Here is a 72,089-nt window from a genome sequence, read left to right as displayed (position 1 = left end):
AAGATGCCTTAAATCAGTCGTCAATCCAACTTTTTCTCAGTTCTTGGTAGAAAAAACTAAATAAACCTAATTTCATATAATAACATATAATAGAACAAGGGGGGATATTAAATCATCTATTTACTAATTTGATAATCATGAACACATGCCTGAGACTGTTTCACTGGAATGCTTATCTTTCATATGCCATTCGTTGTTATTCCTTGTCAGAATTTTATCAAATGTTCAGTGTTTTGTTTGCTTGATATTTCTTTATCAATAAATCATATTATTTTCAGCCTGGAGCATGTCATTCATGTAACTCTGAATCATGCCAAACATTTTCCTGTTGGTTCCATGTGGTTACCTTCCAGCTAATCTAGCTCAACATGGGGGGGGGCATCTGCCGGGGATGCACCACCACTTAAAGTATCAGTTATAGTGTCATTCATGTACAAGTGAACTATGCCGAACATTTTCCAGTTGGTTTCAAGTGGTGACCTTTCCAGCTGATCTAGCTAAATTTGGGAGGGGGCGGGGTTTTAGGGGCATCTGCCGGGGGCGCCCCACCACTTAAAGTGTCAGTTAAGTGTCATTCATGTACAAGTGAACTATGCCGAACATTTTCCTGTTGGTTTCAAGTGGTTACCTTTCCAGCTGATCTAGCCCATTTTGGGGCCCCCAATTGGGGGCGTCTGCCGGGGGTGCCCCACCACTTAAAGTGTCAGTTAAGTGTCATTCATGTACAAGTGAACTGTTCCGAACATTTTCCTGTTGGTTTCAGGTGGTCACCTTGCCAGCTGATCTAGCTAAATTTGGGAGGGGGCGGGGTTTGGGGGGCGTCTGCCGGGGGCGCCCCACCACTTAAAGTGTCAGTTAAGTGTCATTCCTGCACAAGTGAACTATGCCGAACATTTTCCTGTTGGTTTTAAGTGGTTACCTTTTCAGCTGATCTAGCTCAATTTGGGGCCCCCAATTGGGGGCGTCTGCCGGGGGTGCCCCACCACTTAAAGTGTCATTTAAGTGTCATTCATGTACAAGTGAACTATGCCCAATATTTTTCTGTTGGTCTCAGGTGGTTACCTTTCCAGCTGAGCTAGCTCATTTTTTGGCCCTCTTTTAAGGGCCCCCACGGCCACACCCACCACTTAGGACACGGCAGACGCCCCATTCATTGCATTGTGTGATACAGGATATCATGTCATAATCATGAAAATTGTCTACCTTTTCAGCTATGCTGACCCCTCCTGGCTCCTGCTCTATTATGACTATAATATTATGAGTACATGGCTTCATTATCCTCGTAACATTTTGTATTAAAGTTTTAAAAAGATTATAATAAATATTTAAAAAATTATTTATAGCGATTCTTTCTTTATTTTCCGCCTTTCATTTCTTCCCTTTTCCTTTTCCTTTGCTTAAACCTACAGGCGTTAGATTATACTAGGGGAGAATTAGGGATACACAAAAAAAACACAAACAAAACACACACAAAAAAACACACAAAAAACGGCACTATGTACAGCCCAAGTTGCCCAACTCCCACCATAACCAAGAGTCCAAAACCAACAAACAAGAAGAACAATAATGATAGCCTTTTAGGGCCCCATGGGAGACCAACTTTATGTTGAATGAGCACCCTGGTAAAATATTTAAATAAATAAACAAATAAATAAATACGTGTATCAACAAAGGGATCAACAACAACATTTCTCATAAAATGAGATCAGCGCCCTAGTTCTAATTCCTCACTCTTCAACCTCTATCCTTCTGCGATTTATGTTTGCCGCCCTCTGTGTTCACGCCTCTTACGCGCACACGGTCCTTGTTAATATTCTACATGCTTAGGCGGCAATTTGCGGTTTAGGTGCAATTTGCGGTTTAGGGCCTTAACAGACGACTGTCATGTACTCATATTATTATAGTCATAATCAGTACGAAATAGTAGTAATAGTAGTAGTAGTAGTAGTAGTAGTAGCAGTAGTAGAAGTAGTAATAGGAGTAGGAGTAGGAGTAGTAGTAATAGTAGTAGTAGTAGGAGTAGCAGTAGTAGAAGTAGTAGTAGCAGTAAGAGTAGTAGTAGTAGTAGTAGTAGTAGTAGTAGTTTTAGTAGTAGTAGTAGTAGTAGTAGTAGTAGTAGTAGTAGTAGTAGGAGTAGTAGTAGGAGTAGGAGTAGGAGTAGTAGTAGTAGTAGTAGTAGTAGTAGTAGTAGTAGTAGGAGTAGGAGTAGTAGTAGGAGTAGTAGTAGTAGTAGTAGGAGTAGTAGTAGGAGTAGTAGTAGTAGGAGTAGTAGTAGGAGTAGGAGTAGTAGTAGTTTTAGTAGTAGTATAGTAGGAGTAGTAGTAGGAGTATGAGTAGTAGTAGTAGTAGTAGTAGTAGTAGGAGTAGCAGTATAGTAGAAGTAGTAGTAGCAGCAGTAAGAGTAGTAGTAGTTTTAGTAGTAGTAGCAGTAGTAGTAGTAGCAGTAAGAGTAGTAGTAGTAGTAGTTTTAGTAGTAGTAGTAGTAGTAGTAGTAGTAGTAGTAGTAGTAGTAGTAGTAGTAGTAGTTTTAGTAGTAGTAGTAGTAGTAGTAGTAGTAGTCGGTCCTTGTTAATATTCTACATGCTTAGGCGGCAATTTGCGGTTTAGGTGCAATTTGCGGTTTAGGGCCTTAACAGACGACTGTCATGTACTCATATTATTATAGTCATAATCAGTACGAAATAGTAGTAATAGTAGTAGTAGTAGTAGTAGTAGTAGTAGTAGTAGCAGTAGTAGTAGTAGTAGTAGGAGTAGGAGTAGGAGTAGTAGTAGTAGTAGTAGTAGTAGGAGTAGCAGTAGTAGAAGTAGTAGTAGCAGTAAGAGTAGTAGTAGTAGTAGTAGTAGTAGTTTTAGTAGTAGTAGTAGTAGTAGTAGTAGTAGTAGTAGTAGTAGTAGTAGAAGTAGTAGTAGGAGTAGGAGTAGGAGTAGGAGTAGTAGTAGTAGTAGTAGTAGTTTTAGTAGTAGTAGTAGGAGTAGGAGTAGTAGTAGTAGTAGTAGTAGTAGTAGTAGTAGTAGTAGTAGTTTTAGTTGTAGTATAGTAGGAGTAGTAGTAGGAGTAGGAGTAGTAGCAGTAAGAGTAGTAGTAGTAGTATTTTTAGTAGTAGTAGTAGTAGTAGTAGTAGTAGTAGTAGTAGTAGTAGTAGTAGTAGTAGTAGTAGTAGTAGTAGTAGGAGTAGGTAGTAGTAGTAGTAGTAGTAGTAGTAGTAGTAGTAGTAGTAGTAGGAGTAGCAGTAGTAGTAAGTAGTAGTAGCAGCAGTAAGAGTAGTAGTAGTAGCAGTAAGAGTAGTAGTAGTAATAGTTTTAGTAGTAGTAGTAGGAGGAGTAGTAGTAGTAGGAGTAGGAGTAGTAGTAGTAGTAGTAGTAGGAGTAGGAGTAGTAGTAGGAGTAGTAGTAGTAGTAGTAGTAGTAGGAGTAGTAGTAGGAGTAGGAGTAGTAGTAGTAGGAGTAGTAGTAGGAGTAGGAGTAGTAGTAGTTTTAGTAGTAGTATAGTAGGAGTAGTAGTAGGAGTATGAGTAGTAGTAGTAGTAGTAGTAGTAGTAGGAGTAGTAGGAGTAGCAGTATAGTAGAAGTAGTAGTAGCAGTAAGAGTAGTAGTAGTTTTAGTAGTAGTAGTAGTAGTAGTAGCAGTAAGAGTAGTAGTAGTAGTAGTAGTTTTAGTAGTAGTAGTAGTAGTAGTAGTAGTAGTAGTAGTAGTAGTAGTAGGAGTAGGAGTAGGAGTAGTAGTAGTAGTAGTAGTAGTAGTAGCAGTAGTAAAAGTAGTAGTAGCAGTAAGAGTAGTAGTAGTAGTAGTTTTAGTAGTAGTAATAGTAGTAGTAGTAGTAGTAGTAGTAGTAGTAGTAGTAGTAGTAGCAGTAGTAGGAGTAGTAGTAGGAGTAGGAGTAGGAGTAGTAGTAGTAGTAGTAGTAGTAGTAGTAGTAGTAGTAGTAGTAGTAGTAGTAGTAGTAGTAGTAGTAGTAGTAGTAGTATAGGAGTAGCAGTAGTAGAAGTAGTAGTAGTAGTAGTAGCAGTAAGAGTAGTAGTAGTAGCAGTAAGAGTAGTAGTAGTGGGAGTTTTAGTAGTAGTAGTAGTAGGAGTAGTAGTAGTAGTAGTAGTAGTAGTAGTAGTAGTAGTAGTAGTAGTAGTATAGGCGTAGGAGTAGTAGTAGTAGTAGTGGTAGTAGTAGTAGTAATAGTAGCTTATTTTCAAAAATTTTCAAACTGCTAGGAAAAGAATACGTTTATGCAGTATAAAGAGTATTCATTCCTAAGTTTTCGAATGTGCATGCTCAACCATGAAAATGGTTAAGGTTCGGAAAGTGTTTGGTGATAGAAATGATGGATGATAAAAACAACAGCAATTAAAGACACATTTGAAACCAAATTTTTCCCCTATATTCACTTTATGACCCTTTAAAATGAGTCTGTGACGTTGAAAATACCAATTTTCCGACCTTGATGCGTGCTCACTCATCCATGAATAAACAAATCGATTTAATTTTTGCACAGAATTCTGCCCATAGGTTGATAGAAATTAATGCCAAACGACATTACTAAAGACGGCTTATGTTCATGAACATAACGAAAAGGTTGAGAAAATATAATTTTCAGTTACTAAAATGAAGCAATACTTGCCTACGATACTTGAAAATCGCATTTTTTGTTTCCAATAAATGTTAATTGAACCGTGAAACGACGAATATTGTTGAAGATAGTCTTTCCCAAAATAACTGTCATCATATTTTAGCAATTTTATTGATAGAAATGTGTAAAAATCCAATTATAGTTCTGATGATGACTTCAGTTCCCAGCTTTCCTTTGAAATAACATGATATCCAATCAATTCAAAATTGTGGATTCAATTCAATTAAATTGAATATGCTTTATTTTAACATGCCTCGTAGCCAAAGGCGGAATAAAAAAAATTGTGTCCTATTTACAATGACAGAAAAATACAGTACAAACATGAAATGATATAAATTGAATACAATTACTAGTACTTCGAATTATTACGTAAACGTTTTACATATTATATGAAATGCAATTATTACATTTTTTGGTATATTTCGTTTTCTTACATACACACATGAATGCTTCAATTTCTTTTTCGTTTCTTTCTTTCATTTCCCTTACCTTTCTGCCAACTTATTCAAGCCTTTTCATTCCCACTTCTCCACCCCATGATGTATCCTTCTTAAACATCTCTTACTCTCTTTCTCTCTCCCTGTTTTCCTTTTTCTTATCCCATATTTCATCCTCTCCTTCCTTTATCATGTTTATATGTTTTTTTTTTCTCTCTTTCTTTATGCCATCCTTTCAACCCCTAGTCTGTTAAAAGTTGTATTTAGTCTGTAGTTATTTCATATTATTATGTAATTGAATTGTGAAAATGATGTGTAATCAAATTTTTAACATTACAATTGTAAACTTCATGTAATTCAGCCTTTGGGCTGCGATATGTTGTTATTGCCAATAAATACCATTTTACTACTACTACTACTGCTACTACTTCTTATCAAAATACAAGGAAATAAATTGTTGGAAAAAAAAATCATCTTTGTATTCAACATTATAAATTCTAAGCACGCAAAAATGTTAAGTACGTCATTAAAACCAATACAAAGAGGCACATTGTACACAAATGTAAAGTATAAGAAAAGAAGAGAAAGGAAAGCATATAGAGACGGCAAAGGGAGACATACATAGAAAATGTGAGTAAAGGGAAAGGCTAATTAGCAGAAGATATAGAAAATACAGAGAGAGGATTAGGTCAGAAAGATTAAGAAATTAGTGGCGAAGATTAAAAACGAAAGCAAACAAAAGCATGTGGATGTTGCAGTATGTCTCCATTGTAACAAAAATCAATTGCAATAATATTTATCCTTCAATTACCATGATTACTGCAGTGATGTACACAAAGAAAATCGTCCATTCGCGGTACCGTTGACATTATTTGAATAAATGTAATTTCAAACAATAAAAAATGATAAGTAGGGATATGACATCATGAGCATGCTTATCATGTATATTGCATATTCATTGAAGACATGCCTGAAACTGTTTCATCAAAAATAATGCAAGCTTCGTTATTCCCTGTCTGGTTATTTAATCAAATTGTGTTCTTTGTCTAAGTTTGCTTTATCTATTACAGTGCCGGCCGCGGGAAACGTCACGCCCGAGCACGCAAACAGCCTAAGGGGCTTCCGCGTCTAACCGAGGGTATTCAAGGGGAGCAGTCTAGGGCGTTTAGACGGGCCCGCGGTTTCCCGCGTGCTATATAATATTGGCCGTGCCCGCACTTACCCTCGGAAATCCTAGGATACGTACATTGCACTATGTTTACATGTACATGTACTTCCATTATGATAGACCATTATGTTTTTAAACTAGCGTGATCGGGATCTATTGTAGGTTGAATTTTTGATTTAAGATGTTATTTGTTTTCTTTTCTTTTATTCTTTAATTTCTGTTTCCCTTTTAATTCTTTTCCCTTATTTCTTTCCCTTCTTTCCTTCCCTGTTTCCTTTCCGTTTTTCTTCTGTCTTTGTTTCTTTCAAATAATGAAGGAATTATTTTTCTTTCGTTCTTCCCTTCTTTCTTTCTCTTTTTTCTTACTTTTCTCTTTTCTCTCAATATATTTTTTCTTTCACACATTCATTCATCTTCCCTTCCTTTATTTTAATTATTTCTTTCTTTATTCATTTCAAGTAATGACAGAAACCGTTATCTGTCCTTTATTCTTTCTTTCAACGTTTTAATCATACTTTTTCCTTTGAATTTTCCTTATTTTTTTTCTTTCTTTCCTCTCAATTCATTTCTTGCTTCCTTCTTTCTTCCACTAGCCCTCCCTTCCCTTTCTTGATATATTTTGTTAACAAGTCTAACATTGTGTGGCCTTTTTTTGTTGATTTTTTGGCCTGGCTCGGTCGATCCTATGTAGTGCTTTGCCGATTGTCCCGTATTTAATTTTGTGAAATCTGGTCACCCGGCTGGAACGTCGAAGCTATTATCGCAATGAATCTAAACTTTTCGACATATAGATACATGCATAATTATACTCTCGGACGAAGGCCTTCCCCGAGTTTTGACATTTTTTCAGTGCTCATTTATCATTTCCTTTCGCTGGAATAGTCACAATGATCGTTGATTACGATACAACGTTAAGACGTGTTTATGACATCGGTCATGCGCGAGGTCGACTCATGATATTTCACCGCCTCCTTTTTGTGCCACGATCTTTCTTTGATTTCTTTAAAGGGGGTTGTCGATTACGATCCGACGTTGGTGTGTTCTTTCGACATCACATCATGCACGGAAGGCAAGAGCCCCACTTATTGTCATTTTATCTCATTTCGGTATTGATATTTTATAAACCTTTATCATAATAAGCGGGGTATATAGGGGGCCGGGGGGGGTAGAGCAAAAAAAACCCCTCTCATATCGGGGAAAATTGTTCTTTCTCACATCATAAAAAGTAGACGCGCAAAAAGCGAACCCCAGCAAAACTGGTTGTGCTCATCGATTTTTTTTATTTGGTTCTTTTGTTATTGTGCAGTCTGGGAGAGTCTTGCTCCCCGTCCACGCCGATCCCTCTCCTTTGATCACATCCGCTTCCCAATTCATGACAGGATGTTCTTAGAAATGGGGGGGGGGATTAGTTATCTGATGCGTCAACAACAATGAATAAGGATATTCTTTTCAATTCGGTTCAAATCGGGTCTTTAAAACCCCCACCCTGTAAAAAGTATAAATTTACCCCAATGTTGCAGATTTAACAAGTTTGTCTTTTTGCTAAAACATCTGATTACATTATCTGCTCTCGATTGCGGTGTTAGTTACATCGGTAGATATTCGGATTGGGAAGATAATAATAATTAACATAATCAAAGTAAAGATTACTTGTCCAACGCATTTGTTACGCGCAATTTTATAAAAAGTTATAGATGGGTTTAAAACGAATATTAATATCCTTGATACACTTATATGATGATCGTCGAAGTAAAGATTAACCTATCATTTTTACGAACTGCGGTTTTATATTGATAGATTAGTTGGATATCATTTAGGGTCTAGACATTGTTTCAATTATTTCATTTCAGTAAAACAATATTTTCCTTCGAATATATTTTGTTATATGAATTGGAAATGATAAAACGAAATCACAATAGTATATAGAAGATAAAAATAATAATACATGAGATTTGTAAATCGCACTTTCCATCTTGATTAGATGCTCAATGTGCTCCAGAGCAGAACAACAAAACTATTTGCATATATGTAACTATTAAAAACTTTCCTAACGCATTTAGCTTAAATGCTTAAACCCAAGCAAAAGTATGTTTTTGAAAGCTACTATGACGTGTTGTATGGAATGGGTACTTAACGAGTTAATTATCACTTGCCAACAAAGCAAGAATGGAGCTATACAAACCCTTCTTTTCTTTTATTAAGAATTTTAGCGGGTGCTCACGCAAACGCTAACTATCAAACCTAACTTCTTTTTGGGGAACAAAGGAGTTAGTCGAGCCAAGTTGAAGAATAAAAGCCCGTCCGGGTTCACCTCTATACAACATAGTCGAAAATCCCTTTAATCATCACGCTCGATATCCCCGCTTTATTTTCTCTTTCTCTCCCTTTCCCCTCCTTTTTACCCCCCCCCAAATTTATTCACTCTTTTCCTTCTTGCTCCCCTTCATATTTTTCTCTTTTTCCCTCCTTCTGCTGTCCCTCTATATATTTTTTTCCCTTTCCTTTATCCCTTCTGTTCCCTTTTCCCCCTTCCCTTTCTGTGCCCCCTTTCACTCCTTGGTTTGTTTTCCCCCTTTATTTTCTATTGCTTTCCCTTCCCCTTCTTTTGTAATACCCCTTCCGTTATATTGCGAAACAACAGTGTCTTGTATTCTATAGGAATGTATAAGTAGCTTAATTTAACATAGCATTATATGTTGGGAAGAGAGAAAGAGTAGTTTTAGAGAGGGATTGAGAAAGAACTAAACGATAAATGAAAATAAATTTGATGATGAGAGGTGCATATGAAAATGATGTCCACAGATAAACATCGGGAAAAGATGAGAGCTAGTGGTTGAGATAGATAAAGGTAAATCAGGAAGGGATACAAAATGATGAAAATTAGAGAGGTGTTCCAGTATTTTGATGAAAATAGTCGTATCTTTTTCTTTCCTTTTCCTCGTTTCTTTATTTAGTCCCTTTCCCTCTCTCTTTCTCGCCTTCAGTAACTTTTATCCCCGCTATTTCATCTTTCTCAATTTTCCCTTCCTTTTTAATTCCTCACCCCTTATTCCTTCTCTTTATCCTTCTTTCTTTTATTTGCCTTCCACCTTCCCTCTTTTCTTTCTATCTCACCTTCGCTTTTTTCATCACCTCTGTTTTCTTTCTCTCTAGGTTCTTCTTCTTGTTTTAATTTCCCCCTTCCTTATCCCTTCTCCATTTTACCTTTTCCCTCTTTCTCTTCTTCACCCCCCCCCCTCTATTCTCTTTCTCCCCTTTCCCCTTCTCTCAGTCCGGGCCCCCAGTTTTCTATTTCTTTTATCAGCCTCTTATTACCTTTTGCTTCCGATTTGAAAGATAGTTTTCGAAAAGTTTTAGTGTTACAGTGCCGGCCGCGGGAAACGTCACAGTGCCCCGGGGATAGACGCGGGCGGTTCCCTAGGGCACTCATTTTCTAGGGGAGCAGACGCGGGCGTCTTCCCGCGTCCGCTCCCCTCAAATGCCCGCTACGGGCTACCGCGTCCGCCCTAGGGGGCACTGTGACGTTTCCCGCGGCCGGCACTAGTATATTGCATTCAGCGCGAAGTACGACGATAATGAGAAATCAGATTAACAGGTTACCCTAATCGGTCATTCTGTTTATTAGTCATATTTATTTCAATTTCGATTTCATTCGAAGGTACAAACATGCTCAAATTGCTTTTTAAAGAAAAAAAGAGACATAGTCCGAATAGATTTGATGAAACAATTCGAATGGCACTTCCATATTCATAGTTTACTATTTCAATGCAGTATTAAAGCATTATGCAATTACTAGAGGAACACGTTTGTCATTATTTGAATTGTCCTTGTTTTATAAAACAATATCAATGGGGCACATATATGTACACTTTTTAACAACGGAAAAGGAAACAAAGGTTTCTACAATTTAGGTTCGTTTCAATAAACAATTTAAGTAACCATTACTTGAAGATATCTACCAAAAATAGAAATGGTATTCAGGAACGGAATGATCCAGGGACAAAATGTGACATGTTTTATCGAAAAATGTGCTGCATGGGCGAAGGTTTATTACTGATTTTTATTTTCTACATTATTTTTTTCTACGGACACATTCTGGATTTCAACATCTTAAAGATTTGTTTGTTTTTCCTCATCAAAGAAGTGTGCCACTTGATTCTTTACCCTAAATATAAGTCGTAGAACAAATATTAAACATGTTAAAGTTTTGGATTTAATTTGTTTAAGGCTTTTCTATCATGACTCCACCAAATTGTTTTTTTACAATGTGAAAAGTGTTGAGAATATTTGCTTCATTCTTTTACATCTGATCCATTAAGCTCTTTCATTAAGCTCTTTCATCGAAATTAAACAGATTAATTCTTCCAATAATTGTTGCATACAGTTTGTAAGCCTGGACATGAATTAGAGACAGTTTCGGGTATTTGACGCCCTCTACAGTGCGTATGAATGAAACGTTTACACTTTGAAAAAGTCCTGGGAATTGAGAACTATACAACTTGGGGATATTTTTTGCACAAACTTCTTGAGTTTTGGTCTCATCTATCCAATGAAAGTAAACATTTTGACAGAATGTTACACCTCAGTAAGCACTATCCATTTTTTTAAAGCTCGCAGAAACCAGTTTGCGCAGAAATGCACGCTGTCAAGAAAATAAGGCAAAAAACACATGACAAACTCCTCTGTATTTGGAATTTTTAGCGAATTGAAATAAAACATAAACATTTAATCATTTTGTACCGGCTTTTGCCACCCAATTTTAATCCTAATAAGCACAACCTTTACCTTTTTTGTGCCAGTCAGATCTGATTACATAACTCAAAAGTTTATCCCAGACACCCCACCATTTCTTCCCAAGCTTTTTTTTCAAAATGGGGGGGGGGGTTAAATTTCTTTACACTTACCCCAACCTTGACAATAATTAACGTATAAACCAAGCCTAAGTCATACCGTGTGCATCACAGCTCTGTGTAAGGTAGATCATCATGATTGCCTTGGTATGTGGGGTGTTACAACCGATAATGTCGCACCAACGCATAATGTCGCAGCAACGCATAATGTCGCAGTTTGCGACATTATGCCAAGAGCGTCCGACGCATAATGTCGCAGTCAACGCATAATGTCGTAGTTTTCTAACGCATAATGTCACATGTCGCAACGCATAATGTCGCAGCAAATTGTCAACGCATAATGTCACATGTCGCAACGCATAATGTCACAGCGGTATTTTCTTTAGGACTCGAGCTACAGATAAGATATAAAATATGCTTTCACTTAGTATTTTGAGACACGAGAAAGAGAAAGGAATTATTTGGAAATCAGGATTACTCTTTGTATGGATATTTATCGGTTTATTGCCATTTCGTCTACTGCCTTTCCCCCACTATCGCATGGTCTGACATCATTTCGACTACTATTAGTTAGTCAACTATCAACATAGTCCAATAACCATTTCGTCTAATTACCATCTCGTCTAATAGCCAGTTGGTCTAATAGCCGTTTTGTTTATTATCATTTAGTCTGATTGTAGTTTTTCAATTGGTCCGATATCCACTTTGTCCATTATCATTACGTCTATTACATTTTGGTCTAATAGCCAATTGGTCTAATAACCACTTTGTGTACTCTCATTTTCGTCCATGTTCCATTTGGTCTAACTTCAGTTGGTTCGCTATCACTTCGTCTAAATCCATTTCTGCTAACAATCATTTGGCATCGTTGCCATGGGTCCAATCACCAATAGGTCCGATCACCTGTTCTAGGACAATTACCCCCCCCCCCCCAGACAATCACCTTCCGGACAACTACCCCCTGACAATTAGCCCCCGAGGACAATTACCCCCCCCCCCGGACAATTATCCCCTGGAAAGCTATTCCCCATCAGACAATTTTCCCCGAACAATTACCCCCCCCCCCAGCAATCGCTCCCGAGGACAATGATTCCCTAGACAGTTACCCCCGGACAATTACCCCCCCCAAAAAAAATCCTTTAATGTGGGGACAATTTCCCCGGAAAATCCCCCCACCTTCTCTCCGGCATCGATGTTAGAATCAAGCGTGACCACCCGGGGGGGGGGGGCACTCGACAAAAAAAGTGGTAGGGGTGTGCCGCGGGCGAGACAAAAAAAAAAACGGATCGCCAGCGTGTGAGTGCGTATGCATTCTATGGAACGGGCATGCGTGCATGATGCAGCTAGCCCGGTGGCACGGCCACCGGGTGCGCTAGCGCAGAATCGATGGTTGGACAGCGCTCTGCGGCCGCATTTCACCAAAATTGCAGCTCATTGTAGCAGATCAATGCGACCGGAACGGCGTAACAAAAAATATGCCAAGTTTTGGAGCGGATTTCTTTCTTCTTTTTTTCTCGATAAGAAGAAAATGCTTTGCTATGGAGCGGCTTTCTTGGTTCTTTTTCTCAACCAGATAAAGATGCTATGCCTTTGAACTGAAATTTGAGTGTAAAAATGGGGTACCCTCCGCGGCACATACCCGGCCACTATGCATTATATACTGAGTGCCTCCCCCGGGCGTGAACCATTCGTGAGTCTTATTCGGTGGCAGAGGTTTCAATATATTTAGAATAGTTGTCCAGGAGGTAATTAATTGTCCGGCGGGTAGTTGTCCGGGGGGGGGGGTAATTGTTCTAGGGGGTAGTTGTCCGGGGCTAATTGTCCTCAGGGGATAATTGTTCTCGGGGGTAGTTGTCTGGGGGAAAATTGTTCTCGATGATAATTTTTCAGGGGTAATTCTCCTCAGGGGGTAATTTTCCGGGGTTAATTGTCCTTGGGGGTAATTGTCCTTGGGGGTAATTGTCCAGGGGGTAATTGTCCAGGGGGTAATTGTCCTCAGGGGGTAAAATTGTCAGGGGTAGTTGTCCGGGGGGGGGGGTAATTGTCCTAGAACGGGTAATTGGACCTATTGGTGATTGGACCCATGGCAATGATACCAAATGCTTGTTAGCCGAAATGGGTTAAGACAAAGTGATAGCGAACTAACTGAAGTTAGACCAAATGGAACATAGACGAAAATGAGAGTACACCAAGTGGTTATTAGACCAATTGGCTATTGGACCAACTGAAAAATGCAATTAGACGAAATAATAATATAAAAAACGGCTATTAGACCAACTGGCTATTAGACGAGATGGTAATTAGACGAAATGGTTATTGGACTATGTTGATAGTTGACTAACTAATAGTAGTCGAAATGATATCAGACCATGCGATAGTGGGGGAAAAGGCAGTAGACGAAATGGCAATAAACCGATAAATATCCATACAAAGAGTAATCCTGATTTCCAAATAATTCCTTTCTCTTTCTCGTGTCTCAAAATACTAAGTGAAAGCATATTTTATATCTTATCTGTAGCTCGAGTCCTAAAGAAAATACCGCTGTGACATTATGCGTTGCGACATGTGACATTATGCGTTGACAATTTGCTGCGACATTATGCGTTGCGACATGTGACATTATGCGTTAGAAAACTACGACATTATGCGTTGACTGCGACATTATGCGTCGGACGCTCTTGGCATAATGTCGCAAACTGCGACATTATGCGTTGCTGCGACATTATGCGTCGGTGCGACATTATCGGTTGTAACAGGGCTGTGGCGCAATTGCGCTGCATGAAGTGTTTTGGGTAAGGAATTACGTTAAAACTAAAGAAATATATTCAAACAATCTACCTAGCTAAACTCGATGTGTATTTCGTGATTATCGTCTACTCGTATTCACATTATAAAGTTATGCGCAAACCATTTTCCGAACTTTTCAAAAGTAAGTAGTGCTCCCTCAGGCGGAAAAAACTTTTTGATTGTTATATCGTCATTTGCTTAAAAAAGATTTGTACCGATCATTATATGTGGAAGAAGATGCAGGGTATGATATACCATTTCACACAACTATTTCTAAGTGCAAAACTTGTTTTTCATACGTACTGTAGTCAGTGCTGTAGTTGTTAGATGTATAAGTACGAAAGTTAGACTATGTGAGAAATTGTATAAACGAAGCAATAAAAGGTGATAAGTCCACGACCGAAAATAAAAACACAACAACCATTTACCACATTGTTTGGGGGCACCCCCCCCCCTCCCATCAATTTATAATGAATAAAGACATTAGAAATAAACCAATTAATAAACAATTTAAGCGATAATAATGAAAAAAAAATGTAATAAATGAATAAATTGAATTTTCAAAAGAATTTAAAAAAAATACATAAATTTTCCTTTTAATCTACGACCGTCGACCAAGATTTTAAACAAACGTATTAAATGGTAAAGTGAAATGGCGTAAAATTGTAATTATTTCTGAACTATCAGGTTTACATGTTACAGCCATACTGTTTTTATAGATTTATGGCCAAAGCCAGGCAACGACAGTTTTTATATCAATTAATTAATTGGTTGATCAATAATTTATTTCATTTGATATTGCAACAGAGAATGGTATCGAATTGAAACCTACTGGAAGGCAAACCTTGTTGTTGAAAGCTCCTTCACTAAATGAGTGATACATTAATACAGAAATGAGTATGTATAACAATTCATCAAATTTCGATTAATATTCTGTCAATATTAATAACTTTTAATTGTATCGATAATGTTTATTTTTTATTTTCTCTCTGATATCAGGAAAATGAGGGTGGATATCAACATGATTTGACTTCTACACGTAAAAAGGGCCAACATTGAACAAAACGTTACACAAACAAAATAGAACGTTACAAGGACAAGATATATAAAGAAAACTATAAAATAAATAAAAGAATGACAGCATGATGCAAGACCGGGATATTTAACAAATCATACAACAGCGGACAAAACACAACAAGTTTAATTAAGCACACAAATTAAGAACTGCACGAGATTAAAAGAAAATACCGAGAATAGAGCCAGGAAGGGACAGAGACAAGAAAAGCGAAATTAAGCATATCATGTGATTAGAGGGAAAGGGAGGGAGAAGGGAGAGAGCAAGGGGGATGAATGCGGAATAACGGAAAATCACCGAAATATCTTTAGTAGCCTGAGCGAGAGGATTGTAATACCTTTGATAGTAAATAGCGATCAACATTCATCAGTAATGTTCTCCATTTATGTCATGCAGATAGACGCAGTTATGATTACCACCATTTCTGGTATTATGTATAATTATATATTACCAAAACATATTAATTACAATTACTTTAATTGACATTATATTATACGAATTTGTTATATGGAAAAAATCATTGTTAAACGTACCTTTGTATCAGTGGCGTTCAGAGCAAGCACCGAGTAGAACATATCATGCATGTGTGCATCCGCTCTGCCTCTAGGCATTTCGATCGTCACAGATCTCAGGGTGTTTGAGGAGAACATGAATTCAGCCAGGTCCTCTGAAGCAGTCCGTCCACACGGCTTTTCAATTTCCAGATTTTCCTAGTACGCACAGTATTTATGAGAAAAAGATCAATTCATAGTATGTGGAGATAACCAAACATCAGTTTCATCTGATAGTTTAATATCACATATTGTCCAATCTATCTAATTCGTTTTATGTCATTCATAAATATATACCAAACCAATGTAAATGAAATAAACACCAAAATGAAAGTGGCAAGAAAAGCTGAATAAATAATAAAATGCTAAATAATATTAATAATAATAATGGCTGAATAAATAATAAAAGGCTAAATAATATTAATAATAATAATGATAACAATTATAGTAATATACTTCAAAGGTGTGCTTCGTCATATTATGTCAACGGATAATCTTGATAATAATTTCATGGCTGAGTTTACCAACAAACTAGAAGTAAGATCAGAATCATTTCTATTTTATCATAGATAAAAGTATTGCAACACATTGTATATACAACAAAAAAGTAAGTCCCCCCTAAATCAAATTGCTGTAACTTTTGAACGGAATTACTTTCAGATATGATATTTCGTAGATGGATTTCTACACTCATTAGGCAACTCCTGGGGTAATATCAAATTGATCGGTTGAGTCATGCATGAATAATCAAAGATTTAATTAAAAATGACCATTTTTGAAAGTCACAAGAATCGTGTTTCAGATTGTGCAAATACAATGTTGGACAAAAGTTGTTTTTTAGGTGAATTTTATGGTGTTATACTGGTTTACTATCCATCATTTAGCCACTCCACACACAATTTTGATATCGTATGTTCATGGTTGAGTGAGCACATTGTATTGCAGGGGCCGCGGAAGCAGGGTGAGGGGGTTCAGCCCCCCCCCCCACTTTTTCAAAAAGCATGTACAAAAATGTAAAAATGACCATACGATTGTGATTTTTGCATGGTCAGCCCCCACCCTCCCACTTTTGGCTCAGCTACCCCCCACCTCCCCCTCCCACTTTGAAAACCGTTCCGCGGCCCCTGTATTGTGACGTATCATCATAGGGGGTTATGGTAGTATCCTTTACAACTTGCTATAGATCATGTTAAAATTTGAAAATGTTGGTGGCTCCCCCGATTATAGGCCCTTCCCCCATTTAACATTCTGGGTCCACCACTAATTTGCCCATAAATTAAACTGATCATGAAAAATCGTTACGAAAAGAATACATTTATGCCGTATAAAAAGTATTCATTCCTAAGTTTTCGAATGTGCTCGCTCAACCATGAAAATGTTTTAAGTTCGAAAAGTGTGTGATGATAGATATGATGGATGATAAAACAAAAACATTTGAAACCGAATTTGCCCTCAATATGCACTTTATGTCCCTTTAAAATGAGTCTGTGACATTGAAAATACCAATTTTCCCACTTTGATGCGTGCTCACTCATCCATGAATAAACATATCGATTTCATTTTTGCACAGAATTCCGCCCATAGGTTAATAAACATTACTGCCAAATGACATTGCTAAAGACAGCCTTGAAAAAAAGTTCCACCATATTGAATGAGGGTTTACTTATTCTTAAACATATGCACTCATAATGTACACAAGTCTATGAGAGAAGAAGTCAAAATTTTCACAAATATGAAAAGAGGGTTTGTTTAATGGACGGTTTTTGCTACTTCTGCCAACAGTTTTTTTCATGAAACTTCGCACACGGCTTCAGAGTAACACTATCCAAAAGGCGCGCACACCAAAATAACCATTCAACACGGCAGAGAGTGGGGCCAAGGCTTTGAACTTTCTTCTCATTTGCATAATTTTCAAATATTATGTGCTCACTGATGCATTAAACATCGGGATTTTCATAAAAATCAAATCAAATGAACTATGCAAGGAGGTTTTTAACAGATATCCATAGTTACGAATTGCATTTTTTTCCAATAACGTAAAAAAGAGAGCATCACATTCCACATGTTCACTCAAGCGTGAATGTTTAATTAAACGCCTTTGAATCATTGAAGCATGTTAAATGGTCGTGAACATAACGAAAAAGTTGAGAAAAGATCATTTTCACTTACCAAAATGAAACAATACTTGTCTATGATATTTGAAAATCGTATTTTTGTGTTTTTAATAAATGTTCATTGAACCGTGAAACGATGAATATTGTTGAAGATACTCTTCCCAAAAATAACTGTCATCATATTCTTTCATTCTTACTGATATAAATGTGTAAAAAATCCAATTATTGCAAATTTGGACTTGTGTTTATTCAACCATGAAATTTAGCAAAAAAGTTGTATCGTACTTTAGAAAGTACCTTTTACAAGCCTTCTGACTATTTTTCATGAAGAGAATGTGGAATTAGTTCCAGTAAAATGGAATCAAAGTCATGATATTTGGCTTGTGACTTTTGAAAAGTGACGTTTTTGCCTTCTGGCGGTGCTCACTGAAGCATGACGTAAAATTCGTCCATAACATTTACTCAGAGGGTAGCCTATAAAATTACCTACACGCTCATGTAAAAATATATCAATAATTCGAATTTGTTCGGAAATTATTGATGTTTGTTCAAGGGGGGACTTACTTTTTTGTTGTGTATAGTTTTGTTTAATTTGTATTCAACATTTGTTACGAAATTTCGTTGATTTGTCTGTATTATCTATTATATTGAATATGTATTTTTACTTTGATTATATTTTGAAAAAAATGTTGAGCGGAAATAAATAAATCTGAATCTAAGTACTCCATGTTGTTCTGACACCATTTCGGTTGGTCAGTGTTTTTTTTTTCAATATTCGATCATTTAATTGACGAATGAACAATTTATTTCCATACATGCTTGAGAGAAAACGATTATTCTTCATTTTTTCAATATTACGACGCAGTCACTTCACTTTACTATTTAAAAATCCTTAGACATATTAACTTCGAGATGATTGTAACATTCCTTAACCGATATCGTAAATCCAATTCATGATATGTACTACATTTAAAAAAAAATATGTTTTATTTCCCAGTTCTTCTGATTAAGTCTTGCAATGGGATACGTAGAAACGCAAATTTGACAACCTAGCAAAGAACCTGGATTGTTGACTACTAGTATTTTATTATTCTCATAATCCCTAGATTTGGGGCCTATTTGCATAAAAAGGGACACGGGCCCTAATTGCAAGAAAATGTTGATTTATTTATTCACTCATCTGTTATTAACCTCGTATTTTTTATGAAAGTACAAAAATAGCAATCCATAAATACTCCATCCATTCAAAGTAAGTAACTATTCTCTACTACTTACTTGACACACATAGCAACACCTACATGATTCAAATTAGAGCATTCGTAACTCTTTGTCTCGACGGGATGGTGTGTTTTATTTTCGACAATTTTTAAGTTCCCAGTCTAGCAAGAATATTTACTCACAATCTGATAATGTTGATCATCCAAAGGGGCCATTAATTATATCATGTTCACAGTTGATTAAGTTGTATTGATCATATTGGGAGTTCAATTTATCTGTCAACATTACAACGCAAAAGGTCTACCAAATATTTCAGAAAAAAAAAACATTAAGATTATACCAAGTTTTCTCAATTGTAATCACTTTTGGTGATAGGCCCTACAATTTATTCTCCTCATGAATATTTGAGTTATTTGTGATTTGTTCACAAAGCAATGTATTGTTTGGCAGCCCTTGTTGCACCCACAAATGTAATAACGCCCACAAATGTAATAACACTTTACCCACAAATGTAATAATTTTTGATCGCCCACAAATGTAATAATGACTTTACCCACAAATGTAATAAATTTGAAGGGATTTTTGGCAAATCCGTTCTAAACAAAAATCCTATAGTAATGCGTTCATATAGCACAAAAGTGCAAAGTCTTTTTTTTCAGACCGGGTTAATAAAACATCAAAGTACAAGTCCAAAGTCTTTTTTCCAGACCCGGGTGTTTCAAAAATTGTAATATAAATCCAAAGTCTTTTTTCCAGACCCGTTTGTTAAAAAAAAATAAAAGTCCAAAGTCTTTTTTTGAAAGACCCGGTTGTTTAAAAAATTGTGATATAAGTCCAAAGTCTTTTCTCCAGACCGGTTGTTTAAAAAATTATAATATAAATCCAAAGTCTTTTTTCCAGACCCGGTTGTTTCAAGAATTTTAATAAGTCCAAAGTCTTTTTCCAGACCCAGTTATTTCAAAATTTATAATATAAGTCCAAACTAAGATACGATAATGATATTCCTGTGGAAAAAATGGGAAATGAGTTTAGTCTTTTCTCCAGACCCAGTTAATTAAAACTGGTGGAATTAATGTCTTTGTTGTTGTTTCAACTTATACGGTGTATATTGTGAATATGTGCACTAAGAGTAAATTGAGAATCAAGCGTAGTCTTTTCTCCAGACCCGGTTACCTGTTATTTAAACATTATGAATAACAGTTTAAAAACAGTATAAAGACCCAATAATCTTATTAATGCTGGATATAGCGTAGTCATTCAGCCCGACCATTTTTTCTTAAAAAAACGCTAATAGTAAGAATTTAAAAAAATTAAAGTCTAAGACCAAACAAATCTTCAACCGAAGAACCTGTTTTAAAAGAGGTTTAGAGTGTTGTCTTTATTCCAGACCTAAAACAGTTACGAAAAAAAATCTTCTAACATAAGACCTTATATTCTTATTCTCGTGGAATAACACGAGTTTTAAAACGTACTCTTTCCTCCAGACCCGGCTATTAAAAAAAAGTAACTGAAAAACTTCAAATCTAAGACCAAATTTCCAAAGTTTCACCCAGTAAAAATATGTCTTTTTTAAAATAATACTACTACCCCTACAAAACATTGTAATAACGCGTGGGTAAAGCAGATATCCTTTCTCCAGACTTGGTTACTATTTGAAAAATAAAATAGTTTTTACAAATATTCTAAAACGAATACCTAATAATCTAATTACTGTGGAACAACATGAAGACCGATTGTCGAAGATCGACTTTCCTCCAGACACAATTATTTTAGGAATAAAAAATCAATAAAACTCAACCCCAACAACGAATCTAAGAACCAACAATCCTCCAAATTAAGACCATGCATGTAGAAAAGCACATGTTTAGAGCGTTGTCTTTATTCCAGACCCGGTGATTTAAAAATGATTTAAACAATCCTAAAAACAAAAGACTCATATTCTTATTCTTGTGGAATAACACGAGTATTATGCTTAGTCTTTCGACTGGACCCGGTTATTCAAAACATAAACAAATATTGAAAAAAATGACAGCTCAGACCAATCTTCAAAATTAAACCCACTTAAAATGCTTGGGCTTAGAGTGTTGTCTTTACCCCTCACCGACGTATATTATAACTTCTGAAACGACCGGGTATGAAAAAAAAGACTTTGGACTTGCATTATAATTTTTGAATTAACCGGGTCTGGAAAAAAGACTTTGGACGTATATTATAATTTTAAAACAACCGGGTCTGGTAAAAAGACTTTGAACTTTTGTGCTACATGAACGCATTACTATAGGATATTAGTTTAGAACGAATTCGCCAAAAATCACTTCAAATTTATTACATTTGTTGGTAAAGTGCATTATTACATTTGTGGGTAAAGTGTTATTACATTTGTGGGCGTTATTACATTTGTGGGTAAAGTGTTATTACATTTGTGGGCGATCAAAAATTATTACATTTGTGGGTAAAGTGTTATTACATTTGTGGGCGTTATTACATTTGTGGGCGATTATTACATTTGTGGGTGTAACAGCCCCCCCCCCCAAAAAAAAAAAACAACTTCCTTTTAACTTGAGAGAAACGCTGTGAACAAAAATAAGTACAAAACACGTAGCATATCCATGTTTAATTTACGGCCTCGTAAGGGCGGGCCCTGTTACAACCGATAATGTCGCACCAACGCATAATGTCGCAGCAACGCATAATGTCGCAATCTGCGACATTATGCCAAGAGCGTCCGACGCATAATGTCGCAGTCAACGCATAATGTCGTAGTTTTTCTAACGCATAATGTCACATGTCGCAACGCATAATGTCGCAGCAAATCGTTAACGCATAATGTCACATGTCGCAACGCATAATGTCACAGCGGTATTTTCTTCAGGACTTGAGCTACAGATAAGATATAAAACATGCTTTTACTTAGTATTTTGAGACACGGAAATGAGAATGAAATTATTTTGAAATCAGGATTACTCTTTGTATGGATATTTGTCGCTTTATTGCCATTTCGTCTACTACCTTTTCCCCACTATCGCATGGTCTGATATCATTTCGTCTACCATTAGTTAGTCAACTATCAACATAGTCCAATAACCATTTCGTCTACCATCTCGTCTAATAGCCAGTTGGTCTAATAGCCGTTGTGTTTATTATCATTTAGTCTAATTGTATTTTTTTCAGCTGGTCCAATATCCATTTTGTCCAATATCATTACGTCTATTACCTTTTGGTCTAATAGCCAATTGGTCTAATAACCACTTGGTGTATTCTCATTTTCGTCCATGTTCCATTTGGTCTAACTTCAGTTGGTTCGCTATCACTTTGTCTAAATCCATTTCGGCTAATACTCATTTGGTATCGTTGCCACGGGTCCAATCACCAATAGGTCCAATCATTGGTTCTAGGACAATTACCCCACGGACAATCACCCTTCCGGACAATTAATCCCTGACAATTTTACCCCCCGGACAATTACCCCCTGAGGACAATTACCCCCCGAGGACAATTACCCCCTGAGGACAATTACACCCCGGACAATTACCCCCTAGAAAATTACTCCCTAGAAAATTACTCCCGGACAACTACCCCCTGTAAAACTACCCCGAGGACGATTACCCCCTGAGGACAACTACCCCTAGGACAATTTCCCCCCGGACAATTACCCCCTGGACAATTACCCCCGGACAATTACCCCCTGAACAACTACCCCCCGATGACAATTACCCCCGGACAATTACCCCTTAGGAAAATTACCCCCCCCCCGAGGACAATTACCCCGGATAATTACCCCAGAGGACAATTACCAACGGGAACAATTACCCTGCCCCGGGGACAATAACCCCCTAGACAAAGGGAGTGCACAGAGTTAGGGCCTAAATAGAAAAATTACAAGTCGTTCTTGTGTATATTATCTTTGCATATTTTTTTTTGCTTACTTTATTAAAACTAAAGCCACATCTTAATCTGGAATGTGCACCAATTGTTTCATAATTCTTAGCTTCTTGTTAGATGAATTGTTTTAAAATAACAGGTTTATAGGTTCTTCTTGTCAAAGTAGTGTTGATGGTTTGCGTTACCGACTTTCAATATTTCTACCTGTGAAGGAGTCTTTTTAATGTTTAATCTATTTTCGTGATTTTTTCCTGAAATTAAACCCCAAATTAATCAAGAAAAAAAAATCAGATCAGTTGGAATCAGAGAAATTAGGCATTTGTGATTATTACGTCTAATCGTGTCTTTTCATGAATGTTCAATTGTTCTATGAAAACTTAGTATGTGGGCCAGTTTACACATTTTCTGATGTACATATGCGTAGCTATATAGCGCAAGCCCCCACCCCCATTTTTCATGATGCAGAAGGCATTGCTAAACAAAAAAAAGAAAAAAAAGGCGGAAAAGGAAGAAAAAAAGGAGAAAATGAGAGAGAGGGAGCGAGAAAAAGGGAGAAAGAGCGATATAAAAGAGAAAGTTATTAACATAAGATAAAGTAGAAAATTTATTGAAAACCTGTGCCACCGACCCAGACCATTATAATGGTTCACGCCCGGGGGGGGGGGCACTCAGTATATAATAATGTGCAGAGGAGGGGACCCCCATTTTTACACTCAAATTTCCGTTCCAAGGCATGGCATCTTTGTCTTATTGAGAAAAAGAACAAATAAAGCCGCTCCAAGGCAAAACATTTTCTTCTTATCGAGAAAAAAGAAGAAAGAAATCCGCTCCAAAGCTTGTCACATTTTTCGTTAAGCCGTTCCGGTCGCATTGATCTGCTACAATGAGCTGCAATTTTGGTGAAATGCGGCCGCAGAGCGCTGTCCGACCATCACCTCTGCGCGAGCGCACCCGGCGGACGTGCCGCCGGGCGAGCTACATCATGCACGCATGTCTGTTCAACAGGGATGCATCAGCACTGACACGCTAGCGATCCGTTCCAAGGACCCCGTTTTTTGTCTCGCCCGCGGCACACCCCTACCACTTTTTTGGTCGAGTGCCCCCTTCCCCCCTGGGGTCACGCTTGATTCGATGCCAGAGAGAAGGTGGGGGGATTTCCAGGGGGAATTGTTTGGCGGTAACTGTCTGGAGAATCATTGTCCTCGGGGGCATTTGCTGGGGGGGGGTAATTGTCTGTGAAATAATTGTCCAGGGGATGATTGTCCGGGGGTAATTGTCCGGGGGGGTAATTGTCCTCGGAGGCTAAATGTTAAGAGGTGGTTGTCCGGAAGGTGATTTTCTGGGGGGTAATTGTCCTAGAACCGGTGATAGGACCTAATGGTGATTGGACCCATGGCAACGATACTTAGCCGAAATGGGTTTAGACAAAGTGATAGCGAACCAACTGAAGTTAGACCAAATGGAACATGGACGAAAATGAGAGTACACCAAGTGGTTATTAGACCAATTGGCCATTAGACCAAAAGGTAATAGACGTAATGATATTGGACAAAATGGATATTTGACCAATTGAAAAAAATACAATTAGACTAAATGATAATAAACACAACGGCTATTAGACCAACTGGCTATTAGACAAGATGGTAATTAGACGAAATGTAGACGAAATGATATCAGACCATGCAATAGTGGGGAAAAGGCAGTAGACGAAATGGCAATATCTATACAAAGAGTAATCCTGATTTCAAAATAATTTCATTCTCTTTTTCGTGTCTCAAAATACTAAGTAAAAGCATGTTTTATATCTTATCTGTAGCTCAAGTCCTGAAGAAAATACCGCTGTGACATTATGCGTTGCGACATGTGACATTATGCGTTAACGATTTGCTGCGACATTATGCGTTGCGACATGTGACATTATGCGTTAGAAAAACTACGACATTATGCGTTGACTGCGACATTATGCGTCGGACGCTCTTGGCATAATGTCGCAGATTGCGACATTATGCGTTGCTGCGACATTATGCGTTGGTGCGACATTTGGGACCTTTCGCAATCATCACCGACGCTAATTTAGGGTCCCCTAACACAAATGTTAACGCTTAATCATACACTTGATTTTTAAGATTGATCGTACATTTTAGTCAATAGAATTAAACGTAGAAAACTGTTCTACAATCAATGCTAAGCTTTGTGTTACCGGGGGATTACAGGCCCTACAGATCTGCCTTTCGTGTGCAAAATCCTTTCCCGCGACACCCGCACCGTATGTGCATGTATATTACGACTGATGGCTGGAGATATTCGAAATGCAGGACCTAAAAGAAATTATGACATGGATAAGAAAGTGGTTTTTCAAAAAAATCGACTCCATATTTAGAGAGGAAAAACTTACTGAATGAAGGCTTAGATATAGATCATTACAGTCCATCGAATCGATATTGCATTTAATGTGGATTATTGGTGGATCACTGGCAATTGATTTCATGAGGTTAGATCAACCTCTCCAGCCGAACATTTCATTTCGCATGCGTTGATACACGTATGTACACATCATGCAATACGTTTGACCAGGGACGTGTTGACCTCGCGGGTTTCTTTTGTTTCTTTTGTTTAACCCTTCTACACAAACGATATGCCTCTAGCACACGATGTAATGGGCATTATGTTTTATACTTTCCGCAGAAATGTGGATTAGATTCAAATTCCGGGGGGACCACTTTCATTGATGAGTGGATACCAGGCACGACCATGGGGTTTCGAACAGTACCCCGCTAAACAAGGGAAGCAATTAATCATTTTTCAGATTATGAAAATGCATCTCTTAACAAGTGTGAAACCCTACAAGTATTGGATATGTATCATTTTTTCAGCATTTTAAACATCGTTTTGACACCTTTATAACGTTACATAGGTCTATACGTAATGTACTTGCCCACTCTGTCCCCTTTTACGCGTGCTCGCTCTTGGTGTCCACTAATCAATGGAAGTGGGCCCCCCGGGCGGCCTCTCGAGCTCTAGGAGGAGTCAAATGTTGATTTGGAAAGTCGTCCTCAATCGGATATATCGCTGTTACCATAGTAGCAACCAGAATTTTGCACACGAAACGCATATTGAACGTTTCTGTCGCAGATGCGAAACGAAAAAAAAAATCTCATGTCACACAATTTGCATTGCCGGCCAGAGTTTTAAGACGGGCCCAAATGTCTCTTCCAAAGCCAACTACCGTTGTAAATTAGCGTCTGCGTCCTCAAACGAAAGGTCGGGATTATCGGTTGACACAGGCCCGATCCCCACAGTTGTACATGGTTGTAAGCAAACTACGCTACCCCAACTACACGTGCATCAAGACATTCTCCAGCACATGGGGGTCCTGCATTCCATCAACAGCTTGAGGATTACCATATGCGCACAAGTAGGCCGTAAAACAATATTTGTTTTTCAGGCCTTAATATCAACAGATTTCTAGCTCTCATTAATATTAGATTGATAAATAAGGCAATAGTTTCATTAATTCCTTATAATAAAAGTGTCCCTTTTTCAGAATGGAATATTAATATCGACAAGTTTCATCTTGCGCTTAGGAAGAGAAATAGGAAAATGGTACAGCAATTTTCATATGATGAAAAAAATTAATATACTTGCAATTTCCCCGTGTGCTTGGTCTAAAAATAATCTAAATAAAATCGGCTCGCGCTTCGCGTTTGCATCATTTGTGAAGTACAATAGATATCCATTTCACGATTTTCCTACGATGCTTGAAATAGTGTTAAGATTAACCCTTTTCAGATAGCCATAATGTTTTTTTTTCAGCTCGCACTCGCGCATTATTGTTATCATAATAAAGGAATTTCGAATTCCCAGATTCTAGGTCTAAATCTCAAAACCATGCACACTTAATAGATACGCAGTTTTTTTTCTTTATTAAAATGTGCTTGAATTATCCTGTTTCACATTAAAATATCAAAAATTTTCTTCTAGCACTGCGCTTGCATTATTAATGAAGGAAGATTAGTCATCCTTTTTGTGATTACGAAATCTGAATAGTGTGTCACATGTTTAGGTCTAATGATAACTGTTTATTTGTATACCTATCCTGTTTCTGATGACAAAAGTGCTTAGAATATCAAATTTTTAGGTCGAAATGACAAAAAAATTCAGCACGCTCTTCGCGCTCGCATTATTTGATTGTTAAAATATGTATCGCTTTCAATAGTAACTGCAAACATCAGTAGGTCTGTTTTCCCATCAGGCCAGAACGGATACCAGAAATTTCTGCTCGCGATTCGTGCTCGCAGTGATCATTTAGGTACATACACATCTTATTCACGATCACAATCGTTGCTCAAAATATTAAATTGTCAGGACAAAATACATAAAATTTCCTTTAAAAATGTGTTCGCGCTTCGCGCTCGTACAATTCAATTAGGCTTAAAAAAACCCTGAAAAACGTTTGGAAATCTGAGTTTGGCCATTATTTCTCCCGAATTTCAATTTTACACAATGCATATTTGACATCATTCAAAAGATCACTTAATTCTCTTTAAATTGATACCATGCTCGTTATGATCAAGCCATCACAAAAAGAGCAGGACTCAAAAGTGTTGGATGAGGTCTGAACTGAAAAGCTGCAAAACAATCAGAAATGGTCATAAAAGGTCAATACAAAACATGATTCTTTTGTCTGTGTCAATAGAGATGAAAATCCACTCAAATAAAGCCCCTGCTTCTTCATTTGCTATGTTTTATTGTGGTTTATGCATGTGATGGTTCTGTGAAATAACATGGTTTGAGTCGTGGTTCGAAATACCCATGCATGTTGTTTGTTATATGTTTGCTTGTGCAGAGGTGTGTTTGATTCCATGTTAATGTTGATGTTTAGGTGCATGAAAACAATTAAAAGAAACTGCTGAGAAACTCACTCATCACCAGAAAAAAGAACAGCCACTGCACCTCCATGTGAACCATAATCATATTATATAGGGTATCGTTTTAAATAGAGTTAACTGATCTATTCATTGATATTAATTACAAATTGACAATTATTAAAACAGGGGAGGGATTCTCGATCAAACTCAAAACAAACAGCAGAGTAACTCATTCATCACCATTGAAAAAAGCACAGTGACTTTCAATATTGTGTCATTTTGCAACTTTTGAATTTACACCTTGCCCCACATTTCAAGGCACTGCACCTCCATGTGAACCATAATCATATCATGTAGGGTATCATTTTAAAGAGAATGAAATTATCTTTTTATGTTAATTCGATATCGATATTTACTAAAAAAAAGGAGGAGGGACGATCGATGAAAGTCAAATTTCCAAACTTTTTTGAGGAGTTTATATGAGATTATGATTTATTTATGTTTTGTGAGAATAAAGCGAACAAGTTACTGTTAGGACTACCCCTTCAAAGAAACAAATAAAAATCAACTTTGAGCGGCCGATCGGGGAAAATATGGGTAATTTGCGAAAGCTGGATTCGCCCCTGATTACATTTGAGTCATATCTGCATACCCGAGGCTTAACTCTTGTACGTTTAAAGGAGAATGAAACCTTTGGAATGAGACAGCTTGCGTGAAAACAGAAAAATCAAAGAAACAGATCAATGCAAGTTTGAGAAAAATTGGGCAAATAATAAGAAAGTTATGAGCATTTGAATATTGCGATCACTAATGCTAAGGAGATCCTCAAATTGGCAATGCGACAAAGATGTGTGATGTCACTTGTGAACAACTCTCCCCATTACTTTAGTATATATTTCACTTAAATCGCCTCTTTTACCACATCGATCAGTAGATCATGTGTTTTTTTCTATAGGAGGGCATGTAATACAGATTTTTAAAGAATAAATCATGGATAAAGAGTTTGTATCACCATAAGAAAAAGCAAAACGAGACATTTTGTGGGTATTTTATAGTCGATCAAAGGAAAAGTTGTTCACATGTGACATCACACATCCTTGTCGCATTGCCAATGGGAGGATCTCCATAGCATTACTGATCGCAATATTCAAATTCTCATAACTTTCTCAATGCTTGTCTGATTTTTCTCAAACTTTCTTTGTTTTTATTCTTTGATTTTTCTGTTTTGACAGAAGTCTACTTGTTCCAAAGGTTTCATTTCCCTTAAAGAACAACAAAACAAAATACATGTATATACACGTTTTGTATTACTTTTCCCCCTCCTTCTACGTTTTGTTTGTTTTTAAATAGTTATCTAATAAATTTTATCAAATATTTGAAATTACATTATTCTTTTTGCGTCATCTGATTTCTTTTACAAGGGGTGTATTTTTTATGACAGATATAAAATAAATAACAGTGAAATTGGGCCGAGTGATGTTCTATGAATGTTTTATGTTTTTGAGGAGCAGTACTCTTTGGTCTCGTTTGTTTTGAATATTGCGGGTAGAAAAAAGAAATAAGAAAAAATAATATCTAGGCTTTTACAAATTATATCTTCGAATTAAGAGGGTGTGTACTTTTTGTTGAAATTATTTACCACTTTACGATGATTCATGATGAAGATATGTCCTGAAACCGTGTGGCCCTGCATATCTGCCCTGATCTCAAGTGTGTTGCTGGATGAAGTCGATAGATGATCTGCGACAGCTCTGGCCACTGTTTGGTCTTGACTCTCATATGCTACATCAACAATGTAGTCATCATCGTTACGCCCATATCCCATTGACCGTGTTGACGTTGTTGCTATTAGACGAGTTATGATATCCGATCCGACCTCCTTCTGTTGGGCCGAAGTGAAGTACAGAAGCTCGCGGAATTCACGTGCATTTCCGACTATATCTTCCATCAACCTGTCGTACTCGCTTCTGTTTGAGTTATGAAGAGATGCAAGATACATCCCTGATAGATACTCCTGAAACAGCTTATGGGGAAACTGCACAGATGAGTCTGCGGAATGTGCGTGATACATTCTGCTTCTCCTCTGAAGGATCGGTGCTTGTTTAGTGAGTACTCCAACTTGACAACCTATTGTCACACACCCGGGCCACCTCTTGAACTCTTGTTCAGTGAACACCAATCGCCTTTCCATGAGCCCCTGGAAGGCAAGACAACCGATGTTGGATAGATGGAGAAGTATTTCTGCACGCTGTACACGCCATTTTTTGTCTATTGCGGACAGACCGAGCTTTGAGAGATAATGATCGACCAAGAATTGGACCATCTCATCGATCAGCTGAGAAAATGTTTGCAACTTCGACATTGCTATGCGACGTTCTCCATCGAATTCTTTCCACATGATACACAGCATAGCTGTGTATATGGGGTATGGAGCCATGTTCTCTCTGATCACATCGTTATTTGATATAAATCGATTCAAATCTTCAGCCGAAGTTGTGTCTGGATGGAAGAACTTGGTGACGTAGGAAGATAGATTTTCATCAGAGAAACCTTCCACGGCAATGAAGGCATAAAGCTTTCTAAGCTCTTGAATCTTCCGTATCTCATCTGATCTCCATCGTCTTGATGTGATTAGTACTTTCCCTGACTTGAATAGCCGATTCAGGATGATAAGGGCGATTTGGTAACAGCTATCAAGATCGCCAGCAAACTCGTCAAAACCGTCCAGAACGAGAAGGACGTCTGTCTGATGGGAAAAGACATACTTGTTTAGCTGCATGGCTGTAACCATATTGTCGTCTGGGAGGTAGGACTTTATAATCTCTCCAATAGTCTTATCCTTTACTTCACGAAGGAGGACGAGAAGTACAAGTTTGAAATCTTGGTAGCCTGCTCCATGAATCCAGTCCCAAACGATCTTTGCACAGAGAGTTGTCTTCCCCACACCACCTTCACCTTCAACCAACAAGCGTTGAGGAAAGACTCCGTTTACCTTGGTCTTGAGGAGGTCTTCGTAGAGTAGCGGCGTCTTATGCTCAGTTCCCTTATCTTCCTCCATCAACGTCAGATTTGTGAAAATCCGCTTAAATTCAAGTATAAGTCGGCTGTTCAGTGGATCGGCTTGAATTTGACAGTGGTGAATGGCCGAATATTTCTTGACCTCTTTGATGACCCGTTGGAATTCATCTTCCGTCATTGATGGTATGTGATCTCCGGCCTTACCTGTAATGAAATAGAAAATAAAATATATCAATTACAAAGGAATGCATTCCTTTATGAATGTCACTGAATGTCTTGAAGTTCTTGTTTTGTGCCATATTTATATTTTCATCTCATTTTGATGAAATATTTTTTTTGATTTTGGGTAAGTTTTTTTAGTTTCGTTTTTATATTTGCACCTTATTTATATTTTCATCTCATTTTTATGAAATATCTTTTTTGATTTTGGGTAAGTTTTTTAGTTACGTTTTTAATATTTGCACCTTATGACTCAGATTGAAGAACAACTTTGGTGTCTTGCAATCATTAGTAAGATTTTGTTTTTTTTTGTATGAATGAACTGATTAATAAGATTTTTTTTTATATTTGTAAATATTTTCAATGCTGTTGTTTTGGGGGTCATTCTCTATAAGGGTTTTTTTATGTCCTTAACCATATTTTGTACCATTTGTTGCATAATTATGTACACTGTGTGATTTGTATATACATATTTTTATGGTTGAATAAAATTGAGTTGAGGTTTGGTGGTTCGGATCCGAGCCATGGTGTGTTTTCATTATGCAAGAAATTTAGCCACACAGTGCTGCACTCGACCCAGGTGATATGAATGTGTACCCAGCATGATTAATTCCTTGAATGCACCAAATGTCTGTGATGGTAGCTCGAGCTAAAACCGAGGTAATGATAGCAAGCGATTTTCATCCTAAGGCAAAAAGCGCTTTATAAATCAAGTTATTTTTATACTAAAATTATACTTATATTACTTACATCGTTTTCAAAATTGCCTATCGTTATTGTAATCATCAGCATAACAATCATTAATAATCTTTATCATACATTGTAAATCAGCATCAGTATCCTTTCTCTGCATAGGAGTAATAAAAGTGGTGGTAATAACCTTTCTGTACACTGTCGGCAAGCTGTACCAGACCGATGTCTTTTAACTTGTTGGACAATGTCTCCCTCGCCTCACTATCTCGTACTGTCTTCAGCCATTCATAAAGCATCTTATAGGTAGCTTGCATTATGTTCCCAATGTTGTCTTCCTTGAATCGACTTAGATGAGCCTCAGTGAATCCTAAAGCTAGTCCAACCTTCCTGAAGTCTGATGGATCCATACCGTCAGCAAGGAGATGGAGTTCGAACTCAGTTAGATTCCCAGGCCTAAACCATATACAAAGACACATGAGTGGCTAAGGGATATTTTTGTTTTCAATTAATTTTAAAGGAAAAAAAATGTATATATTATTAAAACATAGAAGTATTTCACATAAATCCTGTTAGGTTTGGCATTTCTCAGAGATGAAATATGAAAGAAAATATACTATAGCTGGCCATGCAGACTGGAAAATGATCATGTTCAATGAGATATGTGTACACATAGGCACTTGATATACGGTACTCTGTCGATATACTTTTGGATTCAAACCGTCATGAAAATATTGCGAACCGGCGATTGGTATAACACTCCGTCGTAAGGCAAAGGAGACTATTTTGATCGTCCTTTAATGTACTCATAATGGCATAATATATTAGAACGTATTAATGTATAATACAATAGTATAGTGTTGGTGATAATGATAATGATGATGATGATGAATTATTTCAATTTTCTTACTGGGTATTTGGACCAGGATTTTTCTCCACGTCACCGGACCTCAGGAGGAGCAAGTTGGTCATACCAGATAAGAATGAATTCCTTTGTGTTTCATCTGATCCACTGCTAGGTAAACGTGATCTACTGACTGAAGATATTGTTGCTCCACAAAGCTCTGCAATCTCCTAAAACGAATAGAAGTACATATGACAGAAAGACCATTCAAATAATAAACAGATTACCTTACATAATGCTATATAGTTTTTTATGAAATGAATATCCTTCCGACTCATTTTGTTTCAAACGATGTTAACATACCTAAAGTGTAAAAATATTATCAAACTTGGTAACTTTAACTTTATTTCATTCATTTTTTCCGAATAGTGCTTCTGCCTAATTAAACATTAATTTTATTCGAAAACTTAATACAGTGTCAAGATATCAACATGGTTCAGTATTTTTGAATGTAAACTACATATATAAGAAAAAATAGCAATGAAATTCGTCACACACGTTATATGCTGAATAATTTCTAGGTAAACTTGTTACGTAAAAATAGAAATTGTTACAATTTTTTAAGGCAAACGCTAAGACACATTTTTTTTTCTAGTTAGCTGGTAACGATGTATCCCTAAATATTCTTAATGATAAAAAGATGGTTCAAGATAGAGACACCTTCTTTTAATATTAGACATACCCTCGGGCACAGTGTGTGTTCAGCGTTGTTAGATTTATCCAGTTGAGAAACAGGTAAAGTTTTGTTATCTATCTCAGAGGTAAAAGGGTTCGATATCTCCTTGTCCTGCTTGCCGCCATCTTGATGGCCAGCGAAGTGTGTAGCTACTTGTAAATATACCTCCGATGTGCCACCACCTTGGTCTTGTTCACGTATTTGAGTTGAATTGTGGAGGTTAGCATGTGATTCGCGATGAATAGTTATGTATCTCAGGTCCAACTCGTCTAGGTCACATGGCTTGGTAGGTTTGGTGTCAGAAGGATCAGGGACAGGAGTGGATCTCTCCTTGGTTGGACTTGTTGGATGTGTTGCAAGTGTACGACCATCAGCACACTGAGACCCATCCTGAGCGATGTGATCTGGGATTTTGGTATGACCCGAAGAGCCATTGTTCCCGACGGAAGAAGGCTGAGAACATGCTTCAACTTCGTTACTATTGACTACACGGTCACTTGAAGATTCAGTTTGGGTGAGATTCAGGTTTACATCGTTAGGAGGCGGAGGTTGGCGAGATTTTGCGTTACTAGTTTTGCCAATTTCACCAGTTGAAAAGACATTGAAAGACGATTTGTGGCGATTGCCTTTGTCATTTTCTTTTGAGTGTTCAGCTGCTTTCTTTGCCTTTTCAATTAATTTAAGACCGTAAACATACCTCCTCAGGTAGTAGAAGTAGTCATATACTTTCTGCTTACGGCGCATGTACGTGCCGATCCTGGCACGCCAGACACTGAGAGAGACAGGCATAGTGGCATCAGGAGACTGCGTGACAAAGTGATAAAAAACGCATTCGTAATGATGAATTCACTATGTCAAGTATTAGTCATGTTAGTATAAGCTTATAAAGCAACAAATGTATTTTTTCAATTGTTTTAACACTGAGCATATTGATTGATAGGAGTTTCTTAATTTCTAGTCACTTTTCATCTGCTTAATACCTGAATGAAAAACATATAAAGCGGAACAACCATAATATCAATGATATTATGGTTGTTCCACTTTTTATGTTTGACATTTTGCCTCCGACGAAGATTCTGCTAGAATCGAAAGCTTAGGCCCCTTTTGACTCTCTGAATATTTATACACTGTTAAAAACATACTAAATGCAGAAATATATCTAAAAAGAAGAAATTTTAGAAATAAAGAAATAAAAAATATAGAAATTCACAGAATCAAACAGTGCAGAAATCAGGACAAACACAAAAACAAGACAATCGCAGAAAATAATAAATGATAAAATATAATTGAACACAATCACAGAAATATATACCGAAAGAGAGAAAGTTTGAGAAATGTAAAGACTTCCACAGAATTTAATACCCCTTCAGAGACAACCGCAGAAATATAGACACCCAGAGAAATTTAGACAACCTCATAAAAATAATACAGACGTGTGTAACCAAAATAGAACAGAGTTACGAAGGCTAATCACAATCATGAATTCAAAATCTATTCTGGATGTGAACTCCAGTTAAGTTTGACTCAAATTATTTTACGAATTTTTCGTATGAAAGGCTTGACCTCCAAAACATATTTTGGAGGCGGAACCTACGTGACCTATCGAGCCCTTCCGTTAATAATACAATTGTCATTCACTCATCGTAGTTTGTATTTTTGATGCAGTGATTTGATTGGCAAGTCACCAAAGACCCAAACCGCCTTTGCTTGAGAATTCGAATTCAAATCATAGTTTTTAAGTGAGCGTGTGAAAGGTCCCATAATTCTAAAGACGAACAGCAATCGTCATGACAATTATCATACAATAAAGCATGGTATTCAATCAATCATTAAGCTCGTAATCAAAGTTATTCAAACAATAAACACCATATATTTCTGTTTGTTTCTTATTTAAGTAAACAATAACTTTGAAATTGTTGTTAATTCAGATAAATTGTTAACTAATATTCCTAAATCACTATCCGGCCTTAGGCAAAGTACGCCAATATCTTCCTCTCCTTGTCCTGACCTCTTTAAACGCAATAAGCCTAAAGTCCAATATAAATCAATAAGGAAAACAAAATAAAAATATGATTTAAAGGGGCAGTTCAATTCAATGTTCAATCAATACACCCCCCCCCCCCATATCTTCCAATATATATTTTTAACAACTTCAGATCTTCGATGGCATTTAATGGGATACTTTGTTACCTGACATGCTCTGACAATTTTGACAGTAAAGGCGCCAAGGAGTGTGTAAACTTACAAAACGAGTGCTAGGTGAAATAGCCAAGGGGGGGGGGGTCAAATTTGTACCTCTACCATTTTTACATTTAACTGTTTATGTGAATGGTCTTGTTATACATTTTACTTTTAGTGTTTCTTGAGTTCAAGTTTATCATTATTGGCATGCCATATCTTTTCAAGCGTATCAACCCAAATATAAATGGTGGACATATCCATCAATGTCTGAATGCTATACTAATCCGTTTACTTATTGGCTTATCATTCTTCTGACATGGAAAGTTTATTCAAGATGATAATATATACTAAAATAAACCACGATTTCGGTGAGCGTTAATAATGCAAAAATCTCCTTTTATGGCATATTCTATACGGTAATACAGTTGGGTCTTAGAGCTCATGATTTAATCTGATTTGCCAACTGTCTTAATTTTCTCTCCTGAAATGTATATCAAAATGCATTCCTTTAATTTTTTCGTTACTCCTTAGTATAATTTTGTACCTCGAATTTATTCTTATTATTAGTACCTAAATTACTCTGATGGATAATCGGATCGGGCTCTCCCTAGCCACTAACCCGTCTCTGTGGTCTAATGGTTAAGGCACCGGCGTTCAAAGCTGGGGGCCCTGGTTCGATTCCCAGCAGAGATATTTTCTTGGGCATCACCAATTTTTCCAAAGGGTAGATAGCTCTTGAGAATCTTGATTTACGCTACGCATACCATTGTTCTCTTCATCCAATTCTTTACAATATTTAAATAGAAAAGAGTTGCCAAGCTGTTGTGCATGATAAGCTTTACACATTTATATTGCTTCTTCCATGAATGTATATCCTTGTAACTTGTCCCAGTATGACCATTGAAACCATGGTTTTGACACCAAAATCATATCTCCAAGGCGGATATGAAATGAGCTGTCTATTTTAAGTACCAATGGCCATTTTAATCTCCGTTTTGGAAGCCATCTTGAAATTTTACGACACCAGACCAACTTGTCCTGATGAACCACTTCACTATTAAAAACCATTGAATAGAATCCTTATTAAAGTCATTTAAGTAAGGAATAGATGACGGTGGATTTTGGGACTATATACAGGCGACCGCACACCTTAAGATTGGTGTGCGACCCGATTTCAGAATAAAATGTAGTAGTATTTGTTGCTAACATTCAGACTTGGAATATCTTACTGTGCAATGTTTTAAATCATTATGCGAATACCTATGTTAAAATCTGTGACCCATGCTGTCATCCTCCTTAGAATAAAAGCAAATTTGATATCTAGTCGTAATGACGCCATAGCAGTCATACGATTGGCTACGATTTGAAACTAATTTTTTAAAAAACATGATAGTTCCATTCACATATTCAGAAAATGAGCAAAAAGCGATTTGTTCCAAAATCGGATCGCGAAAGGTCTGCGGTAGCGCTACGACAGCCATTTCGGCCGCCATCTTGGGTTTCCAAGTCAACAAATTCTATTACCACCCAGACCATGGAATATAAACCGAAATAGGATTCTAGGATGGGTAATGAGTGGTAATATCGATGTTCAGTGAATGGCATGAATGGTGGTCGATCATCTTGGACGCCATCTTGAAAATAGCTACTTTTCCGGATGCGGATTTCAATAGATTTTTAGTACGTTATTCCCGAGGTCAAGACGTAACAAAAACAGTTGAAAAACCATTGGTTACAATCATGGACCTACCACTCAGAGTGGTAGGTCCATGATTTAACATAGCATTATATGTTGGGAAGAGAGAAAGAATAGTTTGAGAGAGGGATTGAGAAAGAACTAAACGATAAATGAAAATAAATTTGATGATGAGAGGTGCATATGAAAATGATGTCCACAGATACACATCGGGAAAAGATGAGAGCTAGTGGTTGAGATAGATACAGGTAAATCAAGAAGGGGATAGAAAATGATGAAAATTAGAAAGGGGTTCCAGTATTTTGATAAGAATAGTCGTTTTCTTTCCTTTTCCTTGTTTCTTTCTTAGTCCCTTTCCCTCTCTCTTTCTCTCCTTCAGTAATTTTTATGCCCGCTATTTCATCTTTCTCAATTTTCCCATCCTTTTTAATTTCTCACCACTTATTCCTTCTCTTTATCCTTCTTTCTTTTATTTGCCTTCCACCTTCCCTCTTTTCTTTCTTTCTCACCTTTGCTTTTTTCATCACTTCTATTTTCTCTCTCTCTAGCTTCTTCTTCTTGTTTTAATTTCCATTTTACCGTTTCCTTATTTCTTTTCTTTGCCCCCCCCCCCATACATTAAAGCATATTATATCAATCATTAACGTCGTTATCAAAGTTATTCAAACAATACACAACATTTATTTCTGTTTGTTTCCTTTTTAAGTAAACAGGAACTTTGAAATTGTTGTTAATTCAGATAAACTGTTAACTAATACCCATTTCAGTAACTCGCTGGCCCGGGCCAGGCCCGGGCTAAGTCGTAAAATTTTGAGTTTATGAATGGTGCGGGCCAAAATAGCCCGCGCCAGGCTCGGGCTATTTTGGTGCTGCTTTTATCAGCACCAAGCCAGTGCCAGGCCCGCACCAGGCGCCGACCAAAGAGTTTGTGAACGGATAGCAGCACCAGGCCCAGGCCAAAATTCCTCACATGGTCAAAGGTCACACAATTCTGGCTAAAATAGTCCGCACCAAGCGATAAAAACTGCTTTTAGTAACTATAGCAGAGCCGCGCCGCTTTTACAATCACCCATTCAAAAACTCGGGCACGTACGGGCAAACTGTCACGGTAACTGAACACGCCATATACAAGAGCGGAAGTGCTCCGTATTCGCTGAATATTCGCGCGGTAAATTTGATGTACACGCGATGCGGAGGCACGGCCAGAATTGTGTGACCTTTGACCGTGTGAGGAATTTTGGCCGGGGCCTGGTGCTGCTATCCGTTCATAAACTCTTTGGTCGGCGCCTGGTGCGGGCCTGGCGCTGGTCTGGTGCTGATAAAAGCAGCTCCAAAATAACCCGGGCCTGGCGCGGGCTATTTTGGCCCGCGCCATTCATAAACTCAAAATTTTACGACTTGGCCCGGGCCAGCGAGTTACTGAAAGGGGTATAATATTCTTTAATCAATATCATGCCTTGTGCAAAGTTCGTCAATATATTCATTTCCTTGTTCTGACCCCTTTGAATGCAATAGGCCTGAAGTCCAAGATATAAAATATAGAAATATTTCATGCTGAGTTTGTGGTTTTTATTTGCATTTCAAATATATACCATTATGAGTGCTACTTTTCACACTGATGTTTTTGCCCTCATGGGTTTTCTTTTCCTTAAAAGCATTTGAGGATCAGATTTGACTATTATATTTTAGACCATGTAACTGCATTTAATCAATCAATTCATTTTATATCACTAAAAATCAACCTCAATGAGAAACTCGGTTTTCCTTTCAGTCTTCAATTTTCTGTTATATGACATTCAAAGAAGTTTTTTAACTGGAGATGCACGACAGCTTCATATTTCATTTTTTGTCGGCCTTGCTCGGCCAATTTTCACTGTTGAATCCAAAACTAAACCAAGATAGAAGTATCATTCTTTACAACATAGTGATGGTTTCGATTTACAATGACTGGGTTTCCTTGGAAATTGTATGTAATTTGCTTGGAATTATTGCTCTATGGTTTTCACAGTATTTTTCTGCATTTCATACTCCTTTACCATTTTGCTCACATGCATTCTCAGGTTAAATTGAAGGTACTGTCGCCATAGTATGCAAAAGTAGTTATCTCATTTTGTTGACCTGAATATTTCTAATGATTGTTATGCAATTCTTTTAATTACCTCATCTTAATGATATATCTCTTTATACTTTGGTGGCTGCAAATAGCCAATGATTATAGAAGCAAATCGTTTATGTTTGCTTGGTTACTTTTTGTGATACTCGAATATCACCTTACTTTAATTAATTCTGTAATTGACTCGTTTTACATTCTTGTACATCATTTGCCACCCTATAATTTGCTCAGCCAGTGCGTTTTATCAATAGTAAGCAATGCATCCTTTTCTACTTTTATACATTACAGGAATCCTCGCTCTATTTTCTACAGTTATCTCGTAATTCCTTATGGATGAACATAATATTGATTTAAATGTTAATGGCCACTTCCAGCGTTACTTAAACCTGGAAATGCCAGAACTCCAATTTGATTTCCATCCTGAAGATCGTTCTATGCACTCAATGTGTACCAAATACTTCTCTGAGTACGATACTGTTGTAAATTCCCGCAATTCAAAAAATAAACTCTTTCTCCTCCATCATAATATAAGAAGCATTAATAAAAAGATCGACCTATTGCAGACATTCATTGAGCAACTTTGTTATGGATATTACGTTATCGGATTTTCTGAAACGTGGTTGAATGACCAACAACGATCCTTCGTAACCATTGACGGTTTTACTTTTTATACAAACAATCGGGAACACAAAAGAGGAGGCGGGGTTGGGTTTTATGTATCAAATAACTTGAAAGTCAATGAACTTACCGAGCTTTATGTGATGTCTGAGGTTATTGAATGCATATTTATCCAAATAGAATTACCTGATAAAAAACAAATAGTTGTTGGAGAAATATACAGACCCCCTAAAGGTAGTGTCCATGATTTTTTACATCGTGCTCAAAGTCTTTTGTCAATGCATGTTTTGAATAATAAAAAGGTTTTTATAATGGGAGATTTTAATTTGAACTTGTTAGATCGTAATACCCCCTGTAATCAAGAATTTATAGATATGATGTTATCCAACTTTTTCATTCCATTAGTAACAAAACCCACACGGATTACAGATACGTGGTCAACCTTAATTGATAATATTTTTGTTAACGATTTTTCCCATATATCATCTGGCATCTTGGTATCGGATATATCTGACCATTTCCCAATATTTGTTGAAATTGTATTTGATAGAGTCTCTAAAGATAACAATATTAAACATACATTTCGTGACTTATCGGATGACAATATTATTAGATTTCGGGAGAGACTGGCATTGGTTGACTGGAGTGGAATATACAATATTCACGACGTCAATGTTTGTTTTGACAAGTTTATGGACATATTTATGTCGATTTATCAAGAAACTATACCACTAAGAAAATTTTCCCGATCTAATTATAAAAAATACCCAGACTTCCGTGGGTTTCTAAATCGCTCCTGAAGTCAATAAATCGCAAAAACAATTTATATTGTAAATACAAAAAGAATCCTGAAAATAGTCATTTAAAACGAAAATATATTCGTTATCGGAACGTTCTTACATCCCTGTTACGTTTAGCTAAAAAACAGTATTTTGCTAATCAATTTAATAAGTATAAAAATGATGCATCGAGTACATGGAAGGTGATAAATAATGTTTTACAAACAAAGAAATCGAAGGAGTTCACTAAAGAAATTATAAATAATAATGTAACGGTTGTAAATCCTGCAGATATGGCTGACGTGTTTAACAACTATTTTGTCGATATTGGTGCGACTCTTTGCATAATATTCCTGAACCTGACAAAAGATTCCAATACTTTCTAAAAAATCCCAACCCTAAAACCATTTTCCTTACTCCTATCACTGAATTTGAAATTAAAAATATTGTAAATAATTTAAAACCTAAAAAAAAGTCCTGGATGCGACGAACTTACGAATTGTGTCATAAAACGTGTCATAAATGAAATTTTAACTCCCTTGACTTTTATATTCAACCAATCTTTGGTAACTGGTCTGGTTCCTCAAAATATGAAAGTAGCCAAGGTTGTTCCAGTTTTTAAAAAAGGCGATAAACGGATTGTCAGCAACTATCGTCCAATTTCACTCCTTACTTCCCTGTCTAAAATTCTTGAAAGATTGATATATTTTCGTTTGATAAATTTCTTATCTGATAATCATATATTATGCGATTCCCAATCCGGTTTTAGAAAAAATACATTCCACTGTACACGCCTTACTTTCTTTTATTCACAAAGTGGCAAATGCTATTGATAATTCTCTGCACACAGTTGGTGTATTCCTGGACCTTTCCAAGGCTTTTGACACGATTAATCATGATATTTTGCTTTACAAGTTATCACATTATGGTGTGCGTGGAATGGCCTTGGAGTGGTTCACGAGTTACCTAACTAACAGAAAACAATTTGTTTCAATAGAAGGCCATAAATCTCAAATGAAAACTATTTCTTGCGGTGTACCGCAAGGATCACTCCTAGGCCCACTGCTTTTCTTATTGTATATTAATGATTTTAATAATTCATCAAATGACCTATCATTTATTCTTTTCGCGGATGACTCGAACCTTTTTTTGTCACACCGTAACCCTAATTTACTACTTACCATTTTGAATAGGGAATTGCGGTCTGTTCAGACATGGATTCAAGCAAATAAGTTGTCACTCAATGTAAACAAAACAAATTTTATGCTTTTCAGTAACTCTTTGAATTCTTTGCCGGACCATGTAATTATAAACAATGTTAATTTGCAACAAGTTAATTCCACCAAATTTCTCGGTCTTTACGTTGATCATGAATTATCATGGAAATGTCAAATTGATTATATATGTAAGTTATCTTCTCGTAACACTGGCATTTTGAATAAACTAAAATATTTTTTTCCTGATCACATTTAAAAACATTATATTCTACACTTGTTCTATCCCATATGAATTATGGAATATTGGCCTGGGGTAATTGCAATACAACCTTAATTGATAAAATATTCACAATACAAAAACGAGCAATTAGAGTGGTTAATCAAGTTGGTTTTTATTCCCATACTAACCCATTATTTTTCCAAAATAAAGTACTCAAAATTTCTGATATATATGCATTTCAAGTTGGTATATTTATGTTTCAGCTTTCAAGAGGTGAATTGCCTGATACATTTGTTTCTATGTTTCAAAGGAACAGTCTAATCCACACATATCCCACCCGGCTAAGTGACTCCTATCACCTTCCGCGTACTCGCACTCTCCTTGCTCAAAGAACAATCGCATTTGAAGGGCCCAGGTTTTGGAACGATCTTCCCCATGATATGGTACAGAGTGCCTCACTTAATATATTCAAACGTAAATTGAAAGCGATGCTTATCAATTCTTATGATTTCCCTTTGTAAACTTTTATATTCATGTACTTTGTTAATACGCTCTGGCTGAGTAATGAGTAATAAATAATATTAGTGATAGAGTGGCGGACTCTTTTTTACTTATTTATTTTATTACTTTTTTGTATTCCTTACACAATCGTCACATTTTGGCATTACTTTGTTATAATCAATTTCTTACCTGTCCTCTCCTCATTAAGACCGAATTTTTTTTCTGGATCCTGCAGACTTAACAAGCCTTGCTTTTTTATGCAGGTTCCCTCATATTTCACTCCTTTTATTTGTATTTAATTCCAAATCGCTATTCTCTTTAATTTGAATTCATTGTGATGCCTTGTCTGATTTGTATTCTCATGAGTTTTCTGATTTTGTTTTCAAATTTAGTTTGTACTTGTGAAATATGTAAAATAAAGTCAAATCAAATCAAAAGATCAATCAATAAAGGAAAACAACATAAAAATATGATTTAAAGGGGCAGTTCATTTCAACGCTCAATCAATACCCCCCCCCCCCCACATCATCCAATATATATTTTTATCAAATTCAGATCTTCGATGACATTTAATGGGATACTTTGTTACCTGATATGCTGTGACAGTTTTGAGAGTAAAGACGCCAGGAGTGTGTAAACTTACAAAACGAGTACCGGGTAAAATAGCAAGGGGGGGGGGGGTCAAATTTTTACCTCTACAATTTTTACATTGAACTGTTAATGTTAATGATCTTGTTATACATTTTACTTTTAGTGTTTCTTGAGTTCAAGTTTATCATTATTGGCATGCCATATTTTTTAAAGCGTATCAACCGAAATATAAATGGTGGACATATCCATCAATGTCTGAATGATATATTTATCCGTTTACTTATTACCATCTAGCTGCATGGCTTATCACTATTATGACATGGAAAGTTTATTCAAGATAAACATATATTAAAATAAACAATGATTTTGGTGAGCACCAATTAATACAATAACCCCTTTTTATGGTATATGCTATACGGTAATACGGGTGGGTCTTAGAGCTCATGATTTAATCTGATTTACCAACTATCTTAACTTTCTCTCCTGAAATGTATACCGAAATGTATTCCTTTGCCTTTTTCGTTTCTCCTTAGCATAATTTTATACCTCTAAAATATTCGTACTATTATCACCTCAATCACTTTCTCTTATTTATTGTAGTCGCTTTATTTTGATTTGTTTTTGTAAATTAATTGTTTTACCGTCTCTATTATTGTATATATCTTTAACTAGTATTGAAACTACGTTTAATGACTTGCCTTTTATACAAGCATTACTTTTCTTGGCAAGTTCAGGTAATTTATATTCTATATATGTTATAAAGTGTCACTGAAATGTCTACAATGTTTTGAGTATGTACTACAACTTCGATTATATTTGTTAAATGTATCTAATTCTAAAATCGAAATACATGGCCCTAAGAATGATTTTTTGAATGGCATTGTTAATGTCAAATTGACAAGCAACAAAAAATTATAATCATGAACATCATTATTTCTCGGGCCGAAAATGACCTTCAGTTTGGAATAACATAAATATATTTATACGTATATACATGCATACATGGTTGTTTACAATGCTTCTTAAAAGTAACAAATGATCCACAAGTTTGTATCTTTAAAGGAAGGGTATTAAAATGACGATTGCTTGATAAGAAAAGTTGATTTCATTTACTGTTCCAGGTGTTGGGACATGTAAAGGATTGGTTGCAGCATATTTTGTAGAGTAATTAATTGGTCTATGGGAAACGAGTCTTGTTAGATACATTGGTACAAGGTTATTAATATTTTACATCATTGTACAGTAATTGAATTAAAAACGTTGTTGGACCGGGTTGCTAGTTTGCGGTATGTAACAGAACCTTAGTTGGTGTATATCAAGCGACATTCAAATCATTCTAGCGTATCTATTTTGAACTCGTTGTAGTTTGGTAATATTATGCTTCGTTGAGGTTCTCCTAAAAAAATACTGCAATAATCAAGGTGTGGTACAAACAGAATGATATAAATCAGTCACTGTCTTCTGTGTTAGATGAATCTGAATTCGACGTATACATGCAGCGAAACGTGAGAGTTTCATTATACAAGTGCATCAATATGTATGATGAAACGTTGTATTCTATTTGTTAAATGTGATTGGAACCAGTTTTAATCAGTGCCTTGTATACCATAACCATATTTTTATCGTTTATCATGCGGAATCACATCGAAAGCTTTCCGCATGTCTAAAAAAAGCACCCGTTAGGTAGCCAGAGCTCATATTTTGTAAAATACATTCAGTGATGTCAAGAAAGCAAGAATTTGTGGAATGAAATGGTCGAAATCCCGATCGATTATCAGTAAGCAATGAATGGTCGTTTAAATATTTATACAGCTGTTTATGAATTCCCTTCTCTAGAATTTTTCAAAAAAATACAGACAGAATAGATATAGCTCTGTAGTTCATTGGTTGTGACGTGTAACCACTTTTGTGTATTGGTATTATTGTGGCTGATTTAAAATCAATTGGAACACAACAAGATCTAAGTAAAAAGAAATAGATATAGAGGTTACAGTTCCACAATAAAATCTGCAGCGTCTTTGATTAATCGAGGGTGAAGGTCCTCGAGACCATAAAATTTAGTCGTATTGATATTTTTAAGCTCTTTCAATACATGGAGCATTGTTATTCTTTTATTTCTTATACTAACTTAAGGCACGTGTTTGTCACCCAGTTCAATAAACTTATTAAAAGTTAACCACATCATATTAACGTTTTCTTTGTCTAAAAATAGTTCATTCCAGTTTAATAAAGTAAGGTCACCTTTGAAGTTTTCTGTATCATAGTTACGAAAAGATCTCATAATGGTTATCTTTTTATAGGATTTCAATTTCTTTTCTTTGAGATTTATGTATATCTAGGAATGGTCGCTTTTACCGACCGATTGAACACCACACGGCAATGATTCCAGGCTATCAGATATAAGAAAAAAGAGCAAATAGTGTTTCACTGTATGAAGCATGTATTTGTGATCACTTGTCTAAACTGAAGAGAGTCACACAAGTCTGTGATTTTCCTAAACAAAAGGCTGTTAACATATTACAATTCATGCCTCATGTCATTAGCATTTTATTACTTATATCACAAATGTTTTCAATGTTATATTCTAATTCTTCAAACACATCTATTGTTGCCTTGGGAGGACAATACATAATACTTACACGTACTAAGTATGATTTCTGGTTGCATATTAGGATTTCTATCCACATTAATTCCAAGGAAATATTTCCAAGGGCATTTCTCCTTTTATATGTAATATTTGATTTACATGTAATATAGCAGCCAACGCCACCACCATCTCCACAAGTTCTATCCTTTCTCTCTAATTTATATCCATTTATATGTAAGCTTCCAGAGGGAAAATCATTGTCCAATTAGGTTTCAGACATTGAAAAAAATATCATATGGGTTAGATTCTAAAAACAACTCTAATTCATCCTTTTTATTCATTAAACTGTGAACATTAAGGTATGATATTTTAATTCATGTTTCTCTTGGGAATTTATGTGTTTGAAATTTTGAGTTTTCGTTAGAATTATCTTGAGATTCTCTTGTTAAAAGTACATTTATATATTTTTGAGGTAAATTTTCAACGTAAAAAGGAAGATCATTCATAAAACACTTACTACAAATCCAGTCGATCGTCGACATGAAAATATTATCTAAAACATTTCCACATTTAAAATGAGACAATTTTGAACATTTAACACAAAGGATAACTTTCTGATTGTTTCCAACGGACTTCTTACAAAAAAAATGCATGGGAGAGCTAGGTTCATATTCTGAGCGTTACGTTCACATTTGAACTAGTGGTTTTCATGAGTCTACACTTTTTCTATTTGGTTTTCACAAGTAACTGTTACCCATCTTTATGTTGACTTCAAGAGACTTTGACTGTAATATCACTTGTGTATACCTTCGATATCAGATCTTATTTGTTAGCAGCGTTGACGAGGGACTGACGATTTCTTGTAAGGTCTTAATGGATGAAAATCTTAGTTCCTTTCAACTTTGCTCTGTTACCGTAGATCATTTTCCTGACGTTATAACGAGCGAACTTCACGATGATGACACGAGGCTTGGCACCTTCTGCATTCTTGATCGCGACCTGAGACTTTTTTGGTTTTATATATTTTTTTCTTTTCCTCTTTCAGAGGTACTTTATTCTTCATATTCCTTTCTCATTTTAACAATTTCTTTCGTAACACAGGGCGTATAGAGTTACATAACAAGTTGCATATAAACATGTACATGTAATAGACATCAACTGTTTAAATAAGCTAAGTTGTTATAGAAAAATGATTTTTTTCTCTCTAAGGTTAAAGCTCTTCAAACATTTCAATTAAATGTACATTGGATTTAAATCTCCATTTTACATAAAAAAGTATCTCTTTCTTGAACTCATACCAAATTGAATATATATTTAAAGCTCCTCCTTGCATTTTATACAAGACATATGATTTGTATATTGCATACTGTGCAAATATCAACAAATTAACTAAAGTAAACTTGTGATCGTGAATTTTGTATCCAATGAACAACGTCATTTCGTCAATAGCAATTGTGATTTTAAACATAAATTGCAAAGAATTCTTTATCTTTTTTTCCAAAAATCAGCAACAGGGTTACATTCTAACATAATATGAACAAAAGTTTCGTCTGATTCACAGAACATAAAAGATGTGTCATTACTTAATTTCCAGCGACATAAATTTAATTTAAAGGGTAATAAATTCTGAAGCATTTTCAAGTTGTATTGTAGAATCTTGTTATACTTTGAATACTTAAGTTTGAAATTAAAAACATTTTGCCATTCAAAGTTTACTGGTAATCCTTATTTGGATTACCAGTATTGTATAATATGTGGATCGGATTTTTGGGGGCTTACGAGTAAAACATAAAAATCTTTAGATTTCATATTCTTTAAATTTACAATATCTCCTCCCCTAATTTCAAAAAGATCTTCTGGAAGCTTTGGAGGTAAGGTGTCACATTTGTCAGTCCATTCAGCCAGGACAGCTCTTTTTAGCTTTGAATATTCAAATTCAACTAAAAGAGATTTACATGCTACTGTTTCAAAAATTTCCTCGGAAGGTTTCCAGGCATGATTACGTAATAATTGGTGAACGCAAAATATATTGTGGTCGAACCACCTGTTGAAATATAATGTCGTGTTTTATAGTATTGATTTTATGGTAGTCAGTAAATCGTATGTCATACCATGACCATAATATATCTGTATAAAAGGATGGAATTTGCTTTTTCATACATACAATTGACATATCTTTTTTTAATAATTGAATTGGAGACACAAGGGCATCGGTCCTATCTATGCTATCCAAAATTTAAACAAGTACATCCATGGTTGATCATCGTATTTTAAATATTTTGAAATCCACGAAAGTTTTAATGAATATAATTTTGAACTTAAGTCTATCATATCTAATCCTCCATTATGAAATGAATTGATACAAACATTTCGTTTTATCTTTTCTTTTTTCGAGCCCCAAATAAACGTATACATCATTTTCTCTAATTCACGTGCCAGGTTGTTTGGTACGTGTATTACAGTTGCAGGGTAAACAATTTGTGATATTACCAAAGATTTAAGTATTACTATTTTGCCATATATAGTTAAATTTCTCATTTTCCAGATGTTCATTATAGATTGAATTTTAACTAACTTTGTATCCCAATTCATTCTTTCTATTTTTAACATTTATCTGTACCTACAAAAATTCTAAGGTATTTCACTGGATCATTTGTCCATTGTATATCTCTTAAGGTTTTATCTTGAGTGAAGATGGACATTGCATGAGTTTTTGTTTAATTAGGTTTAGGGCCTGCAATTACTCCAAATTGCACTTATATATTCTATCGCAATATTACCAGAATTAACAGAACTCACAAAAAATACTGCATCATCAGCAAGCTGTGATATTTTTATTTCTTTTTCTGAACACTGTGTTCCATTTTCTCCTGGAATAATTATTCCTTCAATATTATCGTTTTGTTTTATTTTCCTTGCCATAACATCGGCAATTAATAAAAACAGTGGGGCTGAGAGTGGGCAGCCTTGTCTTACACCATGTTCTATTTTGAAATTTTGTGACATCCTACCGTTATTCATCACTCTTCCGGAAGCATCATTAGACAAAACTTTAATCCAATTAATAAATGAAACCTTGAATTTCAATTTGTGTAATAACTGAAATAAAAATTGATGGTTAACATTATCAAAAGCTTTTTTGAAATCTAAAAAAATGAAATAACCTGGAAGATTTAGGTGCGAACAAAGATCAATTACATCTTCAACTAAACGAACATTTTCTGAAGCTGAACGCAATTTGAGGTAACCAGTTTGATCCATAGAAATTATTTTATCGATAACACGTTGAAGACGTGAACAAATGACTTTGGCTGCAATTTTGAAATCGATGTTTAGAAGTGATATAGCACGCCAATTGTCAAGTAAACCCCTATCACCTTTTTTATTTAACAATATTAAAATAAATTGCTTTTGAGATTCTGACAACTTATTCTTTATGTAGCCTTCATCCAAACTATTGATAACCATATATTTTATATCCTGCCAAAAACATTGATAAAACTTTGCTGATAGTCCGTCACTACTTTGAGTCTTGTTACCTTTCATCATGTTCATGGACTTCAATGCTTTGTAACATTCGGATTCTGTAAGTAAACTCAACATCATTCAGATAATCATATATTTCTGCTGCAAGAACATTATTCTTATTTGAATATAGATTTTGGTAGTATTCATATATTTCTTTTAAAATGGCTTCTTCGTAAAAAATGACATCTTTTCCCGTTTCAAAAAGTCTAGATGTTTCTTTATACCATTCCTTTTTTCCAAGTTGAGAAAATATTTTGATGATTTTTCGCCTTCTTCCATTTATTTTTCACGGGATCTCACAAAGGCACCTTTACACTTATCTTCAATTAATTTATCAATCTGCTTAGTAACATCGTTAAGTCCAGTAAGATTACTGTCACTCGGGTGAGCATCATTTGCTTTCGAAAGGATTTCAAGTTTACTTTGCAAGATATGATATATTTGGTTTCTTTCCTTCTGTTTTGTCTTTGAGTATTTTATTCAATGTTCTTTGATCTTAATCTTGCATAAATCCCATAACATTTGATCATTATAGTGTTTATATTCTAGTTTTACTTTCTTTATGATATTTCTGATTGTTTGTTTAAAAATGTCGTCTCTAAGAAGTGAGTTGTTAAATTTCCATAAACCCTTACCCTTGACTGAAGATGAAATTGTAAGTTTTAAGGGCACAGTATTGTGATCACATTTCAGAATGGGTCTTATATCTACGGAATGTACAAATGAACATAAATCATATGAAATTAACCAATAGTCTAATAGGGAATAATAACCAAGTAAGTATTGCCGCCAAGTAAATTGTTTAAGTGACGGGTGAAATTTTCTCCAGATGTCTACTAAGTTCAACTTTTTACATATATTTTGCAAAAGGTCATTAGGTTTATATGCATAACTAATTCCTTGGGTGTCCATACATGAACTTTGAACTGAATTCCAGTCTCCACCCAATAATAACAAATCATCTTTATGTACGTGTGCTTTCAGCCATGAAGGTAAATCTCTTAAAAAATAGACTTTTCCGATAATTTTGTCGGAGCATAAACATTTACAATAAAATAAAACTTATTGCTGTAAGATAATTGAAAACCGATCACACGACCACCGGGTTGTCTTATACATTCTATGATATCTATAGGTAAACCATCCTTTATTCCAATAAAACACCCTTTGAATGGTTGGTATCGTTGTTAAAATATATTGAACATTTTCTTTCTGTATTGGTTCAAGGTCCTTGGTTATAAAAGTTTCTTGCATCAAAACAATATCGTATTTTTGAAAACCTAACCATTTGAAGTTTTTTTCTCGTTTCTTTTTATTTCGTATTCCTCTCACATTGACCGAAATCAAATGTAGAACTTTTGAGTTAATGGCTATGTTATTAGGGTTGAGTTTTCCGGCGTTTTTTCATTCGTTCGTTTCCATCAATTTATCTTCCTGTGTTTGATCTTTCTTTTCTTTTCCGCTTCGGAGGTTTTTTGTTGGATTTTTTCGATGTTGTAGTCCAAGATAGACGAGGCATAACCTTGTTTTTTTATATATACAATACTTTTGATGATTTCTTGTCAATTCGAGGGTGCTGATTACGAATCTAAATGATGCCACTCGTGTAACCTTGAGCATTTTCCGCAAATTGGCAAAATCCAATATGGCAAAATATGCAAATTACCCCTGAAAATCATAAAATTGTCCTCACATTGGCTGTGAAATGCATGAAATGGTGTGGCAGGAGTGAAATACCATCTTAAACAATAATTCTTAATAAAATATTTATTTTCCCCGAATTCAAAATGGCCGCAATAGGCCATTCTATACACTATCATGAACAATTTGAATAGGGAAAAGTAGTTTTTCACAAAAATGAGCACTAAACTGCAAAAAATTGCGATGCATGAACGAAGTAATGTATGCAAATCACAATTACTAACGAGATACATAATTTTTAATGTCATATATGGGAAATTGCTGTATTTTGATATCTAAAATAACTGCCACTGGCCCAAACAGTATTGTGCACAATTGCAATGGGAGCAAAAAAATTCTCAAGAGTGATCACTAAAATGCTTATTATGAAGATTAAACAATTGGAATACTGACTATAAGCATAATTATTAACGAAATATATTACCAATATGCTATGTATTTGGTAAATGTTGTATTCTGATAAACAAAATGGCTGCCAAATGCCCTAAAATTATTATACACAATGGGAATTGGAGAAAAGAAATCACGAGATTGAGCGCTAAAATGCATATATATGTGATAAATTGACTGGATACTGTCTAAAAACGTATTTTCTAACGCAATATATCATTCAGGTTTCAAGTTTGTGTTAAATACTGTGTGTTAAATGCAAAGTGGGAAACCAATATTGACAGCAGCGAGCACCATAAATGCACGTAATAGTGACCTATGAGTAAAATATTGTCTGAAAGCATTATTTCTATTAAGATATATCATTTATTCTGCCAGTTAGGTGATAAATACGGTTATTTTAAAGTTAAAATGGCCGCTACAGTCCCTTACGGTATTATACACAATATGAATAGGAAAAAATCATTTGAACAGAATTTGGCTTTGCTTGGTCAAATGGTGATGTATGAGTGGAATATTGTCTGAAAACATGATTTATAACAAAATATATAATTATCTTATGTAATTTAGGTGATAAATACTGTATTTCAACATTCAAAATGGCTGTCATATGCCCTTTTTGTGAGTATCATTTGTCTCCACCCAAATTGTATATATACGATAAGTGCTTATGGTGGCCATTTTCAATTCAAAAATGCAGAATTTTATCACCTCAATTACACAACATTATGATATATCTCGTAAGAAACCATGGTTTTAGACAATAATTCACCTTACATCACAATTCACAATTATATGCAATATTTAGAGTCAAGAAAAGCCAAATTATGTAAAAATTATATGTCCCATGTTACAATGTACACAATACTTTTAGGACCTATGGCAGCCATTTTGGATTTCAAAGTACAGCATTTATTACCTCCACCATGTCCACGACCCATATGTTATGTTTAGTTAGATATAATGTTTAAAACAATATCCTTACTCGTACATCACAGTTATATGCATTTTATGATTCTCACTCTTGTGAATATAGTAAAATATAAAATCATAAAATTGTCCTCACATTGGCTGTGAAATGCATGAAATGGTGTGGCAGGAGTGAAATACCATCTTAAACAATAATTCTTAATAAAATATTTATTTTCCCCGAATTCAAAATGGCCGCAATAGGCCATTCTATACACTATCATGAACAATTTGAATAGGGAAAAGTAGTTTTTCACAAAAATGAGCACTAAACTGCAAAAAATTGCGATGCATGAACGAAGTAATGTATGCAAATCACAATTACTAACGAGATACATAATTTTTAATGTCATATATGGGAAATTGCTGTATTTTGATATCTAAAATAACTGCCACTGGCCCAAACAGTATTGTGCACAATTGCAATGGGAGCAAAAAAATTCTCAAGAGTGATCACTAAAATGCTTATTATGAAGATTAAACAATTGGAATACTGACTATAAGCATAATTATTAACGAAATATATTACCAATATGCTATGTATTTGGTAAATGTTGTATTCTGATATTCAAAATGGCTGCCAAATGCCCTAAAATTATTATACACAATGAGAATTGGAGAAAAGAAATCACGAGATTGAGCGCTAAAATGCATATATATGTGATAAATTGACTGGATACTGTCTAAAAACGTATTTTCTAACGCAATATATCATTCAGGTTTCAAGTTTGTGTTAAATACTGTGTGTTAAATGCAAAGTGGGAAACCAATATTGACAGCAGCGAGCACCATAAATGCACGTAATAGTGACCTATGAGTAAAATATTGTCTGAAAGCATTATTTCTATTAAGATATATCATTTATTCTGCCAGTTAGGTGATAAATACGGTTATTTTAAAGTTAAAATGGCCGCTACAGTCCCTTACGGTATTATACACAATATGAATAGGAAAAAATCATTTGAACAGAATTTGGCTTTGCTTGGTCAAATGGTGATGTATGAGTGGAATATTGTCTGAAAACATGATTTATAACAAAATATATAATTATCTTATGTAATTTAGGTGATAAATACTGTATTTCAACATTCAAAATGGCTGTCATATGCCCTTTTTGTGAGTATCATTTGTCTCCACCCAAATTGTATATATACGATAAGTGCTTATGGTGGCCATTTTCAATTTAAAAATGCAGAATTTTATCACCTCAATTACACAACATTATGATATATCTCGTAAGAAACCATGGTTTTAGACAATAATTCACCTTACATCACAATTCACAATTATATGCAATATTTAGAGTCAAGAAAAGCCAAATTATGTAAAAATTATATGTCCCATGTTACAATGTACACAATACTTTTAGGACCTATGGCAGCCATTTTGGATTTCAAAGTACAGCATTTATTACCTCCACCATGTCCACGACCCATATGTTATGTTTAGTTAGATATAATGTTTAAAACAATATCCTTACTCGTACATCACAGTTATATGCATTTTATGATTCTCACTCTTGTGAATATAGTTTCCCTGTTCGCATGTTACATAATTTACTAAGGACTTGTAGAGGTTATTTTGAATGTCAAAATGAAGTATTTATCACCTATATGGAAGAAGAAATGCGATGATTGAAAAAAAGTGTTTTCAAATAACGTTTTACTCATACAACATGATTACATGGATGTCATAGTCAAGCAAATCCAAATTCTTAAAAAAATTATATGTCCCAATTCATATTGTAGATAATACTGTTAGCCTATAGGGGCCATTTTGAATTTCATAATACTGTATTTATCTCATGCATGACAAAAGAAATGATATGTCTTGCTATAAAACATGTTTTCATATAATATTTTATTCATAGATCATAATAACATGCATTTTATGTTTCTTACTCTTGTGAAAATTAGTTTCTCTATTCACGTTGCACATAATTAATATATGGGTTATGGCGGCCATTTTGAATTTCAAAATACAGCATTTACCACATAAATGGCATATTTACAATTATGTTTTTAGTCAGTATTCCATTCGTTTATCTTAATAATCTGCATTTTAATGCTGAATCATGTCATTTTTTTGGCCCCGGCCATTGCCATTGTCCATAATACTCTTTGGGCCAGTGGCGGCTATTTTAGATATCAAAATACAGCAATGTTCCAATATTTAACATAATAAATAATATATCTCATTAGTAATGATGATTTCAATATATTACTTCGTTCATACATCGCGATTTTTGCAGTTTAGTGCTCATTTTTGTAAAAACTAGTTTTCCCTATTCAAATTGTTCATGATAGTGTATACAATGGCCCATGGCGGACATTTTGAATATCGGGAAAATAAATATTTTGTCAAAATTATTTTTTTAAGATTGCACTTCACTCCTGCCACAAAATTTCATGCATTTCACAGCCAAAGTGAGGACAATTTTATGAGTTTCATGGGTAATTTGCATATTTTGGCGGCCATATTGGATTTTGCCAATTTGCGGAAAATGCTCAAGGTTACACGAGTGGCATCATTCAGATTCGTAATCAGCACCCTCGAATTGACAAGAAACAATCAAAAAATATTGCATACATAAAAAAACAAGGTTTGGTCAATTTTCTATGGGGCCTATCCTGGAATATTGGTGTTTCAGGAGAGAAGGGCAATTGAAACTGGTCTGCCTCGCTCGATGTCTTGTCTCCTGAGTCGCATTCATTTGCTACCTCTGTTGTGTTGTATTGCTCATCAGACTGTGACAGTGTGTGTGTACGAAGAAATCCCGCGATGTGTGGTTGACGTTGTTGGCGAGAAGGTGACGATGCGTCAGCTTGTTGTGTATGCCTCTGTGGTGTATGCATTCTCTCCTTCGGGCGAGCCCCATTGGTGGTTGTGGCTTGATCACGTGTTTGTTTTATAATAAAAAAAAATATTAATCATTTAGTTCAAAATCAAAGTGATGGTACATTGTAAAATATTACAATTCAATATTAACAAGACACCCTTCACAAAAGACAAATAATTATCCATAATACAAATAATCGTACAAAATGTCATGGTATTAACATAATCATATACAGTGGATAAATTCAGTAACAAAAAATAACCATTTATAACCAATGTAAATTCACAAAATCATACAATAGTTATGCAGAAAATTGATTGCTCAACATTGATTAAACTGAATGAAATTTATGATATAAACGAGACGATGACTCTGATCGATATCGGTTGATGTTAAATTGATGCCCAGATTCTCGGTGACCTCTAGTCGTATGACTTCGTCTGTGTTTTCGTCTTCCTTCTCTGGAATGCCGTGGAACCGGAGACAGCTTCGACGACTATATTGTGTCTGGATTTCACATGAATATTTGAGATTCGTGGTTTCTTTCGTAAGTTCATCGACCTTTTTTGCTCAGAGATGTTTTTTCGCTCTTTTGATGTTCAAGATCCAATTTAACAGCGTCATAGACTGATTGCGTAACATTGTCTAGGATCACGTCAACAATAGCCACGAGCCTTTTACGAGACAAACAGCTTCAACAATAGATTTCTGAAGAAGATTTCAACTACTTTGAATTCCTTTCTCCGATGCTCGTAATTCAGTTGAGTGCCCAGCATCTCTATCACTCGGTATGTTGGATTCTGCAGCGTCCGACTCCGACCCACAAGGGTTTTGGGCTGATCCCGTTGAACCTGGGTTTCCTCGTAACCGGACGAAGCATTTTTTTCAGCTTGAAAATATCAATTTAGACAATATCAGTATGAATCCTGTTGCTGATGCAATGGTACGCCAATTGATAGTACATGAGTTGGTAATTGGACGAATTGGCATTAGACAACAGGAAATAACCCCCCCCCCCCCCCATCACATAACACACGTCTGTTTATAAATACATTATGTAGAGAAAAAATATTAGGCATATATTTACATATATAATGATATGAATATGTCGAGTCACGCATAAATATCTAACGTGTTCGAAGACAAATGTGAGTAAAGCTTTAGTTTCCTAATTCACCGTTATTGGAGACTATATATCGTCACTCGAAAATGCTAAGGGCATGCCAGTGTTCACATTGAACTCTATTTTAGTCATATTGTAGTTTATTATCCATTGTTAGATCCAGACATATTGTGAGTTCCCTTGTCTGATACAAGTCAAATAATTCCATTTAAAATGAAAACAGATCAGGCGTGTATATTCAAATATCTTTGAAAGACTGCATGAAGCTTTGTACACAATCATGGGAGTGAGGCAATATTGGAATATCGTACGAACATTCCGGTTTGAATTCATGATACGACTTTATTTACCGATTCTTTATAAAAAAAATATGTTTCCTTTTATTGCACTTGGTAGGGTGTCTACAAAACTAAGACCTAAGACCCCATATACATACTACCAAAAAAACTACAAAACTAAGACCCAACCAACTACAAAACTAAGACCCTGTGTAATACTCATTGGTATGAGTCTAGTCTGTACTCCAGACCCAGTTTGGGAGATACACTTCACCTATCCTATGTACTCAATAGAAAACTACAAAACTAAGACCCAACCAACTACAAAACTAAGACCCTGTGTAATACTCATTAGTATGCAGCCTAGTCTGTACTCCAGACCCAGTTTGGGAGAAACACTTCGCCTATCCTATGTACTCAATACAAAACTACAAAACTAAGACCCAACCAACTACAAAACTAAGACCCTGTGTAATACTCATTGGTATGAGTCTAGTCTGTACTCCAGACCCAGTTTGGGAGATACACTTCACCTATCCTATGTACTCAATAGAAAACTACAAAACTAAGACCCAACCAACTACAAAACTAAGACCCTGTGTAATACTCATTAGTATGCAGCCTAGTCTGTACTCCAGACCCAGTTTGGGAGAAACACTTCGCCTATCCTATGTACTCAATACAAAACTACAAAACTAAGACCCAACCAACTACAAAACTAAGACCCTGTGTAATATTCATTGGTATGAGCCTAGTCTGTACTCCAGACCCAGTTTGGAAGATACACTTCACCTATCCTATGTACTCAATACAAAACTACAAAACTAAGACCCAACCAACTACAAAACTAAGACCCTGTGTAATATTCATTGGTATGAGTCTAGTCTGTACTCCAGACCCAGTTTGGGAGAAACACTTCGCCTATCCTATGTACTCAATAGAAAACTACAAAACTAAGACCCAACCAACTACAAAACTAAGACCCTGTGTAATACTCATTGGGGGTTGATCGGCGTGGGAGCAAAGCAGCCGAGGGAGGAAGGGTGTGGGAGGGGGACCTGCGTAAATTAATATGTATGCGACAATTGCAATGTTAAGGACTAGAGCAGAACCAAATGGGATTTTTACCTTAGGACTTGTTGACTTTGGAAGGGCTGATCACAGATGACTTGCGACCGTCATTCCCAATACAAAATTCCGTTCTGTGAGCACATAGTTTTGTTTTCCTTTGAATATAGTAATGATCTTTATTTGCTGTCTTTAATACAGTACTCCTTAAGCATATGATTTATGAAATATTGATTAGGGTTTGCAAAGTTCGATTCTTGTACAAAACAATAACCCTTTTCTGCTATTTGTTACGTTTTTATTTTTTTCTTACCAAAAGTGCGACTATTGCTGCAAATTCCTTGACACGCTGGCGGAAAAAAAATATTTTTGACAATAAAACCAAATTGGGGAAAACCAGACTAATCCGAAACAAACAAAACGGAAGTTACTCTCGCAAAAACACTATTTGTCCATAAGTTGGTGATACGCCGTTTGAACTTCCTCTTTCGTTTAAGTTATGAATATGAAGGTTTTTTTAAGATTAATGCGTTTGAAAATCCAATTTTCTATCATATTTTTGACGAAATTGCAAATTTTGCCCGCTCTCCATCTCTGTCCCTGTTTTCTTTACCTTTTTCTTGGTCTTGAAAAATGAAGTGGGGTGGTAGGCATCCCCCCCCCTTCTATCTGTACGCCATTGCTAATAATCTATCAATAATAAACTGTTGTTATTGGTTAATGAATAATTGTCATAGAACGAACTGGTTCGGATAGCTAATTTAAAATGAAAACAGATCAGGCGAGTATATTCAAATATCTTTGAAAGACTGCATGAAGCTTTGTACACAACAATTGGAATGGGGCAATATTGGAATATCGTACGAACATTCCGGTTTGAATTCATGATACGAATTTATTTACCGATTATTTATAAAAAAAATATGTTTCCTTTTATTGCACTTGGTAGGGTGTCTACAAAACTAAGACCTAAGACCCCATATACATACTACCAAAAAAACTACAAAACTAAGACCCAACCAACTACAAAACTAAGACCCTGTGTAATACTCATTGGTATGAGTCTAGTCTGTACTCCAGACCCAGTTTGGGAGATACACTTCACCTATCCTATGTACTCAATAGAAAACTACAAAACTAAGACCCAACCAACTACAAAACTAAGACCCTGTGTAATACTCATTAGTATGCAGCCTAGTCTGTACTCCAGACCCAGTTTGGGAGAAACACTTCGCCTATCCTATGTACTCAATACAAAACTACAAAACTAAGACCCAACCAACTACAAAACTAAGACCCTGTGTAATACTCATTGGTATGAGTCTAGTCTGTACTCCAGACCCAGTTTGGGAGATACACTTCACCTATCCTATGTACTCAATAGAAAACTACAAAACTAAGACCCAACCAACTACAAAACTAAGACCCTGTGTAATACTCATTAGTATGCAGCCTAGTCTGTACTCCAGACCCAGTTTGGGAGAAACACTTCGCCTATCCTATGTACTCAATACAAAACTACAAAACTAAGACCCAACCAACTACAAAACTAAGACCCTGTGTAATATTCATTGGTATGAGCCTAGTCTGTACTCCAGACCCAGTTTGGAAGATACACTTCACCTATCCTATGTACTCAATACAAAACTACAAAACTAAGACCCAACCAACTACAAAACTAAGACCCTGTGTAATATTCATTGGTATGAGTCTAGTCTGTACTCCAGACCCAGTTTGGGAGAAACACTTCGCCTATCCTATGTACTCAATAGAAAACTACAAAACTAAGACCCAACCAACTACAAAACTAAGACCCTGTGTAATACTCATTGGGGGTTGATCGGCGTGGGAGCAAAGCAGCCGAGGGAGGAAGGGTGTGGGAGGGGGACCTGCGTAAATTAATATGTATGCGACAATTGCAATGTTAAGGACTAGAGCAGAACCAAATGGGATTTTTACCTTAGGACTTGTTGACTTTGGAAGGGCTGATCACAGATGACTTGCGACCGTCATTCCCAATACAAAATTCCGTTCTGTGAGCACATAGTTTTGTTTTCCTTTGAATATAGTAATGATCTTTATTTGCTGTCTTTAATACAGTACTCCTTAAGCATATGATTTATGAAATATTGATTAGGGTTTGCAAAGTTCGATTCTTGTACAAAACAATAACCCTTTTCTGCTATTTGTTACGTTTTTATTTTTTTCTTACCAAAAGTGCGACTATTGCTGCAAATTCCTTGACACGCTGGCGGAAAAAAAATATTTTTGACAATAAAACCAAATTGGGGAAAACCAGACTAATCCGAAACAAACAAAACGGAAGTTACTCTCGCAAAAACACTATTTGTCCATAAGTTGGTGATACGCCGTTTGAACTTCCTCTTTTGTTTAAGTTATGAATATGAAGGTTTTTTTAAGATTAATGCGTTTGAAAATCCAATTTTCTATCATATTTTTGACGAAATTGCAAATTTTGCCCGCTCTCCATCTCTGTCCCTGTTTTCTTTACCTTTTTCTTGGTCTTGAAAAATGAAGTGGGGTGGTAGGCATCCCCCCCCCTTCTATCTGTACGCCATTGCTAATAATCTATCAATAATAAACTGTTGTTATTGGTTAATGAATAATTGTCATAGAACGAACTGGTTCGGATAGCTAATTTAAAATGAAAACAGATCAGGCGAGTATATTCAAATATCTTTGAAAGACTGCATGAAGCTTTGTACACAACAATTGGAATGGGGCAATATTGGAATATCGTACGAACATTCCGGTTTGAATTCATGATACGACTTTATTTACCGATTCTTTATTAAAAAAAAATATGTTTCCTTTTATTGCACTTGGTAGGGTGTCTACAAAACTAAGACCTAAGACCCCATATACATACTACCAAAAAAACTACAAAACTAAGACCCTGTGTAATACTCATTGGTATGAGTCTAGTCTGTACTCCAGACCCAGTTTGGGAGATACACTTCACCTATCCTATGTACTCAATACAAAACTACAAAACTAAGACCCAACCAACTACAAAACTAAGACCCTGTGTAATATTCATTGGTATGAGCCTAGTCTGTACTCCAGACCCAGTTTGGAAGATACACTTCACCTATCCTATGTACTCAATACAAAACTACAAAACTCAGACCCAACCAACTACAAAACTAAGACCCTGTGTAATATTCATTGGTATGAGCCTAGTCTGTACTCCAGACCCAGTTCGGAAGATACACTTCACCTATCCTATGTACTCAATACAAAACTACAAAACTAAGACCCAACCAACTACAAAACTAAGACCCTGTGTAATATTCATTGGTATGAGCCTAGTCTGTACTCCAGACCCAGTTTGGAAGATACACTTCACCTATCCTATGTACTCAATACAAAACTACAAAACTCAGACCCAACCAACTACAAAACTAAGACCCTGTGTAATATTCATTGGTATGAGCCTAGTCTGTACTCCAGACCCAGTTTGGAAGATACACTTCACCTATCCTATGTACTCAATACAAAACTACAAAACTAAGACCCAACCAACTACAAAACTAAGACCCTGTGTAATATTCATTGGTATGAGTCTAGTCTGTACTCCAGACCCAGTTTGGGAGAAACACTTCGCCTATCCTATGTACTCAATAGAAAACTACAAAACTAAGACCCAACCAACTACAAAACTAAGACCCTGTGTAATACTCATTGGTATGAGTCTAGTCTGTACTCCAGACCCAGTTTGGGAGATACACTTCACCTATCCTATGTACTCAATAGAAAACTACAAAACTAAGACCCAACCAACTACAAAACTAAGACCCTGTGTAATATTCATTGGTATGAGTCTAGTCTGTACTCCAGACCCAGTTTGGAAGATACACTTCACCTATCCTATGTACTCAATACAAAACTACAAAACTAAGACCCAACCAACTACAAAACTAAGACCCTGTGTAATATTCATTGGTATGAGCCTAGTCTGTACTCCAGACCCAGTTTGGAAGATACACTTCACCTATCCTATGTACTCAATACAAAACTACAAAACTAAGACCCAACCAACTACAAAACTAAGACCCTGTGTAATATTCATTGGTATGAGTCTAGTCTGTACTCCAGACCCAGTTTGGGAGAAACACTTCACCTATCCTATGTACTCAATAGAAAACTACAAAACTAAGACCCAACCAACTACAAAACTAAGACCCTGTGTAATACTCATTGGTATGAGTCTAGTCTGTACTCCAGACCCAGTTTGGGAGATACACTTCACCTATCCTATGTACTCAATACAAAACTACAAAACTAAGACCCAACCAACTACAAAACTAAGACCCTCTGTAATAGTCATTAGTATGCAGCCTAGTCTGTACTCCAGACCCAGTTTGGGAGAAACACTTCGCCTATCCTATGTACTCAATAGAAAACTACAAAACTAAGACCCAACCAACTACAAAACTAAGACCCTGTGTAATATTCATTGGTATGAGCCTAGTCTGTACTCCAGACCCAGTTTGGAAGATACACTTCACCTATCCTATGTACTCAATACAAAACTACAAAACTAAGACCCAACCAACTACAAAACTAAGACCCTGTGTAATATTCATTGGTATGAGCCTAGTCTGTACTCCAGACCCAGTTTGGAAGATACACTTCACCTATCCTATGTACTCAATACAAAACTACAAAACTAAGACCCAACCAACTACAAAACTAAGACCCTGTGTAATATTCATTGGTATGAGTCTAGTCTGTACTCCAGACCCAGTTTGGGAGAAACACTTCGCCTATCCTATGTACTCAATAGAAAACTACAAAACTAAGACCCAACCAACTACAAAACTAAGACCCTGTGTAATACTCATTGGTATGAGTCTAGTCTGTACTCCAGACCCAGTTTGGGAGATACACTTCACCTATCCTATGTACTCAATAGAAAACTACAAAACTAAGACCCAACCAACTACAAAACTAAGACCCTGTGTAATACTCATTAGTATGCAGCCTAGTCTGTACTCCAGACCCAGTTTGGGAGAAACACTTCGCCTATCCTATGTACTCAATACAAAACTACAAAACTAAGACCCAACCAACTACAAAACTAAGACCCTGTGTAATATTCATTGGTATGAGCCTAGTCTGTACTCCAGACCCAGTTTGGAAGATACACTTCACCTATCCTATGTACTCAATACAAAACTACAAAACTAAGACCCAACCAACTACAAAACTAAGACCCTGTGTAACATTCATTGGTATGAGTCTAGTCTGTACTCCAGACCCAGTTTGGGAGAAACACTTCGCCTATCCTATGTACTCAATAGAAAACTACAAAACTAAGACCCAACCAACTACAAAACTAAGACCCTGTGTAATATTCATTGGGGGTTGATCGGCGTGGGAGCAAAGCAGCCGAGGGAGGAAGGGTGTGGGAGGGGGACCTGCGTAAATTAATATGTATGCGACAATTGCAATGTTAAGGACTAGAGCAGAACCAAATGGGATTTTTACCTTAGGCAGGGCTCGACACTAGCGGCGGTCCGACGGTCCCAGACCGGTAAAAATCGCCGTCGGGCCAGTAGATTTTCAAAAATAGGAAGATTTACTGGTCCGACATGACCAGTAAAAAATATCATTGTCGGGCCAGTAATTTTTCAAAAAAACAGCAAGATTTTAAGTGTCCGACATGACCAGTAATAAAAACCATTGTTGGGCCAATAACTACTCCAGAAATGGTCAAATTCACTGCAAACCATTCCCCCCCCCCCCGATAAATTCTATCATTCACACACAGAATACACACAGAATGAATCGCACGTAATTGCTACTAGAGCAGATACAGTGTACATATGTAGCTAGCTAGCCAGCCACACAACTCACGTGGTAATTTCTTTACTGGCTACGCGAACGAAGCTTGGCTAAACTCTGGCAGAAATCTCTCACAGAACTGTCAAAATTCACGGTTCATACTAATGAAAGGCTCTTATAATGTCCATATTTCCTAAAAATTGGAGTAACTCTGTCATCTGTAAGCAGTAAAAGGGTAAATTTTCACTTCTGTTTGGTTCAAACAGATCGGGTTTCGGGTGGTATCGTCTGTATACATATTAGCCCCACATATGCATTTATGTGTGTGTTGATACACTTGGTTTCTGACTTTCTTTCGTAGCTATTTTAATTGAGCCAAAAAAGAAACATAATTTATGATAATAGTGTTAGCTTTCTTCCTCTGTTTTCTTCCCTTCTTTCTTTTCAATCTTTCTTTATTTCTTTCCTTCCTTCTTTCCTCCCTTCTTTCCTCCCTTCCTTCTTTTCTTCCTTCTTTCTTTCCTTCCTTCTTTCCTTCCTTCTTTCCTTCCTTCTTTCCTCCCTTCCTTCCATCCTTTCTTTCCTTCCTTCTTTCCTTACTTCTTTCCTTCCTTCTTTCTTCTTTCCTCCCTTCTTTCCTTCCTCCCTTCCTTCCTTCCATCCTTTCTTCCCTTATAAAAATCGCCAATGGTATTTGAATGGTGCCGAATGGTAGTTGAATGGTAATCTGAATGGTAAATGGTACGCGAATGGTATTTAAGTGGTGTTTCAATGGTAAGTTCTTAATGGTAATTGGTAGTTTATTTAATGGTAAATGGTATACCATATACCGAATGGTGTTTCAGTGGTATGTGACTAATGATATGATTGGTATGATGAATGGTATACCATTTACCCAATGGTGTCTCAGTGGTATTCAATGGTGTCTCAGTGGTATGTGCTTGTAATGGTATGATTGGTATGATGAATAGTATACCATACATCCAATGGTGTCTCAGTGGTATACAATGGTGTCTCAGTGGTATATGCCTCTAATGGTATGACTGGTATAATGGATGGTATACCATGCACCAATGGTGTCTCAGTGGTATACAATGGTGTCTCAGTGGTATTCAATGGTGTCTCAGTAGTATGTGTCTTTGATGGTATGACTGCATGGTATACCATGATATACCCAATGGTGTCTCAGTGGTATACAATGGTGTCTCAGTGGTATTCAATGGTGTCTCAGTGGTATGTGCTTGTAATGGTATGATTGGTATGATGAATAGTATACCATACATCCAATGGTGTCTCAGTGGTATACAATGGTATCTCAGTGGTATTCAATAGTGTCTCAGTAGTATATGCCTCTAATGGTATGACCGGTATAATGAATGGTATACCATGCACCAATGGTGTCTTAGTGGTATACAATGGTGTCTCAGTGGTATTCAATGGTGTCTCAGTAGTATGTGTCGCTATAATGGTATGACTGGTATGATGAATTGTATACCATATACCCAATGGTGTCTCAGTGGTGTCAAATGGTGTCTGAGTAGTATGTGCCTCTAATGGTATGACTGCATGGTATACCATTATATACCCAATGGTGTCTCAGTGGTATACAATGGTGTCTCAGTGGTATTCAATGGTGTCTCAGTAGTATGTGCCTCTATAATGGTATGATTGGTATCAATATGGTGTCTTAGTAGTATGTGCCTAGTGGTATATAATATAATCATGTTGGATAATTGTAAAGCTATAGTGGCTTAGTGGTGTTTGCCTAATGAATGCCATTTGTGTTAATGCTGAATGATATGCCCAATTGCATTACCCATTAACATAATTCCGAAGATTTAAAGAAAATATATCAAAGATTAAAAGGTATTTAGAGTTAATTAAATATTTGACCTGTGACTTTTATGCGAGCAGCTTCCCCAAATCAAGTGTAATCGCTCATGATTGTAAACATGGTCTATTGCATTCTTTTAAATTGTCTTTGTCCTTATTAAGTAAAAGGTCTATATGTGTTTAAATATTATTGATCCAGTGGTTATGATACAATATTATAAATTTGTTATATTTTACTATTGTACATAAATTTAAATCTGATGCAATGGGTGCATGCAAAAATAAAATCAATCGGTCAATGAAATCTTTTTTGATAAAAAGGGTTTTAATTTTTAATTAATAAGTTTTATTCTATTTTTATAATCATTTTGCTTGTTTATGGCCGCTTTTTATAAAAAGAACTATATACTTAGTGTTCCAAGAAGATATTTGCAATCAATCCCAAAATTCGATCAGATGCAAATTTACAGGTGAGGATACATTAAGTTTATCTAGAACATATCAATTTGGATTTTTTTATGGATCAGTTGCAAGTTTGCAATGAAAAGTATGACTCTCATGATTTTGGAGTCTGAAATTGATTTGCGTTCGATTGCTTCGATTGCAAGTTTCTTGCAATGCCCCATATTTTGCTAAAAATGAATTCACTGTTGGTTGTCTTGGTCCCCCAACCTCTATCAAATTCCCATCCGCAAACCCTGATTTGGTCTGTCTGCAACGTCAAAAGCCCCATCTGACCCATTTGTACGCTATTATAGCTGCTTCCAATCATGAATTATTTCACCCTTTTTTTACAAATGATATTTCCAAAATTCTAATTCTATTTTAGGCTCTAAATATTCTTTCCCACTAGTGGACGGCGTTTATAAAGAGGAGAGCTATTCTATAGGCCGGCATTACTTGATTGAAATGATTTATCCACATGGTCTTGCTCCCTCACCCCTATCAAAATTCCCTGCCGCCATACAGGGTATAGTACAATGTAACAGAAAAGAAATCTACTGAATGAAATCTCAATTTCAATCATTACAAAAGCAAATTAAAAGGGAAGAGGAGTGAGTAAAAAATATTTATATAAAGGGGAAAAAACAAGAAAAGAAAAAAGGCAAAGAAGAAAAGAAAGATTAACAGAAAAGAAAAAAAGACAACGAAAATGAAAAAGAAAATAACATAGAGAACAGGAAAAAAAAGTGAAGGGATCGAAAACTTTTTTCATAGATTCCAAGATCCAAGGAAAACAGTGGCATGCACTCACGCCATCATGGTTTCCAACCCAGAACCAATCGAGAGAAAAAGAAGACACCCCTGATTTGGTTTTAATTCACCCCCCCCCACCCATATCGGGATGTGTATTTATCTTGGCGAAGAAGTCCCCTCCCCCCATATTTTGTCATAATTTATCCCCCCCCCCCCATATGCTTTGGCGAGAGGGGCCGCTTGGCTATTTGCCAGGTAGCTCTATTATACGTGTTGTTCTCGCACTACGCACGCGCGAACGTCTAACCGCCAAGTGCAATATTTGAAAAAGAAAACTCGATCTACCGGTACTACCGTTTTGCTGTTGATAAGTCCGTCGATAATTCATCAAAAACTAAAGGAACACGGGTCAGATTCGGACAGCGACTTCAAAGTCATTTGTAGAAGGCTATAACAGTAAGTTCTATAACAATTTTCTTTGATTTATTTCTCAAATTGTCTCAAAATGTTAGATGTCGTTGTACTGCCACGACATGCACGACCACTGCACTGCCACCGTCACTGCCCCGTTGGCGCTGGCCGCTGCTCTACGGGCCGGGACGTGGCTTTGACGATAGGGAGTGCTTATGGTTTATGCTTTGTATTGGCAGAGTTAAGATCGGCGAGCATTGAATAGTAATTCGCTCATATTGCCTGATGTTTATTGTCAATGTTTTACAAAAACCATCTCTGAATACATTGAATTCGGGAATGAATGATTTGTTAATGCTAATGTCAAGACTGTCAAAGTTTTAATTGTGAATAAATAGACCGTTACTGCACACGTTAATTTACTGAAATTGAAAACTTGCCGACAAATATTGCTTTGAAATTAGGCCTATAATTTGTTGTTGTTGTTGATAGATGTTGGTAAATGAGATAAAATGGAGGTGAAACATGGTAAGGGTCCTAAAGTTTAAAAAATGATAAAGGCTACGCAGGTCTATAACTTTGCTACACTGTACACACCACTCATTGCACATACTATTTCAATGGTAAAATGTGCACTTTGTGTGTGGAACTGTGACTGGACGGAGTGACAAACGATTCCTATTCAATTTTTCTACAGAGGCTGCAATAAATATGCAGAGAAAACTGGCGCTAATGCAGTTTTGCACCGGCCGATTACCAGCATACCTCATCACCAAAACTTGTTCCCAAATGTCATGACAGGTCTCTCAGTCACATTTCGATGTTAATATACCCACCGTTTTTCAAAATATTGGGAATGGCTGTATTTAGTCTTCGATCTCGACGTCGTTGATCTAATCCGTAGACATCACTTCGCGGATCTCTCGGATTCGCCGTAATATTTATATGGACTGAAGTTAGCAACCAAATCATGCTAACATGTGGCAAACAAACTGCCAGCATGCCGCATGCGAATCTTTTGATCGCATAACTTCGGTCCATATCAACATGAGGGCGAATCCAAGCGATCCGCAATATTTTGAAAAGTGGTGGGCATATTGTGTATTGATCTCAAAATGTGTGTAGACAATTCTGGTGGGGAGTTTTGCTTGAAGTTGCATGCACAACGAACAATTGTCCATAGACTGTGTACAATGGATAGATCGTCTCCGCACAGCGATTCGAAGACCGCTGATTGGTAAATAGCGCAGATCACGTCATGACCACGTGGTCCCAAAAATAATTCCTTTGGACTGCGTGCGGAAGTATCGATAACGATATCCGGTCATGTTGTGTACACGGTAAATGGTCTTGGTTCGTGATCGGATCGCTCCGGTATCGATCGAAAATTATCGAAACTGCAATTTCATGCATATTCACGCGACGCTCCAAAACCCGGAAGCCAATTGACTTTATGCACGTTGCGATAGACTCTACAAATTCCAAGGAACACGATGACATATAGACGCTAATTTGTAAGATTTTGACGGAAAAGCAAGAAGTATTCAAAATTCGCTTACCTGTGCGGTATCGGTGAGAAAATAGATCCTCCGAGAATACCTTTCATAATTCATATAAAATATAGGAAAATTGAAATTCTAGGTCGATTTTGGTACGAGGTGATAGGGAATTGCACACTTGTTTTGGTGGAATTCTGTGTGGGGAAACAAAAGGCTTGCACTGCGCATGCTTACTATATTTTCATTCATAAATTGGTTCTCGGCAGTGGCTGGATGACGTCATGTAATAAGCAAAAATGTACACGACCGCTACGTTCACGCTCCGCTATCCGTTGTACACAATTGTTCACTGTGAGTTGGCTGGTGTGAAACTGCATTAGTGCCGGAGGGTATTCTTAGATCCTTTCATGGGGCTAGGCATATCAATTTTTAAAGTAAATTTTATCCTCTTTTAAAGTTAAGTTTGTCCTGTGATCACATTTTATCTGTTTTTATTTATTTACTGATCAAAACTTGCCTAAAAAACGTCTGGAGTTCATCCACTGGCATATGATTGTCCATGAACGGATCCATGATTTCTCAAAGGGGGTAGTGGGGCACATTTTCCCAAGGAAACTTTAAATAACAAGCAAACCAAAAAGGAGATCCTCTTGTATGAGACAATATTTTTAATATAAATATTTGCTGTAACTTTCGAAGGGGGGGGGGGGAGAACACTTGTGTAAGAAAGCCACATTTTTATCAAACACATCAACTATTGCTCTCAAGGTGGGGGCACAGGTCAAATGTGCCCACTTGGATCTGCTTCTGCGATTGTCAATACCAGAAAAATGGAATTTATGTCATCGATTACCCTCTTGAAAATTGCTGCTCTAGAAATTTGATTTCAGATGACATAGCTATTACTAGTATAAAGCATGCACAGTTATAATACAGCCTTGTCTGAACTACGCTGAAATACTATCACATTTCCTTATTTTTATCCTAAATTCTGGGCTGGTAATCAGAGGTCCATGAAAAATATCTTTAACATTAAAGTTCTAAGATCATTATTTTTCTATTACTATATTAGTATTCTATTTTTGTTTGTATCTGCACATACATGCAGATTTTACAACACTTAAATTGATTTTATTTCATTTTCAAAGTTTGGACGACGGATACACTGGATGATAAGGTAGATGATCCAGCCTTATCTTGGAATGACACGACGGGTGTTGAACACAGAAAACGTACCGTGTACAAGAAACAATTGGAGTTTATGAAAGGTAGGTGTGTAAGAATTTTCTTCAGTAGAAAAAATGCAAAGCTTCATGAGATAAAACAGATTGTATTCCTGCAGTGGCATAGCTGAAAAAAAAAACCTTGTCAGGAATGGTAAAAAATCCTTAGAAAGGACAAATGTCATCCCTATTTAGAGGAGCACACGTCTTTTCTGACACCCCCCCCCCCCCCAGAAAAAAATCAGTATGTTGGCTGAGGGGGAAGGGTGGACACTTTTTACCCAGGTATTCATTTGTTGTGGTATTTGTCATCATTGGGGCAACCTCCCATTATATAATAGGTTATTGTCTACCCATCTATGGTTAAACATAAATTTATTTATCATATTTTACAAAATGTTTTGTTGATATTTGTTAATTGGTATCATTCAATTGAATGGTAGAGTATACTGCAAATTTCTCAATATATAAAAAAATATATGAACTTCTAAAGAAAGCTTACACACATGACAAGCATTCATATTTTGAACCCTTAGCTAATATACTGTCCTTTGCATTGTTTTCATCCAATATTTCTTATTACAGCTTCAAGGAATTAATCCTGCCGGGTACCCATTCACTTCATCTGGGTCTAGTGATGCACAGTGTGGATGAAATTCGGGCTGAAGGAAAACACACCATGGCTAGGACTCAAATTCACGACCCTCTGTTTGAAAGGTGAGAGTCAGAACCACTAGACCATGACGTTCCCAGCTGATGTCATATCCCCACTTGTTCTTTTATATTTTATTACAAGAAGTCGCGCTAATTTACATTTTGTCCTCCGAGAACTATAAAAAATGGAGTGAAAATTTATTTCAAAGACATGCCCACCCTAACAAAAAAGTTGATTTGATTAAAAAGAGAAAAATCAAACATAAAAATCGGATGAAAAATAAGAAAGGTATGACATTTTTAAGTTTCGCTCAATTTCACTTAATAGTTACATGCACATCCAGGTCGGTATGCAAATGAGGGAACTGATGACATCACTCATTCACTTTTCTTTGTTTTTTAAATATGAAATATTATAATTTTCTCCTCATTGTCCTATGAAATAAAGTTTTATTTTTATTTTTTATTGTCAAATCCGTAAAAAAATTGAAATATTGTACAATTCAAACAATGAAAACCAAAACAAAAAGTGAAGGTCTTATTTTGCATCCGATTTAGATGAAATATTTTGCATGATGCTTGCCTGATTTTCTCTGTTGATTCAAAACAATCTTTTCTGTGGTGGACTAGACCTTTAATGTGAAGATATGCATTGCTGGAAATAATGATATGATACTTGGGACATATCATACACACATGTATGAAAATATGAAATAATTATTTCATTTTATAGAATAAGCCTAACAAATATTCCTGACGATCGTGTGTACATTGGGTTAATTTTTTACCAAAATGTTGTTAAATTTCAAATTCAATAACTTTGTTATTATCAGATTTTAATGAAATTTTCAGCATGATCCTTTTCTGATTCATTCTCTCCCTACCAAAATCTCCCCTTTTCTCATGCTTTCTTTCTATGGTCCCCTTTATTCTCCTTATAACTATGTTATATGTAAAGTGTAACCGGTCGTCCAACCAATTTGATTGAAGGGCTAGAGGTACTCGAGACTGAAAGCTATGTGATATAATTCAAAGTGTACATCAGACAAACAAAAAACACTGAAAATCTCATCCAAATTTGTTTAGGATTAACAAAGTTTTGACGAATTAAAGTTGTTATTTTTTGCTAAAACTGTTCTCTGCAAGTCCTCATGAATATACAAGATCACAATTTATATATTTTTTGTATTATATGAATTTAAATTTTGTCCAAGCTCGGTTGTAAAAAATTACGATTGACTACTGATTTACTGTGTAAGACAATATAACACAACAAAAATAGACAGAAAAGAAATAAGTGGGTATCTTGTATATATTATTTTCTATATATTTTGCAAAAAAGGTCTCTATTTTTCTTCTGTTTTTTAGTGTTCCAAATTGAATAATTTTCTTTCCTTATTTTCATTATATTTTTTTCTATGTGTGATATATTATTTATTTCTTAATGTATCATTATTGTATTTATGATAAACTTTTGGCGTGTTTCTACAGTAAATCATTAAAAACAGTTTATCTTTTCCGGACTTGAATAACCTTATCGTTCTTAAACCAACCTGTTTCTACAGACTGAATAATCTGATTAAGTTGCATTTCGCGTCGCAAATACGGTGGAAATCGGAAAATTCAACCTATAACCTCACATTATATTTTGGTATGTCAAAAATTGCATCTCGTTAGGAAAATTTTCAAAATTCATGGTAGATCTCACTCATTGTAGCAGGTACACGTTTCGCGATCAGCTGGCGAGATAAAAAACGGCCAGAATATGTTTACTGTGAGATCGCACTTCTTGGTTCAAGCCCGGGGGGCCACTTCCATTCACGAGTGGATACCATGCGCGACCATAGGGTCTCGAAAAGCACCCTAAACACGTAATTTCCATATTCTGAAAATGCACCCCTTAACAAGTATTGGCGTGTGAAACCCTACCCTTAACAAGTATTGGAAACAAAACGATACTCTTGGCAAATATTCCCTGAAATGAACC

The 72,089-nt window shown here is 36.1% G+C and overlaps 1 protein-coding gene and 1 long non-coding RNA gene across 2 annotated transcripts; one reads left to right on the top strand and one right to left on the bottom strand.

Annotated features, from left to right (window-relative positions):
• Positions 1-14,949: 14,949 nt before the first annotated feature.
• Positions 14,950-33,876, bottom strand: LOC121414354. Its single transcript, XM_041607509.1, has 5 exons — positions 33,082-33,876; positions 32,406-32,569; positions 31,686-31,951; positions 29,208-30,790; positions 14,950-15,645 (listed from the first exon to the last, which is right to left on the bottom strand). The coding sequence occupies exons 1-5, from the start codon at positions 33,862-33,864 to the stop codon at positions 15,439-15,441; spliced, it is 3,003 nt and encodes a 1,000-aa protein (XP_041463443.1). The 5' UTR covers positions 33,865-33,876; the 3' UTR covers positions 14,950-15,438.
• Positions 33,877-66,730: 32,854 nt separating this feature from the next.
• On the top strand, positions 66,731-70,049 carry LOC121412755. The gene is made up of 3 exons (XR_005969665.1): positions 66,731-66,771; positions 69,374-69,493; positions 70,034-70,049. It is a non-coding gene; the product is annotated as an uncharacterized LOC121412755 (long non-coding RNA).
• The last annotated feature ends 2,040 nt before the right edge of the window (positions 70,050-72,089 follow it).

This window comes from Lytechinus variegatus, chromosome 4 (assembly GCF_018143015.1).
Source record: "Lytechinus variegatus isolate NC3 chromosome 4, Lvar_3.0, whole genome shotgun sequence".
In the NCBI taxonomy this organism is placed as follows: domain Eukaryota; kingdom Metazoa; phylum Echinodermata; class Echinoidea; order Temnopleuroida; family Toxopneustidae; genus Lytechinus; species Lytechinus variegatus.
The sequence above is the reverse complement of the archived record's forward strand: the minus strand, read 5'-3'. Positions and strand labels throughout refer to the sequence as shown.

Coding starts and splice junctions, on each gene's coding strand:
- LOC121414354 (XM_041607509.1), bottom strand. CDS start 33,864: ATGCCTGTCTCTCTCAGTGTCTGGCGTGCCAGGATCGGCACGTACATG. Junction 32,570..33,081: donor AACACACACTGTGCCCGAGG/GTATGTCTAATA, acceptor TATTCGTTTTAG/GAGATTGCAGAGCTTTGTGG. Junction 30,791..31,685: donor TGCCGACAGTGTACAGAAAG/GTTATTACCACC, acceptor ATTTCATTACAG/GTAAGGCCGGAGATCACATA.